General features: G+C 42.1%; 1 protein-coding gene and 1 pseudogene across 1 annotated transcript; both read right to left on the bottom strand.

The window, feature by feature from the left end:
• Nucleotides 1-3,618: 3,618 nt before the first annotated feature.
• LOC149970838 (uncharacterized) lies at nt 3,619-12,783 on the bottom strand (annotated as a pseudogene).
• A 16,691-nt stretch (nt 12,784-29,474) lies between these two features.
• Nucleotides 29,475-51,353, bottom strand: LOC110509024 (BMP/retinoic acid-inducible neural-specific protein 3). The gene is made up of 8 exons (XM_021589965.3): nt 50,782-51,353; nt 50,092-50,383; nt 46,010-46,200; nt 43,606-43,817; nt 38,330-38,435; nt 37,707-37,943; nt 34,117-34,339; nt 29,475-32,684 (listed from the first exon to the last, which is right to left on the bottom strand). Exons 2-8 carry the CDS (start codon nt 50,343-50,345, stop codon nt 31,523-31,525), a joined length of 2,385 nt encoding a protein of 794 aa, XP_021445640.3. The 5' UTR covers nt 50,346-50,383; nt 50,782-51,353; the 3' UTR covers nt 29,475-31,522.
• Nucleotides 51,354-72,089: the final 20,736 nt, after the last annotated feature.

Below are 72,089 nucleotides of genomic sequence, written 5' to 3'. Positions count from 1 at the left end.
TGTCCCTGCTGAAGAAAAGCAGGCCCAAACCATGATGCTGCCACCACCATGTTTGACAGTGGAGATGGTGTGTTCAGCTGTGTTGCTTTTACGCCAAACATAACGTTTTGCATTGTTGCCAAAAAGTTCAATTTTGGTTTCGTCTGACCAGAGCACCTTCTTCCACATGTTTGGTGTGTCTCCCAGGTGGCTTGTGGCAAACTTTAAACGACACTTTTTATAGATATCTTTAAGAAATGGCTTTCTTCTTGCCACTCTTCCATAAAGGCCAGATTTGTGCAATATACGACTGATTGTTGTCCTATGGACAGAGTCTCCCACCTCAGCTGTAGATCTCTGCAGTTCATCCAGAGTGATCATGGGCCTCTTGGCTGCATCTCTGATCAGTCTTCTCCTTGTATGAGCTGAAGGTTTAGAGGGACGGCCAGGTCTTGGTAGATTTGCAGTGGTCTGATACTCCTTCCATTTCAATATTATCGCTTGCACAGTGCTCCTTGGGATGTTTAAAGCTTGGGAAATATTTTTGTATCCAAATCCGGCTTTAAACTTCTTCACAACAGTATCTCGGACCTGCCTGGTGTGTTCCTTGTTCTTCATGATGCTCTCTGCGCTTTTAACGGACCTCTGAGACTATCACAGTGCAGGTGCATTTATACGGAGACTTGATTACACACAGGTGGATTGTATTTATCATCATTAGTCATTTAGGTCAACATTGGATCATTCAGGGATCCTCACTGAACTTCTGGAGAGAGTTTGCTGCACTGAAAGTAAAGGGGCTGAATAATTTTGCACGCCCAATTTTTCAGTTTTTGATTTGTTAAAAAAGTTTGAAATATCCAATAAATGTCGTTCCACTTCATGATTGTGTCCCACTTGTTGTTGATTCTTCACAAAAAAATACAGTTTTATATCTTTATGTTTGAAGCCTGAAATGTGGCAAAAGGTCGCAAAGTTCAAGGGGGCCGAATACTTTCGCAAGGCACTGTATATTTGCCAATAAGTGGATCATCACTGTGGTCACTCCGGAGACTGACAGTGTGACATTACGGACGTACATTTTAAGTTGTCTTTACGACAATTGTGATATTTCAAGCTCCAAGTTATGTTAATTTAAAGGGATACGCTAGCGTACCTATAGACTTCCAGTCATTGCGCTAACACTAGTTAGCATTGGCTCGCGAAACTACCTCTATCTTCATTCATACTGCACGCGGAGACATAAGAAGGGTATCCACGAGTTCATCTGACTCTGGGTAAGTAGAAACATGTCCAGAATCTCACAAATATCCCTTTAGGGCATTATGACGGAACATTAAAAAACTACAGCAGGCTACATGTTCATTATCCAATATTATGCAACTCAAATGTCAAAATGTAAATCTATTACCATTGATCAAAGACTTAGTGAATGCAGGGGATTCTACTTTTTTATTTAACCAGGCAAGTCAGTTGTGAACAAATTCTTATTTACAATGACGGCCTACCCCGGCCAAACCCTTATGACGCTGGGCCAATTGTGCACCGCCCTATGGGGCTCCCAATCACATCCGGTTGTGATACAGCCTGGAATTGAACCAAAACTGTGTTAAACAAATCTAAATATATTTTATATTTTGAGATTCTTCAAATAGCCACCCTTGCCATAATATGGGCATTGTCTTTTACCAAATAGGGCCATCTTCTGTCTCCACGTTCTTAACTGGGCACACAAGGGCCTTTGATTTCTTGTTAGATAAGATATTGATCTGGTTATAAGTTTTGGTTTTTAGCCATATACTGTATCTGTCAACAATTTTTCTTTGTAGCTAAGGGTTAACTTGGGTTTGCTCATTTTGCATTGCATCCTAACTTATTTCTAAATATATGTTGTAGATCAGCTTCATGAATATGGCATCCAAGGGTAGTTATGTGTTTTATCCCAGTTGAAAACCTTTTGAGTTATTCTGTCCTCATGGATATTGATAAGGCTGTTCCATAACCTAATCATGTCCCCCCTCTGTCTTTTTTCACAGAGCTCCCAACCCTCCTTGAATAGCAAGGCTTGGAGCAAACTTTTTCACTCCAAAGAAACATAGCATTTTGAATAGATGTAGCTGTTTTGGATTCTTTAAAACCCCAGATTCCAGCAGTAGAGTTTAGCAGTACAAGCATTACAGAGGTGTAAATATCTACAATAGTCAAGTTCTTCACAGATTTTAATTGTACTTACGACAGACCCCAATGCAATATAATTACGATGATACAGTCTGTTTTCTTGTCATACTTCCCATTTCCAATGAGTACTCTGTGTGTGTTTCACCACTTTAGCAGCAGATAGCAGCAACGTCTCACCTTTTAAGGAATCTAAATTAGTCTACGCAGGTTGTTAAAAGCAGGATTTATCCAACAGAGTTCATATTCAATTGAATTTATTGGGTAACAGACATTTACAACAAAATGTACAACGTGGACCCAGAGGTTAGCACTTAAACGTGTTAATTAAAACAATTGTTTCCAAAGTGTTCCTCGATGGTAAAAACACAGAAAACGATTAAAAGACAAAATTACAAACAACCATAAATACATTAATTTATATTGAAAACCTAGAAAGTGGCACTATTCATTGCACTTTTCCATAACCTTAGAAATCAACCACATTCATTGCACATCATACCTAACATTCCAATAAATACACCCTACCAGCAGTAGAGGGCACAAGGGGGCAGCGGAGTGCTTCTATTTCTGCATTGCTTGCTGTTTGGGGTTTTAGACTGGGCTTTATAAATACGTACATTTCATAGATTGTTTGATTTATGATTTCTCTTAGTTAGACAACCTTGTCCAAACGAAAACCTTCGCCTGCTTTTTAAAGCTATTTTTAAAAAAAAAGGTACACTACTGTTCAATATAAATGAAAGATTAAGATGGGCAAAAGAACACAGACACTGGACAGAGGAACTCTGCGTAGAAGGCCAGCATCACGGAGTCACCTCTTCACTGTTGACGCTGAGACTAGTGTTTTGTGGGTACTGTTAAATGAAGCTGCCAGTGACCCCCAACTTTTGAACGGTAGTATATATAATTTTTTTATTTTTTTTTAATTGATCAGGGGTAGAGCTTTACAGTTTTTTGCGATTTCTTGCACACTTGTTGTCTACACACAAGCCAAATAAGACACAACCCTTGGAGATAAATATCTCACTTCTGTGTCAAAATGGAACTCTGCAATCAAAACCTAACAGTCCTTTTTCAAAATGCAACAAAATGATACACACATGCACCATTTGAATGACTCGTTCAAAGCAGCAACACACTGATGTACTTCATACAAAACACTGTCTTCAGTACTTTGTATACCTTTTTAATGTTCTCATCCAGGCTTCTGTGAAAGACAGTACATCTACTCACATTTCAATGAACACAAAAATAGAAAGGCTTCAGAAAAAAATATATACAGCTCATTTTTTTTGCCATTGCAGGTTTTTACAACAACAAAAAAACACAAAGAAAAGTTGAATTACAGTACAGTAATCAATACAATAAGTTATTGTAAACTCACGGAAACAAAACTAATTACAGTAAAATTACATCGCAATAGTAAACAAAAAGAGTATTGTAACAGATGGAGTGGATGGTTTATGGATCCTGCCTTCTGTTAGGGTCTGGCACATCACCTCATCCACATCACAAGCAATGTCATCCCTGGCTAGGCAACGGGGAAAATATTCACCTTGCCGTATCCAACCCTGGACTGACCAAAACCTCAACGTCTCCGCATGCCTCTTCCATTGCTTGCAAAAGAGGCAGGCGGGCATGTAGTTGACGGTCATACACTTTCCAACGCCAAGCCAAATATAATTCCTCAATCGGACTGAGAAATGGGGAGTAGGGGGCAAGTATACAACTGTGAAGTTATTGTGGTTGGTGAACCAGTCCCTGACCAGAGCAGCCCGGTGGAAACTAACATTATCCCAGATGACAACAAACCTGGGCTGCTCTGGTCCGTCCTGTACAGCTGTATTATGTAGTGCATCCAGAAATATGATTATGTGTTGCAGTATTGTAGGGACCGAGAGTGGCACGGTGATGCATCCAGAAATATGATTATGTGTTGCAGTATTGTAGGGACCGAGAGTGGCACGGTGATGCATCCAGAAATACGATTATGTGTTGCAGTATTGTAGGGACCGAGAGTGGCATGGTGATGCATCCAGAAATATGATTATGTGTTGCAGTATTGTAGGGACCGAGAGTGGCACGGTGATGCATCCAGAAATATGATAATGTGTTGCAGTATTGTAGGGACCGATTGTTGCATGGTGATGCATCCAGAAATATGATTATGTGTTGCAGTATTGTAGGGACCGAGAGTGGCACGGTGATGCATCCAGAAATATGATAATGTGTTGCAGTATTGTAGGGACCGAGGGTGGCATGGTGATGCATCCAGAAATATGATTATGTGTTGCAGTATTGTAGGGACCGAGGGTGGCATGGTGATGCATCCAGAAATATGATTATGTGTTGCAGTATTGTAGGGACCGAGGGTGGCATGGTGATGCATCCAGAAATATGATTATGTGTTGCAGTATTGTAGGGACCGAGGGTGGCATGGTGATGCATCCAGAAATATGATTATGTGTGTAGTGTTGTAGGGACCGAGAGTGGCACGGTGATGCATCCAGAAATATGATAATGTGTTGCAGTATTGTAGGGACCGAGGGTGGCACGGTGATGCATCCAGAAATATGATTATGTGTTGCAGTATTGTAGGGACCGAGGGTGGCATGGTGATGCATCCAGAAATATGATAATGTGTTGCAGTATTGTAGGGACCGATTGTTGCATGGTGATGCATCCAGAAATATGATAATGTGTTGCAGTATTGTAGGGACCGATTGTTGCATGGTGATGCATCCAGAAATATGATTATGTGTTGCAGTATTGTAGGGACCGAGGGTGGCATGGTGATGCATCCAGAAATATGATTATGTGTTGCAGTATTGTAGGGACCGAGAGTGGCACGGTGATGCATCCAGAAATATGATTATGTGTTGCAGTATTGTAGGGACCGAGGGTGGCACGGTGATGCATCCAGAAATATGATTATGTGTTGCAGTATTGTAGGGACCGAGGGTGGCACGGTGATGCATCCAGAAATATGATTATGTGTTGCAGTATTGTAGGGACCGAGGGTGGCACGGTGATGCATCCAGAAATATGATAATGTGTTGCAGTATTGTAGGGACCGAGAGTGGCACGGTGATGCATCCAGAAATATGATTATGTGTGCAGTATTGTAGGGACCGATTGTTGCATGGTGATGCATCCAGAAATATGATAATGTGTGCAGTATTGTAGGGACCGAGGGTGGCATGGTGATGCATCCAGAAATATGATTATGTGTTGCAGTATTGTAGGGACCGAGAGTGGCATGGTGATGCATCCAGAAATATGATTATGTGTTGCAGTATTGTAGGGACCGAGAGTGGCACGGTGATGCATCCAGAAATATGATTATGTGTTGCAGTATTGTAGGGACCGAGGGTGGCACGGTGATGCATCCAGAAATATGATTATGTGTTGCAGTATTGTAGGGACCGAGAGTGGCACGGTGATGCATCCAGAAATATGATTATGTGTTGCAGTATTGTAGGGACCGAGAGTGGCACGGTGATGCATCCAGAAATATGATTATGTGTTGCAGTATTGTAGGGACCGAGAGTGGCACGGTGATGCATCCAGAAATATGATTATGTGTTGCAGTATTGTAGGGACCGATTGTTGCATGGTGATGCATCCAGAAATATGATAATGTGTTGCAGTATTGTAGGGACCGAGGGTGGCATGGTGATGCATCCAGAAATATGATAATGTGTTGCAGTATTGTAGGGACCGATTGTTGCATGGTGATGCATCCAGAAATATGATAATGTGTGCAGTATTGTAGGGAGCGATTGTTGCATGGTGATGGAAAACTCCTTGCAGACGAATGGCGGCACACAAGGTGACATTTCCCTCACGCTGCCCAGGGACGTTCACAACGGCTCTTTGTCCTATAACAATTGCCCCTCGCTGCCCAGGGACATTCATAACGGCTCTTTGTCCTATAACATTTCCCTCACGCTGCCCAGGGACATTCACAACGGCTCTTTGTCCTATAACATTTCCCTCACGCTGTCCAGGGACATTCACAACGGCTCTGTGTCCTATAACATTCCCCCTCGCTGCCCAGGGACATTCACAACAGCTCTTTGTCCTATAACATTTCCCTCACGCTGTCCAGGGACATTCACAACGGCTCTGTGTCCTATAACATTCCCCCTCGCTGCCCAGGGACATTCACAACGGCTTTTTGTCCTATAACATTCCCCCTCACTGCCCAGGGACATTCACAACGGCTCTTTGTCCTATAACATTCCCCCTCGCTGCCCAGGGACATTCACAACGGCTTTTTGTCCTATAACATTCCCCCTCACTGCCCAGGGACATTCACAACGGCTCTTTGTCCTATAACATTCCCCCTCGCTGTCCAGGGACATTCACAACGGCTGTTTGTCCTATAACATTCCCCCTCGCTGCCCAGGGACATTCACAACGGCTCTTTGTCCTATAACATTCCCCCTCGCTGCCCAGGGACATTCACAACAGCTCTTTGTCCTATAACATTCCCCCTCACTGCCCAGGGACATTCACAACAGCTCTTTGTCCTATAACATTCCCCCTCGCTGCCCAGGGACATTCACAACGGCTCTGTGTCCTATAACATTCCCTCACGCTGCCCAGGGACATTCACAACGGCTCTTTGTCCTATAACATTCCCCCTCGCTGCCCAGGGACATTCACAACGGCTCTGTGTCCTTTAACATTCCCCCACCCTGCCCAGGGACATTCACAACGGCTCTTTGTCCTATAACATTTCCCCTCGCTGCCCAGGGACATTCACAACGGATCTTTGTCCTATAACATTCCTCCTCGCTGTCCAGGGACATTCACAACGGCTCTTTGTCCTATAACATTCCCCCTCGCTGCCCAGGGACATTCACAACGGCTCTTTGTCCTATAACATTCCCTCACGCTGCCCAGGGACATTCACAACGGCTCTTTGTCCTATAACATTCCCCCTCGCTGCCCAGGGACATTCACAACGGCTCTTTGTCCTATAACATTCCCTCACGCTGCCCAGGGACATTCACAACGGCTCTTTGTCCTATAACATTCCCCCTTGCTGCCCAGGGACATTCACAACGGCTCTTTGTCCTATAACATTCCCCCTCGCTGCCCACGGACATTCACAACGGCTCTTTGTCCTATAACATTCCCTCACGCTGCCCAGGGACATTCACAACAGCTCTTTGTCCTATAACATTTCCCCACGCTGCCCAGGGACGTTCACAACGGCTCTTTGTCCTATAACATTCCTCCTCGCTGCCCAGGGACATTCACAACGGCTCTTTGTCCTGTAACATTCCCCCTCACTGCCCAGGGACATTCACAACGGCTCTTTGTCCTATAACATTTCCCCTCGCTGCCCAGGGACATTCACAACGGCTCTTTGTCCTATAACATTTCCCCTCGCTGCCCAGGGACGTTCACAACGGCTCTTTGTCCTGTAACATTACCCCTCGCTGCCCAGGGACATTCACAACGGCTCTTTGTCCTATAACATTTCCCCTCGCTGCCCAGGGACATTCACAACGGCTCTTTGTCCTGTAACATTCCCCCTCGCTGCCCAGGGACATTCACAACGGCTCTTTGTCCTATAACATTCCCCCTCGCTGCCCAGGGACATTCACAACGGCTCTTTGTCCTGTAACATTCCCCCTCACTGCCCAGGGACATTCACAACGGCTCTTTGTCCTATAACATTCCTCCTCGCTGCCCAGGGACATTCACAACGGCTCTTTGTCCTATAACATTCCTCCTCGCTGCCCAGGGACGTTCACAATGGCTCTTTGTCCTATAACATTCCCCCACACTGCCCAGGGACATTCACAACGGCTCTTTGTCCTATAACATTCCCCCTCGCTGCCCAGGGACATTCACAACGGCTCTTTGTCCTATAACATTCCCCCTCGCTGCCCAGGGACATTCACAACGGCTCTTTGTCCTATAACATTCCTCCTCGCTGCCCAGGGACATTCACAACGGCTCTTTGTCCTATAACATTCCCCCTCGCTGTCCAGGGACATTCACAACGGCTCTTTGTCCTATAACATTCCTCCTCGCTGTCCAGGGACATTCACAATGGCTCTTTGCCCTATAACATTCCTCCTCGCTGTCCAGGGACATTCACAATGGCTCTTTGTCCTATAACATTCCCCCTCGCTGTCCAGGGACATTCACAATGGCTCTTTGTCCTATAACATTTCCCCTCGCTGCCCAGGGACATTCACAATGGCTCTTTGTCCTATAACATTTCCCTCGCTGCCCAGGGACATTCACAACGGCTCTTTATCCTGTAACATTCCCCCTCGCTGCCCAGGGACATTCACAACGGCTCTTTATCCTGTAACATTCCCCCGCGCTGCCCAGGGACATTCACAACGGCTCTTTGTCCTATAACATTCCCCCACCCTGCCCAGGGACATTCACAACAGCTCTTTATCCTGTAACATTCTCCCTCGCTGCCCAGGGACATTCACAACGGCTCTTTGTCCTATAACATTCCCCCACGCTGTCCAGGGACATTCACAACGGCTCTTTGTCCTATAACATTCCCCCTCACTGTCCAGGGACATTCACAATGGCTCTTTGTCCTATAACATTCCCCCTCGCTGCCCACGGACATTCACAACGGCTCTTTGTCCTATAACATGTCGGCCACGACGCCTGGTTTTAGCTAGATTGAGTCCAGCTTCATCAATGAAAATGAACTCATGAGACTGTGCAGCTGCATCAAAGTCCAGGACTCTCTGTAACAGAACATGCAGACACCGCACCGTGAATATGGTGTAACTCAAAACACAGGACTCTCTGTAACAGAAAATGCAGACACCGCACCGTGAATATGGTGTAACTCAAAACACAGGACTACAATTTCTACATTTTCACACAAGAAAGGGGAGGGGGGGGGGGGGGGGGGTGAGTTGGGTCAGACTCATTCAGTCAAATCTATAAGCTACAACCCCCCCCCTCCCTCCTCACATTACACCTGATTTGTTTGAATGTATCTATGCAGTAACAAAGGGATCTACTGCCATCACTGTATTACAGTATAGTACAGTGACAATTACTTGCACATGGTATTAGTGAATATCTTTGACTCTAACTCTGTTCCTCTCAAATGAAACTCTGTACAGCTGCTTCATCATAAGTTGGTGTTGACTCAAGATGTGGCAGAGTGTCGACATACTGACACGGTTGATATTATGGAATGTTGTGTGATCTGCGATGATTTGCTCTCGTAGTTGATGTAGGCGGATGGTGGTGTTGGCCAACACTAGATTGACAACGGCCAGTTCCTGTTGATGGGTGAACAGACGTTGCCTTCCACCCACAGGAGGTCGCCTGGCAGTTCTCTAGAAAATACAAGAATATGATGTCATTGGTTAGGTTGTTTTTTACATACTGTACTGTCATACTGAGCACAGTAACATCACAACTGTATCACATGTACTTCACAGCACTATACCTATTTGTTTTGTTCACTGAGGAGCGTAGACCTAATATTGTAGGACGACAGTGTATTGTACTGTGATGCAGAATGATGTGCAACAATTACATAGGTACAGTCTAGTGTAGAACGTTGAAGGGACATTCACCTGTTCTCCAGTCTAAATGTCCGTATTATGGATGCTACTGTGTAGCAACTCATGTTGGGCTGGACTCTCTGCCTCCCTCATCGTCAGGCCATGACTTATGACACGGTCCACCAAAGTGGCTCTAAGGTCGTCGGAAATATGTCTCCGTCTATTGCCTGGTCCCCTTATTTGTTCTTGTCGTCCTTGTCCTCGTCCCCCTCCTAGTCCTCTCTCTCTTCCTCTTCCTCTTCTTCTTCCTTTTCCTCTCGCTCTCACTGCATCCATGTTTGTATAGTTCTCACAAAAGAGGTGAGCTAACTTGAGGTCTATTTGTAGTGGTAAGGCTCAGACTAATTGATCTTCAGTTACTGTAGAAGTGTTTTCATGTGTGTGTGTGTGTGTGTGTGTGTGTGTGTGTGTGTGTGTGTGTGTGTGTGTGTGTGTGTGTGTGTGTGTGTGTGTGTGTGTGTGTGTGTGTGTGTGTGTGTGTGGGTGTTGCCAATTTCAGGAATGTTTTGCATTTTGAATAGAAGTGTTTTCCCAATGATTGCAAGAGATTTCATTCTTGAACGAAGTGTCTAATGTAAGAAACAGTGTGTAGTGTTTTGCAAGTGTGTTGCAGAATGGCAAACAAAGTGTAAAGCAGAAAATGTGTTTGTACTTTGGGTGCCTTTGTTTACAAAAGTTAAGGTTTTGATGCTTTTGTCTATGCATTCACTTTCAGTGTGTAAACAATCGGCAAAAACTGTAATATTGCAGAGAGATTATAGCTTCCATCAATGTAATTGTCTGCATCATGTCCAACCCCCCCATATATTTGGGGGAGATATACAGTATCAGTCAAAAGTTTGGTATACTCATTCAAGGGTTTTTCTTTATTTTTACTATTTTCTACATTGTAGAGTAATAGTGAAGACATCAGAACTGTGAAATAACACGTATGGAACCATAAAGTAAGCAAAAAAGTGTTAAACAAATCAAAATATACTGTGTAGTGTGTAGTGTGTAATGTGTAGCGTGTAGAGTGTAGAGTGTAATGTGTAGTGTGTAGAGTGTAGAGTGTAATGTGTAGTGTGTAGAGTGTAGAGTGTAATGTGTAGTGTGTAGAGTGTAGAGTGTAATGTGTAGTGTGTAGAGTGTAGAGTGTAATGTGTAGTGTGTAGAGTGTAGAGTGTAATGTGTAGTGTGTAGTGTGTAATGTGTAGTGTGTAGAGTGTAGAGTGTAATGTGTAGTGTGTAGAGTGTAATGTGTAGTGTGTAGAGTGTAGAGTGTAATGTGTAGTGTGTAGTGTGTAATGTGTAGTGTGTAGAGTGTAGAGTGTAGAGTGTAATGTGTAATGTGTAGTGTGTAATGTGTAGTGTGTAGAATGTAGAGTGTAGAGTGTAGAGTGTAATGTGTAGTGTGTAGTGTGTAGAGTGTAATGTGTAGTGTGTAGAGTGTAGAGTGTAATGTGTAGTGTGTAGAGTGTAGAGTGTAGAGTGTAGAGTGTAATGTGTAGTGTGTAGTGTGTAATGTGTAGTGTGTAGAGTGTAGAGTGTAGAGTGTAATGTGTAATGTGTAGTGTGTAGTGTGTAGAGTGTAGAGTGTATAGTGTAGTGTGTAGAGTGTAGAGTGTAGTGTGTAATGTGTAGTGTGTAGTGTGCTCCTCGCAGTATTGTTTACTCTTAGGATTTCACAAGACATAACACTAGCTCTGGTATTGCAACTCTGCTGGTTATAGACCATAACAATGTGTTTTAACTGTGCTGTTCATAAACCATAACAATGTGATTTAACTGTGCTGTTCATAAACCATAACAATGTGATTTAACTGTGCTGTTCATAAACCATAACAATGTGGTTTAACTGTGCTGGTTATAGACCATATAACCTGGGGCACGATCATTTAAGATGTCAAGCTTATGATTGAGTTTAAGTTGGTCCACTCTGGTCTCCAAAGACAACAAGCCCACCTCCCGGAACTCCTGTACCCCTATGTGGGTCCTAGGGGGGCATTAAGCTTATACCTGATAACATTATTTTGCATGACCTGCATTCTCTTTTTCAGCTTTTTTGATAGCACACTATACCAGGCAGAGCAGACATAATCAAAATGACACTGAATCAAGTTTGAGACAAGACGTTTCTGAACTTTGATGTTAAAAAATCTAGTTTTACAATATAGAAATGTCAGTTTGTTTACCATTTTAAAAAGGATTTAAGCAGCAATCAGGTCTCCAGAAAGAGATTGGTCTAGGGACACACCAAGATAAATTACACTTCTCTTAGATTCACTCCTTACCTGAACAGTTTCACTTTATCTTGTCAGCCTTAAGCAATCTACATTTTCGAAACAAAATCGATTCCGTTTTTCTCAAATGTAGTGACAATTTGTTGTCAGTCAACCAATCTCTAACAGAATGCAATTCTTTACTCAGAGTCTCCTCTATGTAAGCTGTATCCTTCCCCGATACCAGTATGGCTGAATCATCAGCATAAAGCAGGAGTTTGCACTTTACTGTATCTGGCATATCATTAACATATATAAGAAATTAGAGTGGCCCTAAAGTTAATCCCTGTGGTACTCCACGGGATATTTTTTTTGGCCTCTGACAGAATATCACCAACATGACATACTTGTGTTCGGTTAGTCAGGTAAGACCTAAACCAATTCACTGCTATGTCATTTAGACCAATGCATTGCAGTTTCATGAGGAGAATATCATGGTCCACAGTGTCATAAGCTTTCTGCAAGTCTAACATGACCATACCTATATAGTTCCCCTTCTCACTTTCCTGCTTGATGTGGTCAAAAAGGTGCATAAGAACGCTATCGGTGGGAGGAACTGTTCTAAAGCCAGATTGGAGTTCATAAAGAAGTTTGTGGTCGAGAAGGTATCCCTCAAGTTGATTAAAAATGAATCTCTCATCAACTTTGGATAAGGTGCTGAGGATCGACACGGGCCTGTAGATTCCTACATCTGTTTTACTGCTCTTCTTGTGGAGCGGAACCACCTGGGCTGTTTTGAGCTCGTTGGGGAATTGACCACTGCTAATAGAAAGGTTTCCAATGTGCATTATCATAGAGACACAGACCCAATCCTTTATGGTATCTCGCAGGACCGTTGTCCGACCCAGTTGTTTGTGCTCATTAAACATAGCAGATATGTTAACTTTGTCCTCTGTTACCATGCACAGCTCAAACAAGTCATTTGTGATACCTTTGCTATGGGAAAAGTTGTTAATGAAGACAGGCCATAGTGTCCAGAGCAGGTCAGTAACTTCTTAACCAGAGATGAGGCTATAGTTGTGAAAAATGTTTTAAAATGATTTCCAACCTTTGCCTGATCATAACATAAAACATCATCAATATCCAGGTCAATACTACAGGATTTGACCTTATTGGCAGTTTTTGAGCCAATTCCTTTGAAATGTTCCACAGTTTATGAGGCGGATGGATGTAAGTTGTCATTAACAGTGTCTATGTAATGTTCGGATTTGTCCTCATCCATTTTGTATCTTGCTTGTTTCTACAGTTAATATAACAATCATAATCTTGTTGTAGATTTCTCTTTTTGAATTTGGCCAGGTAGCAATCCTTTTTCCTTATTTCCTTAGGTCTAAGATGTCGGAAATGATCCTGAACGTAATTTGATTCGGATTTGCTTCATCGGAGCCAGAGAGTCAAGTCTTTAATAATCCTTTTTGGGATAGGGGGCAGCATTTTCACTTTTTGATGAATAGCGTGCCCAGAGTGAACTGCCTCCTACTCTGTCCCAGATGCTAATATATGCATATTATTATTGATATTGGATCGAAAACACTCTGAAGATTCTGAAACTGTTTGAATGATGTCTGTGAGTATAACAGAACTCATATGGCAGGCGAAAACCTGACAAAAATCCAAAACGGAAGTGGGAAATCTGAGGTTTGTAGTTTTTCAAAGCTTGGCCTACCGAATACACAGTGTCTATGGAGTCAAGTTGCACTTCCTACGGCTTCCACTAGATGTCAACCATCTTTATAAACTTGTTTGAGGATTCTACTATAAAGGAGGGGCTCATGAGACCTGTTTGAGTCAGTGGTCTGGCAGAGTGCCTTGGTCTCATGACGTGCGCTCCCGACAGAGTTCCCTCTATTTCCAGTGCTTTTCTTCAGACATAGGAATTCTCCGGTTGGAACCTTATTGATGATGTATGTTAAAAACATCCTAAAGATTGATTCCATACATCGTTTAACTTGTTTCTACGACCTGTAACGGAACTTCGAGTTTTTGTCTGGACGAAGTGCTCATGCCTCATGAAGTTGGATTACTGGGCTGAACACACTATATAAGTGAGTATTTGGACATAAATTATGGACTTTATGGAACTTTATGGAACAAATCAGTAATTTATTGTCGAACTGGGATTCCTGGGAGTGCCTTCTGATGAAGATCATCAAAGGTAAGTGAATATTTATAGTGTTATTTCTAACTTCTGTTGACTCCAACATGGAGGATATGTTATGTGGATTGGGCTCTGAGCGCCGTTTTCAGATTATGCTTTTTCCTTAAAGTTAAAAAAAAATCTGACACAGCGGTTGCATTAAGGAGAAGTCTATCTTTAATTCTGTGAATAACACTTGTATCTTTTATCAATGTTTATTATGAGTATTTCTGCAAAATCACCGGATGTTTTGGAATCCAAACATTACTGCACGTAATGCGCCAATGTAAACTGAGATTTTTGGATATAAATATGCACATTATCGAACAAAACATACATGTATTGTGTAACATGATGTCCTATGAGTGTCATCTGATGAAGATCATCAAAGGTTAGTGATTAATTGTATCTATATTTCTGCTTTAGCTGGAAAAATGGCTGTGTGTTTTTTGGACTTTGCTATGACCTAACATATGTTGTGCTTTCGCTGTAAAGCATTTTGAAATCGGACACGATGGGTAGATTAACAAGATGTTTATCTTTCATTTGCTGTATTGGACCTGTTAATGTGTGAAAGTTACATATTTAAAAAAATATATTTTAGAATTTCGCGAGCTGCCTTTTCAGCAGAATGTTGTCGAGGGGTTCCGCTAGCGGAACGCCTTTCCTAGAAAGGTTTTAAAAAGATACAAAGCTTGATCAATATTATCATAAGACCAATCCACATTTCCAAGTACTTTCCAAGGACTATTTACTGAATCACCACTGGCATATAAATTCTATTACATGCTGATCTCATTCAATGCTGACCTGCTCCCTGAGAGAGACGCAATCGCTTGGCTCTGTGTTTTTCAACATCCAGCTATGAATGCCAGTGGAATCCTTTGTACATTGGGTAACAGATGCATGAATACATTATGACTGGGGGAAGAAATAATGTAGAGTTCAAAAGGCTATCAGAGGAAAAAATGTTTTGTCATGCGGTCCTAACTGTTTGTATTGAGTAAGAAATCATATACGGTATGCGGACACGTTGGCCCAAGGCTTAAAACAACATACTTTATTTGCACTGTACCGTGCAAGGATAATATAATATTGTGTTCCTATACAGTTCATACAGAGCTACCTTTATCAGCGTTACTGAAAGACTCACACTACACATTACACACTACACACTACACTTTACATTTTACACACTACACACTACACTTTACACACTACACACTACATTTTACATTTTACACACTACACACTACACTTTACATTTTACACACTACACACTACACTTTACACACTACACACTACATTTTACACACTACACACTACACTTTACACACTACACACTCCACTTTACATTTTACACACTACATACTACACTTTACACACTACACATGATACGCAACACTTTACACTTTACAGACTACCGTCTACAGACTACACATTACACACTACACATTACACACTACACACTACACATGACACACTACACACTACACATGACACACTACACACTACACATTACACAATACAAGTACACACTACACACTACACATGACACACTACACACTACACATTACACAATACAAGTACACACTACACACTACACATTACACCTGACACATTACACCCGACACATTACACACTACACACACTACACACTACACATTACACTACACACTACACATTACACTACACACTACACACATTACACACTACACACTACATATTACACTACACACTACACATTACACTACACACTACACATTACACATTACACTACACACATTACACACTGAACACTACACACTACACTTTACACACTACACACTAGACACGACACTCTGCACACTACAGACAGCACACTACACATTACACACTACAGACTACACACTACACATTAAATTCTATCCAGTTCTGTTTCTCATTATCTTATGAAGGCAGTGAGGAAATGTGCAGATGTACTGAAGTAATTCTGGAGTAATGTTGGAGTAACGCTGAAGTTATGTTGGAGGAATGTTGGTGGAATGTTTGAGTAATTCTGGAATAGTTCTAGAGTAATGTTGGAGTTATGTTGGAGTAATGCTGGAGTAATGTTGGAGTAATTCTGGAGTAATTCTGGAATAGTTCTAGAGTAATATTGGCGTTTTGTTGGAGTAATGTTGGAGTGATTCTGGAGTAATATTGGTGTTATGCTGGAGTTGTTTGGAGTGATGTTGGGGTAAAGTTGAAGTATTGTTGGTGTATAGTTGGAGCTATGTTGGAGTAGTGTTGGAGCAATATTGGAGTTATGTTGGATTAATGTTGGAGCTATGTCGGAGTAATGTTGGAGTAATGTTGGTGTTATGTCTGAGTAATGTTGGAGTAGTGTGGGAGTAATATTGGCGTTATGTTGGAGTAATATTTTGGCCATGATTTCCAGCTCTATCAAATCTCCCATAGCAGCAATTAAGCACCTGCATGCTGATAAGCACACGTCTTGCATGAAACACTAATGACAATGAAATGAACTGAAATATTCCCTGTTCACTCTTGTTTTCATTCTCAAAAGGTAACTCAATCACATTGAGGATGGAAATCTCCCGAAACCATAATGTCATTTTGACACTAAATAAATAAAGTGGCCCTCAATCTCCACAGCTATTTTCTCCAATGGGACGATGTGAGGCTGTGGTTGAAGCATAATGGGGATAGATGAGAGCGATGAGTGGACCTGTCTTAACATGATGGCTTAAAAGTATTCTCTTCTGAAATGAGAGGTGGAAATCAGGGCCGCAGTAGAAAGGAGAGTCAATGTCTCTCCCTCCCCAGTCTCTGAATGACTCAATGACTCAATCTCAGCACCGGCCTTTTGTTTGATTGTCATACATCTTCCTCTATAACATTATCTTGGCAGATCCATTATCCATAATTGCGATATTGATGTGCATTGAGAAATGGAAAGCAGAGCACAGCTGGGAAAGTTATCTCAAGTTCACCTGTAATGATCCACAACAGGACCCAGGGTTTTGGTCGTCACTAGTTGGCACAGCCACAAAGTCATAAACCTGCCTATATTTTGTTTTCTCGTAATATATATATATATATATATATATATATATATATATATATATATATATATATTACACACAAAACATACACATACAAATTACAACATATAGACGCAGATAAACCCCGTCTATTGCTATAATTCATCTTCCTAATATCTAACCCTAACCTTAAATGAATTACCAAAAGGCTCCTTTTTTGTTTTTATAACATAGATAATTTTGACTTTGTGGCTGTGCCAGCTAGTATAAACCCAGTGTTTATTTTTAGACAATGGAGATGTAAAGGATTTGTAGTGTAAACAAATACATTACATATTTCATAGTAATGCAGACACATATATGAGACCATAAAGATTTTGAAGGACAGTTTCATTTTCAACAAGGGGTTAATCAGATGACCTCAACAAGTCACCTGACCACCTCCAAACGCAAGTCTATGGTAATAAAGTAGACATTCCACTAGCATGGAAAAAACAGGAATAAAATAACACGTTGGTTGATTTTAAAGGGATATTTCATCCACATTACAAACATATTAATGTTAATGATACTGTTAGCGGTTGGTGGCAACGGCTAGTTGAACAAAACGTTTTACAAGGAAAGAAAACAGGTATATTTGAACTATCCCTTTAAATTACTGCGAAACAACACATTCAAATGATTTAATAACTCAGCGTATGGCCAGCATTTTTCACAGATTGGCATATTTGTGTTAGCTAATTTAAGGAATAGTACTACTAGTCTTGTTATACGCTGGTTGTAAATGCTGAGAGTTGAGTTATTTGCTGAGAGCTGAGTAATTAAAACATTTGAATGTTATAGTCAGAAAATGAAGTTGCTAATTTAGGGATTGGTTGTAATTTGGGGAGATACAGTAATGTGATCTGTAGTTTGGAACAGCTTTAATAAAGACAAGTGACAATACCACTGTAAGGTTCTGCTTTTCTTTTCTTAGTCAACTTTGAGTTATTTTTCTTTGTGTTCTTGAACGTAGTCCTGTTTCTTTTTGTTCTGGAACGTAACCCTGTTTCTTTGTGTTCTGGAACGTAACCCTGTTTCTTTGTGTTCTGGAACGAAGCCCTGTTTCTTTGTGTTCTGGAATATAGCCCTGTTTCTTTGTGTTCTGGAACGTAACCCTGACTTTCATTTTTGTTCATTGATTTCAATCTGTGTTCATTTCTCACCTGGCCTCATCAGCTCCCTATTTAGTTCAGTTCTATTGTTTGTTTTTGACTACCTACCTGTGTTTGACCTTTGCCTGCCTGTGACCACGATTCCTGCCTTCTGAGAAGGATTAAACATCTGCCTTGGTCTGCGCGTGAATCTACACCTTTTTCTCCCTGAGTAGTGAATCTACACCTTTTTCTCCCTGAGTAGTGAATCTACACCTTTTTCTCCCTGAGTAGTGAATCTACACCTTTTTCTCCTTGAGTAGTGAATCTACACCTTTTTCTCCTTGAGTAGTGAATCTACACCTTTTTCTCCCTGAGTAGTGAATCTACACCTTTTTCTCCTTGAGTAGTGAATCTACACCTTTTTCTCCTTGAGTAGTGAATCTACATCTTTTTCTCCTTGAGTAGTGAATCTACACCTTTTTCTCCTTGAGTAGTGAATCTACATCTTTTTCTCCCTGAGTAGTGAATCTACACCTTTTTCTCCTTGAGTAGTGAATCTACATCTTTTTCTCCTTGAGTAGTGAATCTACACCTTTTTCTCCTTGAGTAGTGAATCTACATCTTTTTCTCCCTGAGTAGTGAATCTACACCTTTTTCTCCCTGAGTGATGTAACAAACGCAAAGCCTCTCAAGTGTCTCAACCTACAGTGTACGCCCGTGGTTCTGAGGGGTAAGAGTTGGGACGTTATTAAAATATTTTATCATTGTCTAGGGTCATTACCCATCTGCCTTAGCGCTAATAAAATTACTTTATAGTTAAGCTTGCCTGGTGTATTTAACTTGCTTTTGGTTGCGGAATTAGCATACGGTTACAGACCTCTTGGACGACCGGCCCAAATGGGAGCCAATTAATCGAGGCCCAGCTTAAAATGTCAGTCATGAAATGTGTCTCGAAGGTGATAACGCTTGAGAGGTTTATGACCGTGCTGAAATCATTTATGTAAATTAATGTTCCTGTTAGTGGCTGGGGCATTGCTGTGTGACGAGGACAGGCATGTTCCTGTTAGTGGCTGGGGCATCGCTGTGTGACGAGGGCAGGAATCTTCCTGTTAGTGGCTGGGGCATCGCTGTGTGACGAGGGCAGGAATGTTCCTGTTAGTGGTTGGGGCATCGCTGTGTGACGAGGGCAGGAATGTTCCTGTTAGTGGTTGGGGCATCGCTGTGTGACGAGGACAGGCATGTTCCTGTTAGTGGCTGGGGCATCGCTGTGTGACGAGGGCAGGAATGTTCCTGTTAGTGGCTGGGGCATCGCTGTGTGACGAGGGCAGGAATCTTCCTGTTAGTGGCTGGGGCATCGCTGTGTGACGAGGGCAGGAATGTTCCTGTTAGTGGCTGGGGCATCGCTGTGTGACGAGGGCAGGAATCTTCCTGTTAGTGGCTGGGGCATCGCTGTGTGACGAGGGCAGGAATGTTCCTGTTAGTGGCTGGGGCATCGCTGTGTGACGAGGGCAGGAATGTTCCTGTTAGTGGCTGGGGCATCGCTGTGTGACGAGGGCAGGAATGTTCCTGTTAGTGGCTGGGGCATCGCTGTGTGACGAGGGCAGGAATGTTCCTGTTAGTGGTTGGGGCATCGCTGTGTGACGAGGGCAGGAATCTTCCTGTTAGTGGTTGGGGCATCGCTGTGTGACGAGGGCAGGAATGTTCCTGTTAGTGGCTGGGGCATCGCTGTGTGACGAGGACAGGAATGTTCCTGTTAGTGGCTGGGGCATCGCTGTGTGACGAGGGCAGGAATCTTCCTGTTAGTGGCTGGGGCATCGCTGTGTGACGAGGGCAGGAATCTTCCTGTTAGTGGCTGGGGCATCGCTGTGTGATGAGGACAGGCATGTTCCTGTTAGTGGCTCGGGCACATGGCTGTTTATGACTCTTGAAATAGAGACTGCAGATGTTTTTTTTATGCCTGCACCTTTACCCTACCCACCTCTCCCTTCCCCTACTGTTACACAGGAGGCCATTTTGAGCCAGGAGCTGCCAGATGCAACATGTGACAGGGTTTATGAGGGGGATAGCAGAGAAGATGAGGCGAAGGGAGAGGGTTTTACTCCGCCTAAAATCTGTCCACAAAAATAAGACCAGGAAGTGAAGAATGAGAATGAGAATGTCGAATATGGTCAACAAAAAATGTAATTGCTATTTTGCTACATGAGGCTAATTTGAATCAAATAGCAGTTTCATAACGGTTAGGTTGTCATGAATGCACTGATATAAGTGGACGCACGTGGCATTTCGGCAACTTTGAAAAAATGTTGTACCTGTTATTCACCCTCATATTTTTTTTAATTTTTTTTAATTTCACCTTTATTTAACCAGGTAGGCAAGTTGAGAACAAGTTCTCATTTACAATTGCGACCTGGCCAAGATAAAGCAAAGCAGTTCGACACATACAACGACACAGAGTTACACATGGAGTAAAACAAACATACAGTCAATAATACAGTATAAACTGTATATATCTGCCCTCTCATTAGCTAGAAAGATCCCACCTGATCTCGCCTCCTCCCTCCTGCCTTCCATCTTTGAGGACATGTATTTCCATTGTTAGAGTGGTCACTCAACTATCTTGTCAATATAATATATCATCTTTGGGGACAGCCAGCACTAATAGATGAGAGCTGCGGTTATCAACCATTTTAGATCAACTGGATGCCTATCGATGCAACACAGCTAGATTGATAATTATGCAGCTGAATTTCTCTAATGTCTTATTTTTGTGTTGCCAAATGTCACATAGGGTGTACAGATGTTTTGTTTTCACCCCGTCTTGTCAGAATTATGTTCTCCATCTAAAAACGTCTACAATTTGTGATACAACAAACTATCTTAGCCATTCACATCTGTGAGCAGCTAATCTTGGAAAGATCCATATCTCGCGTGAAAGTGCTGGCCTCCGACCAGCTCCTAGTGAGCAGCTATCCATGCAGACAGCTGGTTCTAACATCTGGGTGAGAAATAGATGAGTAAACATCTAAAACCATGTTTTGGTGAAAGTAAATTACAAACAGTTGTGAGCAGGTGGAGCTCAGTTTCAGGCTAGTGCGTAATTACAGTGAGAATACATTTTGCAGCTTTTAATTCATTCCAGCCTCTCTTGCTGATGAGAATTATTCCAAGGTAATCAAGGAGCCGAGGATAAAACCAACAACCTTCTATGCATTCATAATGTACGTTTTGTTTTCTCCAAAATATATTTCTGTACCTGTTCTCATCCAAGCATTACGTCTGCCATCCCAATAACTTTTTTTTATGCGTGCTTTGTCTGTACATTTGTCTCAATTTGTCTATCAAAGTCATTTGGCCATCACTCTTATCCTATTAGCAGACCCTTCAAGTGGAGACTTCATTCATTCAACCGGAGCGAGGGCTCTGACAGTTAAAAAGGGAGGAAAGAGGGCAGAGAAGAGGCGAACTCTGCGGAAAGACACCTGAATTGAGAATAATGAGCCTGGAGAGAAGCAAATACATCTCTTTAATCTTCAGCTAGATTTGAAACGCTCTTTCATCATCATCTGCAAACTGGGCATGCTCAGAGCACTGCAGACACATCAACCTCAAAGGGATAAAGAGATGTTCCGCTTTCAAAGGATGCGCCTCAATTTCCACCTTTTTGTCAAGTCCTATAGTGCCGCAATTGAGTTAGGGATGCGTTGAGGAAAGGCAGAGCACACCGGCAGGGACGGAATTCAAATGGGATGGGGGGGTCGGGGTGGTGGTGGGGGGGGGGGGGGGGGGGGGGGGGGGGGCTGGTGATTATTTATGGAGAAACTTGGCGTCGTTATCAAGGCCCATGAATTTGTGTACGGATGAAGAGTAAAAGCGTGGTACAGTTGATTCATGATGTCATTAGGCTGGGAAAGGGCATCTGGGTTGTGTTTGGGGGACTAAACTGGCTCACAATCGGAGTCCAAATTGAATGAGAAACCGTTTAAAACGTCTAACGTTTACAGGTATCTGAGGCTTATTGAACAATTTCACCAGAAATCGTCCCAAATGTTGATGTCTATTGTGGCAAGTTTGTGATAATGATAACAATGCAATGAGATTGTTTGGTGAACCACTGTTCTTAGATGACTAACCTTGCCTGAGACCTGAAAACTTGTGTTTGCTTCCCCAGCTAAAGCCTAGGCTTACGCTCAGAGGGATATGGTTTGAAGAAAGGTCGGTCATGATGAAAATCCCTTGTCCCCTCTTGCCATTAATATGAATTGGACTTCAGGTTTGAATGGAATCAGGTCAGGTAACATGTTGGAGTCGGGAGTTGGGCCACAATATGCTAAAAGCATGAGAAGTACAGTTTCCGGGGTTGGCTGCTTTATTCATTAACCCTGGTGATGTCACCTGGTGATGTCACCACACTGTGCTGTGTGTGCTGTGGTAGGCCTCCTTTGCATAGTGGGGGTTGATTTAAAGGTCAGTGGCCTCGTGGTCCAGAAAACACAACATCTATCTAGACACCTGTTTGGATTGAGCCTTCGCCCACTTCTAAAGTAGCTCCACATGGTATTTCTATAGATGACACACTGCTTCAGTGAATTACAGCTTAATGGAAGAGACAGTTTACCGAGGTGGACAGAAAAACACTCACTGAGGGTGGGTTGTTTAGTTCAAACCCAGGTGAAGTTAGTCATCAGTCGTATGACTCCTTCACATCCATGGTACTTCTACAATCTTTACACTAAACACAGCAACTGCAAAAGCAAGTATCACCACTCAAACAGGCTACCAATATAATCAATGTACTTGCAAATTGTATGGTGTAGTAAATAACATTCCCAAATAGATTAATGACCTATGATTTTGAGACATAATTACTATACCCACTCCACTCTGCAGCTCAAGTGCCCTGGGTCGTCCTGGGATGTGCCTGTTTCCACACAATAATTGGCTGCAGTATTTATGGGGCTGTGAGATTACAAGTCCTCCAGCTATGGCACATCCTCTCTCCGAAGACACGATACCGCTGATCCCAACAGCTTTTCACAAGAATTTGTGTGCTCTTAATCGCCGAAAGGTCTCTGGACGTCAGGGGCTGTTTGATTTATGTGGAGGGGAAACGTTGCAAAATGTTGTGAAACGGTTCCCAGAGGCAACTGCCTCCCCTGAAGCATCACTGGACACAGCTGAGTAAATTAGGATAAATAATTGTTTGTTTAGTATGTGAAATATTAATGAAACACAAAAATCTATGACGTTATCGGTTCAACTCACAGAGGGGGGGGGACGGTTACTTACTGTAGATGCTGTACATGACTGTAATAATAACTGTAAACTGATCCCATAGCATCACAGGCCGATGACTTTAAAGGAATGTTGTGTTGCGATGCGCAGTTTTTGTTTTTCAAATACCTTGATCGAGAATGTAACACACTTACTAACGGGTAGTATTTTGAGGTGATGTTTTGGTACATAACGCAATACAGGGATGACATTCTGTTAGCTGGGTGAGAGGTGTAAGGTTAGGGCAACCTAAAAAAAATTGCCTGATCTATACCGCATTGTGTACTTTACTGTAAGACTACTGTAGCCCGTGAACAAAATCCATTATTATAGACATTTCGAACGCCTCTGGCTTTAAATGCCAGTCTACCCCTGATGTGTATTAGTAGCATGGCTCATCATAGAACGAGTACTCTTCAAAGACTCTCAGGTTTCTCTCAAGTCCACACCCTGGTTTGGCTGAATACTCCCGGGCACCTGATTAGCTTAGCATTCTAATACCATATTATGCTAATAATCGGAACTGCTTAGAGGAAGAAGAAGAAGCAGCAGAGGTTCCACAGGCATTGTGAAGGCTCCCTGGTGTCTGTCTATGGGTTTACGCCTCCAACATGCTTTGTACTACACTATGTAGGATGCTAGAGACTCATTATTATTCACACGCTCAGCTGTTTGTTGATACTAGCTGTTTAATGAAGACTAGGCAGAACAACAGAGGAGAAACCCCACCGGAGGGTGTTTTCTGTTTGTGCTGTGCATTATCAGTGATCTGTGGATCTTTAAATCCTCGGCTTCTCTGTCTTTCATCTCAGATGCCATATCTCCATCCGCTGTAAGTCATTAGCTCGGTAGCTAACAGTGAGAGACGGAGATAAATAGCTGAACTGGCCATTGTCAGTGTTCCTGGCGTAGCGTGGGGCATCAAAGCCACCCGCGATAGGAAACCGTTATTACATCCATTGTTAAGCTTTGTGAGAAAGTATAGATGGTGAAAATATCATACTACAGGAAAAATATTTCAAAGCCAATGAGGGTATCCAGTCGATGAGCGCTCCTCTGATCTTATTGATCTAACTATTTCTATCAGCTGCCGAGCTGGTTACTTTGGGAGGAAAGATGAGAGGCTTCATCATGTCAGTACAGAGTAATTCATCAGACGAACACCAGCCATGTTGCTAGTGGTTTGAGCCTGTTTCAAGGCAAGTTTTTAATCTTCTGCAACCAGACCTGGGTTCAAATAGTATAGTTTTTCTTACCAACGCTTTTGTTGTACTTGATTCAGCTTGCATGGTTCTACGGAACCTGGTGCTACAGACCATGGTGATATGGACACTGGTGCTACGGAACCTGGTGCTACGGGCCTGGTGCTACAGAACCTGGTGCTACGGAACCTGGTGCTACGGAGCCTGGTGCTACAGACCATGGTGATATGGACCCTGGTGCTACGGAACCTGGTGCTACGGGCCTGGTGCTACAGAACCTGGTGCTACGGAACCTGGTGCTACGGAACCTGGTGCTACAGAACCTGGTGCTACAGAACCTGGTGCTATGGTATCTGGTGCTACGGAACCAGGTGCTATGGACCAGGTTCTTCTCCCACTTTAGTCTTCCTTTGTTGTAATGATTTGCTAAATTAACATATTTTATGCTTACTGAACAAAATATAAACACAACTTGTAAAGTGTTGATCCCATGTTTCATGAGCTGAAATAAAATATCTCAGAAAGTTTCCATACACACCCCAAAAATATTTTGTCTCAAATTTGTTTGTATCCTTGTTAGTGCGCTTTTCTTGTTCAGCAAGATAATCCATCCATCTGATAAGTGTGACATATCATGAAGCTGATTAAACAGCATGATCATTACACAGGTGCCCCTTCTGCTGGGGACAATACAATTCCAATCTAAAATGTCCAGTTTGTCACACAACACAATACCACAGATGTCTGAAGTTTTGAGGGATTGTGCAATAAGCATGCTGACTGAGCATGCAGGAATGTCCAGCAGCTGTTACCTGATAATGTAATGTTTATTTCTCTTCCATATACCGCCTCTATCATCATTTTAGAACATTTGGCGTCCAATCGCAGACCACGTGTAACCATGCCAGCCCAGGACCTCCACATCCGGCTTCTTCACCTGCGGGATCGTCTGAGACCAGCCACCCAGACAGCTGATGAAACTGAGAAGTATTTATGTCTGTAACACAGCTCTTTTGTGGGGAAAAACGCATTCTGATTGGCTGGGCCTGGCTCCCCAGTGGGTGGGTCTGGCTCCCACTTGTGTGGGCCAGACTGCCAAGTTGGTGGGCCTATGTCCTCCCAGGCCCACCCATGGCTGCACCCCTGCCCAGTCATGTGAAATCCATAGATTAGGGCCTAATGAATTTATTTCCTTATATGAACTGTAACTCAGTAAAATCATTGAAATTGTTGCATGTTGCGTTTGAATTTTTATTGAGTATAATTGTAATAGCTCTCATTAGACTTCACACAGCTTTTAGCCGAGGATGGGGCTACACAGAAAACAGCTTGCTGCTTTTGTAGATCTCAAGAATAGCTTTAGAATTCTGAAAAATAGTTTTAAAGAGTGCTCTAAAATTATTGCGAGAAAGTAGAAGGAATCTATTGACAAACTTAATATAATAGATTATGACTTGTATCATTTCGTATGTGCATGATGAGGGGAAAAATAGTATATTCCCTTAACAAATACAGTTATCAATCTTTCTAGGTTTAGTATTTCATATTTATTAGGATCCCCATTGGCACTGGTGTGTAATCATGGATATTTGACCACTACCATTTTTTTTAATGATAAAATAATGTCTCTCGTCTCTCTGTGTTTTCATAATTTTCTGTCTTTTCGCAAGTGGCTGAATCTCACGGGAGAAATCATCCGAGGGAGGGAAACAGCGCCCCTCTGTCTCTGTATGTGTAGCCAATGTATCTGATGCTGTCTGGACCAAAAGAGTATGACATGTTACCGCCGTAGCATTTGATTGATTGATGCCAGCAAGCATTTACTTCTCTTGATGAAAAAATATAAAATAATTAGCAAATCATCGTGGCACTGAGCTCAACTGTGGGTTGTCCCCCCCCCCCCCATTTTGGATTTCTCTTCACACAAATCAAATCACATCCTGAGAAAAACGTCATAATTGTCAGAAAAATGTGTCAGTTTATGGTCGGTCTGCTTGTGTTGATGTGCTGCAGTAGCTACCTTGCTAAATCGGCCCTTTTCCTAAGCCACGGACGATGATGGGGATTTGGACATGTGGTTTTGACTTAATTCTCGAATCAAATCAAATAATTCTCTGTACAGGCCAATGATTATGACAGAGATTCGGATCTAACCATAAATTAATATGTTGTGCAGCTGGCCTGAGACGATTGAAGTTCCATATGTAGCCTAGATGTAGCCTGGTAGGCTCATGTTAACTAGGTATCTAACTTAGCTGGTTCACTGTTGCCCATGCCACGAAGTCAGGCTAGTAAGCATTTTAGCTAAGTAGCCTATGGCAATAAAAACTAAAAGTGTGTACAGTATGACAGAGCCATGGACCGTTTTGTCAACATGAAAGAGACGAGGATGGCATTGGCCTTCAACTAGTCTACAAGTAGGGTGAGTATATACATATTTTTTTACTTGCACGCACGCATACGCGCACACACACACACACACACACACACACACACACACACAGAGAAATCAGTGCCATGGACAGCCACATTATATTTAGGAACATTGATTGGACTAAATTGTTTTTGGTATCTTTACATTTCTTTTCACTGTTTTAAAATAAGCAAATATAGCCTTGCTGATTTGATGATGTTTAAATGTTTAAGTTGAAATTGTGCTGGAATAGTGGAGGCAGTGCTCCTGTTGTCTTTGTGCTGACTTGCGGTAACTAAGTGGTTCTAAATCAGTAGTTGTGTAGTAAACTGTCGAAAACATTAACTTGCTTGACCGTGCTGCAAGTCGTGTAACTGTTTGTTAATGCAATTTTTGCTTTGTGGACTTCACTGGTACAGATGTTGCTCTCTGGTTTTGTGAGTAAACAAATGTAGTTGAATTTATTCTGCCACTGCGTGACTGTTGTCTTTTTGTTGTCAGGGCGTTATTGTATATCACGGTGGCGTATGAACAAATGGGTTATAGAGCAGACAACGCAATTATTACAACATAGGCTGTAATATGGCTTTTTAACTGGCTTGGCTTGGCTTCCTCAGTGATATTACCCACGCACCGCTACTGCCCATTAGCTGTTGCCAAGGCAGCAGCTACTCTTGCTGGGGGCAAAACAGGTTGTTACTGCTCTATTCCTGTAAGTGGATCCATTTTGCTCACATTTCCTATTTTCACACTATTGTGAAACATATCCTACTGGCTCTGATAATTTATTTTTACTCTGTCACTTCTTTCCAGAAACGTTCCAGTGGTGGATGCCTAACTAGGCCAGCACAGTAGAGCTTGGCTCGGCTTCAACAGCAGTAGAGCTTGGCTCGGCTACAACAGCAGTAGAGCTTGGCTCGGCTACAACAGCAGTAGAGCTTGGCTCGGCTTCAACAGCAGTAGAGCTTGGCTCGGCTTCAACAGCAGTAGAGCTTGGCTCGGCTACAACAGCAGTAGAGCTTGGCTCGGCTACAACAGCAGTAGAACTTGGCTTGGCTTCAACAGCAGTAGAACTTGGCTCAGCTTCAACAGCAGTAGAGCTTGGCTCGGCTACAACAGCAGTAGAACTTGGCTTGGCTTCAACAGCAGTAGAACTTGGCTCAGCTTCAACAGCAGTAGAACTTGGCTCGGCTTCAACAGCAGTAGAGCTTGGCTCGGCTTCAACAGCAGTAGAACTTGGCTCAGCTTCAACAGCAGTAGAGCTTGGCTCGGCTTCAACAGCAGTAGAGCTTGGCTCAGCTTCAACAGCAGTAGAACTTGGCTCAGCTTCAACAGCACAGTAGAGCTTGGCTCGGCTTCAACAGCACAGTAGAGCTTGGCTCGGCTTCAACAGCAGTAGAGCTTGGCTCGGCTTCAACAGCAGTAGAACTTGGCTCGGCTTCAACAGCAGTAGAACTTGGCTCGGCTTCAACAGCAGTAGAACTTGGCTCAGCTTCAACAGCAGTAGAACTTGGCTCGGCTTCAACAGCAGTAGAACTTGGCTCGGCTTCAACAGCAGTAGAGCTTGGCTCGGCTTCAACAGCAGTAGAACTTGGCTCGGCTTCAACAGCAGTAGAACTTGGCTCGGCTTCAACAGCAGTAGAACTTGGCTCAGCTTCAACAGCAGTAGAACTTGGCTCGGCTTCAACAGCAGTAGAACTTGGCTCGGCTTCAACAGCAGTAGAGCTTGGCTCAGCTTCAACAGCAGTAGAACTTGGCTCGGCTTCAACAGCAGGGCTGTTTCATAAAGAGGAACGGCTGCTGTATGATGAATACCAAACACTCACAGATTTCCCTTTAGACTGTCTTGATGGACTGCCAGCTCATTGTGTTCTTCCTGTGGATTGTCAGCCATTATTTTAAATGCCTCTCCTGAGAGACTCGTCTCCATAAACTCTTGTCCTTCACCGCAGCCCGCCCTCCCCTCGCCAGACCACTTGTAAAACAGGCACATTATATTATTAGTCTTACTCATGTTTCCTCCGAGGCCCACTGCCCTGCCCAAAGCCTCAGCTAATCGCTCAGTGTGTGTATGTGTGTGTGTGTGTGTGTTTGATTGTGTGTGTGTGTGTTTAAAACCTATACATTAGCAGATATAGGCCTACATGTTGTGCAATCACACAATAAAGACCACGATTACAAAAAAATCTCAGTGGTCAACAATCCTTGGTAAGTAACGTATTGAAACACAAAACAGTGTAAAGATTAGTAATCAGGGACTTTTGCAACCCCACAATCAAGGACATTTTAAAGGGTTTGTTTGAGCACACTTGGGCCTTGTCACAGAGGAGTTTACTTCAGATGTCGATGTATGCTGCACATGCGTGACATCGCTGTTTGTTTACTCAGCCATGATTTTAATTACTTTACATTCCATTTAGATATGCAAATGCTTCTAGGACCTTTAAAAAAATTAAAATATTTGAAATCTAAACCTTACCTCACTGAAAAGGATTCAGTCTATCGAATTTGGAAATCCAATTTACTTACAAACTAAATGACTGCATTTAATAAATAAATAGGAAAATAATTTAGCCCATAACCGAATTTAAGAACAACGAGTGCGTCATTTGGTAGTGTTTTCAAGTTAATTGCTTATGTTTCTACCCACTTTCTCTTCCCCTTAAAGTTGGCGTTACATTAGAGGGAAGAGACGGGATGGATAACCACCCATCACTCCTTAACCCCAGGGGGGAACGTCTTACGAATCTAGATTAAGCGACGACAAGCCACTTCTGCAAGTGCTATCTAAGATGCAAGTCATACTCAAACAGCTGACACTGTAGTCTAGAGACAACAGTTCTTTTGGGAGTTCGGGTCTAATTTCACCCTTGGTCATTGAGCCTTCAATCAACTCCCTATTTGCTCTGTGAGCTAATTATCTCCGATAAAGGCCATTGATACCTAGCCTGTGTTTGATGCTGTGCATGTCTCTCTACCTCCCTCTCTCATCCATCACAGTGAGTGTGAATGGCAGCCAGAGACAGGGGGCGGAGGCTACTGTCCTCACTATACCCTTGGTAATATGTGCCAAGGCTGTTACAGAACGGAGACATTATGAGACACTGTGTTCTGCAGCTCCAGATGGGCAGTACTAACACAGCACATTTGCAGCACCTCGTTCTCCTTCCATTAGCAAATGACTTACATAGGTTTTTAGAAGGTGTGTGTTAGTATCAATCCAATAATCCACTGCAATAACACAGTGGTCATATACATTTGGAATAGATTCTGAATTGATACCTGTATAAAGCAGATCAAATCCTCTCTATCCAATAATAAATTGCAGCATTTTCTGTAAAAAGGGAAAAAGGGATGCATTTTTCCAGATCTTTCCAATGTACACTACCGGTCAAACATTTTAGAACACCTACTCATTCAAGCTTTTTACTTTATTCTACATTGTAGAAAAAATGCATATGGTATCATGTAGTAACCAAAAAAGTCTTAAACAAATCCAAATAAGTAACAGACACATCTCAACATCAACTGTTCTGAGCAGACTGTGTGAATCAGGCCTTCATGGTCACATTGCTGCAAAGAAACCACTACTAAAGGACACCAATAAGAAGAAGAGACATACTTGGGCCAAGACACAATGGACATTAGACCGGTGGAAATCTGCCCTTTGGTCTGCAGTCCAAATTGGAGATTTTTGGTTCCAACCGCCGTTGGATACGCGGTACGCCATCCCATCTGGTTTGACTTAGTGGGACTATCATTTGTTTTTCAACAGGACAATGACCCAAAACACACCTCCAGGCTGTGTAAGGGATTTTTTTACCAAGAAGGAGAGTGATGGAGTGCTGCATCAGATGACCTGGCCTCCACAATCCCCCAACCTCAACCAAATTGAGATGGTTTGGGATGAGTTGGTCCGCAGAGTGAAGGAAAAGCTGCCAACAAGTGCTCAGCATATGTGGGAACTCCTTCAAGACTGTTGGAAAAGCATTCCAGGTGAAGCTGGTTGAGAGAATGCCAAGAGTGTGCAAAGCTGTCATCAAGGCAAATACTTTTTTGTTTACTACATGAGTCCATATGTGTTATTTCAAAGTTTTGGTGTCTTCACTATTATTCTATAATGTAGAAAATAATAAAAAGTAAAGAAAAACTCTTGAATGAGTAGGTGTGTCCAAACTTTTGACCGGTATTGATAAAAACATCAAATTTAATGACACTTATATACAATTAAAGCCATGAACGGCAAACACCAACACAAACAGATATAGGCTATGGGGCTGACATTGTATCTGATTGGGTTAATACAAAAAACATCACATTGGCCCCGCCCACCTGCCCATTATTAACTACATAGCTTGGTTGCCTCGTACTCCACAAAGTTTGGTTGTCTAGCACTGAAAGCCTGTAGAGAAGCCAGTATTCTGGTCACTTCTGAACTGGACAGTTTCAGTCTTTGACGGAGCAGACACGAGAACAGGTCCATAGGCTGAGCCCCTGGAGGGGAGAGGCGGTTGACCCTATAGCGGACCTCTACCAGCTGCAGCAGGGCTGAGTCCTGGGATCCCTGGGTGTACGGGTAGTCCAACTGCAGGATTAGGTCCTGGATTGCGTCTGGGTCAAAGTGCATGCTGTATCCAAACAGCTGCATGCTGTTGATCTTCATGTAGCCCATGTTCTGGGATGAATACGCCTCCACAGGTTCCACGGCGCCCTCTGGTGGTTCAAAGTACGCTCTACTAGCGTTTCTGTGTCCCCCAACCCACGAGCCTGGCCCGGAATCCCTAATGCGGCTCCTCAGGTAGAAATGGACGGTCTCGAAAAAGCTCTTCCACCGGTTGCCCAGTGTCAAGGTCCAGTTGTAGCAGTCCAGGGGGATATCCAGCTTGGTCCGCTCCCAGTCGGGGTAGCCGTGCTGGCCGATGGGCATGGTCCAGCTCTCCGAGTGGCTGCCCCCGAACGGGTTGACGAACACGGACAGCGCAGGCTCCAACGTGCTGTTCTTGGTCAGGCACACCTGGAGCGACACCCCCAGCAGCATGTGCACGCGGTTGGACTTGTAGCGGTTGCTCTTCAGCGTCAGCAGCATCCTCTTCCGCCACGATGGGTCGAACCAGGCATTGAGGCGCACATCGCTGCTGACGAAGATGGCGTGCAGGGCAATGCGCGAGTCGCGGCGCTGGAGTAGGTAGCGCAGCTCCAAGTCCTGAAGGTCGCGGTCGCTCTCCAAACCCAGGTAAGGATCCGTGGGGTCAGGTACGGCGGGTCGGCAGAGCCCCTGGCCTAGAAAGAAGCCCGGGTTGCAGCTGGAGCAGCGGGTGCGGTTCTCGGGGGAACAAGACGCACAGCGGGGGCCTTCTCCCACAGAGCAGGGGACGGGGCCCTGGCAGGAAGAGTGGTGGTAGGGGCAGGAACAGCTCCTGGTCTGCTCAGAGTACACGCCGATGTGGTCGTTCTCACTGCAGTACAGGAGGGACAGGATGTAGCTCAGCCAGTAGCGGAGGGGTCTGAGGACGGAGGACAGAACATACTGTAGGTGAACGTACCTTTGTTAGTCAATTAACGTTTTCTTTTTGTTTTCTGTCTTTGAAATATGTTAAAAACATCTCATCAGACACAATAGGATTCAATACTGCACATTCACAGCAACAATATCTGTCAATTAAGTAGGATAGGCAGAGCAGAAGCCCCATCTCTGCACTTGTAGGCTCAGCTGCTGGAATGCAAGCTAAATCAGACCAAAATGGAAATCTTCCCCTGGAGTAGGCAGGTGGGTGCTGACAGAGAGCCAACCACACACACACACACACACACACACACACACACACACACACACACACACACACACACACACTTTTTTTGTTCAATGTATGAATATTGAATACTAACCACCCAGTACAATTACAGAGCAAATAAACTATGCATAAAGCATTTCATAGGATCACATGCGGAAAAAATGGACCAGTTAAATAATTGGGAACCTCCATCAAATCCCCCTTTATGACCAGAAGGGTGTGATAAAGCAGTGTAATTGGATTGAGGATTGTGGAAGCAGAGTGTTTGGCAGTAGTACTGAAGGATTTTGTAATGTAGTTAATTTTTTCCAAAGAATGGCCATCAAAACAGAGAGGTCAGGAGAGAGGAGACCAGCACCGGGAAGTTATGCTGAAAGGAAAGCCTCTCTGGAAGACTGGAGTAACTAATAACAGCTAGACCAGGTTGCATTACATAGGGCTGAACCGGGAGCTAGAGGACTACTCGTGTCGGGTTCTGTTGGACCCGTTAAGAACTCCGCCAAGCGCCACAGTAGTCACAGTGCGCTTGGCAGCACTGTATTTGTATAGATACAGATATATAGTATTTGTACAGATACAGTACAAGAGATAGAACAAACATGATCTGGGACCGGGCTATCTTGCCAGCCTTGTAAGACAGCACAAACGGATCTGGGACCAGGCTAACCAACTAATAATTGGAATGTTGTTCAGACTGTAGTTTTAACTGTTAATGAAAACAGAGTGAAAGTGGTAACTTCAGCAGAGGCATAAGATAAAGAGGACCTCACCGTTTGAATGCCAAAATGTTTGTTATTGGTACTCTTTTCTGAGTGTGGATGTGTGACACAATCTGAAGACTTATTGTGGCCTAGTGAGTAGGTACTTCATCTTTTATTGAGCCCAGTGGTCTTAGATACACTTTGGATAACAAAAGTTAAAACAGTACTAATTGCATTGCAATTAGCAACTGCCAGTTGTCCAGCTATCCTCAACTCTGGTTTTCCGAGGTGAGACTCAATTTAGTCTGTCAGCCCTTCTTGTCTCCTAAAACTACTATTTTTTTTGTGTGTTTCTTTCTAGCACAGTGCATAAATAATTTGCATAATTCCAAGACAAAGGAAGTTTGGGGGAAACCTCGGGTTAATGAAACAATAGTCTATACCTCTCCCTGTGCAGCACAATTCTGGGTTGATGGCGGCATCTCTTAATGAGGCTGAAGAGCTTGTTAGCGGTGTGGCGCGCTTTGTCGAGAAGCAGGCCTCTCATGGTCTCCAGCTGCCTGTAGCGCTGGAGAAGACCCCCATCCGTCCTCCAAAAGTGTTCCACGACAGATTTGTTCACCGCGTACTGGGTTGGCAGCCTTCCGACGAAGCTTTGGAACTCCTCTAAAATAGTAAACCAAGAGTAAAAAAAATAAATAAACATGAATAAGTCAAGTTTCGTTCTGGCGGGGAGCCACGTGAGCCATTGGGGAATAATTACAACGTGTGACAGTGTGTCTGTTCTCATTGTTTTTGTCTGTCCCAGAAATGTAAACAAACCCAAATATAAATAAACAACGTGTTCAGAGATACTGGTTCAGATTGTTTCTTCTCAGCTTACTAGAGTGCATAACTGTTATTTCAAGAGGCATCATATTTGATTAACAACCTGTCTGTAGTGTGCACCATTGAATGGTTTAGTCACTAATTGGTCATTTATCAGATGGTACGAGATGGTGGTTGAAGTGGGTGCAAACATACACTTCCAGCTTTCGAAGCAAGGCCATGTATATTGCCATGGTAACCTATTACATCAAGAGTGTTGGGCCAGTAACTGAAAGGTCGCTGGTTTAAATCCCCAAGTGGATAAATCCTGCCCTTGAGCACAGAAGTTAAACCCGGGCGCTGATTAAGGCAGCCCCTTGCATCTCTCTGATTCAGAGTTTATTTTTATTATATTTAACTAGGCAAGTCAGTTAAGAACAAATTCTTACTTACAATGATGGCCTACTCTGGCCAAACCCACCCCTAACCCGGAGGACACTGGGCCAATTGTGCACCGCACTATAGGACTCCTGATCACAGCCAGTTGTGATACAGCCCAGGATCAAACCAGGGTCTGTAGTGACGTCTCTAGAACTGAGATGCAGTGCCCTAGACCCCTGCGCCACTCGGGTTGAATGGGTTCCATTCTGCGACTCACTATGTTTCCCCTATTTCAAAAGTGTTTTCAAGAAGTGAGAAATCCCACAAGACACTTTTATTATGCGACTTCAGTAAGGTTTTTCATCTAGTATACTCCCTTCTGTCATGACGTTGCCCTGGGGGTAGGTTTATGACAGTCATAAATACCTCTCCCCCCCTTTTTCCTCTCTCTACCCTACTGATGTGACATTTGAAAATCCTTTGGTTAACATAGAGATTCTGGGAACATCAGAAGGTGGGGGGAAATGAACTATATTCTGGTAATCCGACCAATTGAACATATGCGGTGGTACTTGATGAATATGATGTCAGTTCGATTGTCATCTGAGACATTCTCATCAATGATAGGATGACATGAAGTACATTGGAAAGTCTACACATCAGAGTTATCGGATTCACATGGAATTGTTGTTCAATTTAAATGTTTGAATATAAAATTATTGGTGAAAAGATTAAACGTAATTTTAGCTTCCAAATGAGATATTTGGGTTTTCTTAAGGTTAGGGCTCTGCTCAATCAGTGGCCCGCCCCTGTGAAGAGACATGGGTTATAAAACTTTTCAAACACACCCTTCTCGCTCCACTATATAAAGCCTTGACGAAAATGTAACCTCCTGTTCCGAGGATGTGAGGACGACGGTCCATATGTTAACAGGACTAACATGTTATCTGTTCTGAGGATGTGAGGACGACGGTCCATATGTTAACAGGACTAACATGTTATCTGTTCTGAGGATGTGAGGACGACGGTCCATATGTTAACAGGACTAACATGTTATCTGTTCTGAGGATGTGAGGACGACGGTCCATACGTTAACAGGACTAACATGTTATCTGTTCTGAGGATGTGAGGACGACGGTCCATATGTTAACAGGACTAACATGTTATCTGTTCTGAGGATGTGAGGACGACGGTCCATATGTTAACAGGACTAACATGTTATCTGTTCTGAGGATGTGAGGACGACGGTCCATATGTTAACAGGACTAACATGTTATCTGTTCTGAGGATGTGAGGACGACGGTCCATATGTTAACAGGACTAACATGTTATCTGTTCTGAGGATGTGAGGACGACGGTCCATATGTTAACAGGACTAACATGTTATCTGTTCTGAGGATGTGAGGACGACGGTCCATATGTTAACAGGACTAACATGTTATCTGTTCTGAGGATGTGAGGACGACGGTCCATATGTTAACAGGACTAACATGTTATCTGTTCTGAGGATGTGAGGACGACGGTCCATATGTTAACAGGACTAACATGTTATCTGTTCTGAGGATGTGAGGACGACGGTCCATATGTTAACAGGACTAACATGTTATCTGTTCTGAGGATGTGAGGACGACGGTCCATACGTTAACAGGACTAACATGTTATCTGTTCTGAGGATGTGAGGACGACGGTCCATATGTTAACAGGACTAACATGTTATCTGTTCCGAGGATGTGAGGACGACGGTCCGATGTCAGAATGGTTCAGATAATAACTACAGAACGAAGCCAACCTCAGCATGAGCTTTGGTTGCGAATTGTATGAACATTGAACTCTTATTCACTACAGAAGTGATACCTCCTAGCCATTGAGTTAGCAACAGCAGCTGCAAACGTGGGCTAGGAAAGAACAGACAGAGTATTCCGTCTACCACACAACGACGTTACTACAACGTGTCCAATTTACCACCAGAGACATTCTTCAAAGGACTCGGTTGGGCAACACGGCCTTCCATCTACCACCAACCTACCGAAGCGCAGCTCAGAGTAAATATTTATTGCATTTTCCTTTTCCAAATGGGCGGTAATTTAGAATGCATAAGATACTGTATTTACGATAGAGACATCGCTTCTCCCTTTGTTCCTCAGTCTTCCCGCTCCTTCACTCAAACCCAGACTCTTTACTTTGTGTAACCAGCTGTCATATCTGTTCCCTCCGCTAGGGACGTTTTCCTTCATGATATAATTTGTAATCAAGGTATGATTTATTCTGTGTATATGTAATTCTGTGTGATTAGTTAGGTGTTTAGTAAATAAATACTTAAACCCAATTTTGTATTGCTGATTCAACTTGTTAGTCATGGTTTGTGAAGATAACCAAGAATTTACAACTTTCAGATGAGACTGAAATAAGGTGACGATTAACATTGACTGCTACTGATGTAAAATATTACTAGGTGTTTAAGAGTTTATTGGGAAGATAACTGCTCTATAAATATAATTTTTTGGTGCCCCGACTTTCTAGTTAATTTCATTTACATGATTAGCTCAATCAGGTAATATTAATTACAGAGAAAGGATTTTATAGAATAGCATGTCATATCACTTAATCCGGCATAGCCAAACACACAACACTTCTCCACCGTATCTCAGAACAATGCTTTTTATCATTCTCACATATGGAAGCTTATTGAATGCCTGAATACCTTACTCTCTAAATTCTACACTAAATTATTGCAAGTTAAAAAACAAGCTGGCTAAAGCAGAAATATCCTGCCACCCAGGCTGCTCAATTGTTGCTCATGACAGGTCATTGAACTGTTGCATGTTCAACTATCTCCAGTAAACACCTGATTCCTCAAACTCCTCGTTGGCCAGTGTCCAGGCCTCTCTGAGGCGGAGCAGGTTGTTCTCCAGGGCCTGGAGGTCCGTCTGTGGACAGTTGCACTGTGGGAAGTCCGGGCTACACTGGCACCAGCAGTCACTGGCCCTGCACACAAACTGGCCCTCCGAGTTGCAGCCGATGTAGCTGAGGGCTGCCTGGACGAAGCGGCTCCGCAGGTACGCTGGCAGAATGACCTGGAGTCCTGGGGAGGCCAGAGAGGCGTGGGTGAGTATTTTGGGGTGTATAAGAAGGCAAAACAAACAGACACTGCTGCTAAATTGCTTTTGAAGATCCTACATCAGAAACCAAATACAACTAAGTCATCCAGGGATTTGATAAAGATCCTCTCAGGTTAGCGTTGAGAACCAATTAGATTCCAGATAGGAACTACTGTGTCTTTGCTGCATTGAACCTCCCGAAGAATGCATTCCATGTTGAGCTGTAGTGAGTTACCGTAAACTATTCCCTCTACACTGCTGGGAATACATATATTAATGTTAATCATGAAAGGCACACCTGGCTCTTTGATGTTCATTCAGAGTGATATACCTGTTGAAGTTTTGTCTTCAGTTCTAGTTTCAGGCATACCTTGTAATTGGATCTTGTTTTCTGGACTGTGGACCAGTACTGAGCTGACAGAGTCAAGGTTATCATAGTTACTGCATCCAAGGGGGCCTGTCCTGGTTTCAGTCACCTGGGGAGGTAAGGAAACTAATTAATGTTGAAAGTTCATTCATTTTCTGATGTTTTGTTTTATGCCTCAAACATCAGAGAATGAACTAGGAAAATATTCAGTGGAAATTAATGAATAGTCTGTGTGTTCTGGTAGGCTATCATAAAGGAAGGACAGAGAGTGAAAAAGATAATCATCTCCAATGTTAAATCATATCGACTCCATTAATCTTATTCGGGGTATTGAATAATTGAAACCACAATGAAAATTGGCCCAGCGTCATCCGTTTTATGCCGGGTTATGCCGTCATTGTAAATAAGAATTTACTCTTAATTGACTTGCCTAGTTAAATAAAATAAAGCATATTTTGAAATAGCATACATTTAGTTGGCGAGTTATTGTACAATGGTGGTGGAGAATTCATAATTAATTAACTTTCATTCCTGCCCAATCACCAATATTGCAGGGTGATCATGCAAATCAGTGTTCCTCAATGCGGGTCACTCACAACTGATTACAGTTTCTTTTTCGTAATTTTATATATATATATATATATATTTTTTTTTTTAGGGAGTAGATCTGCTTAATACTACAGATAGATTGTAGCTTCCCATCAATGTAATTGTCTGCATAATTTCCAATCCCCCATATACTGATTACAGTGTCTTACGTCAACCATTCTGTAGCATGATAAACCATGATGTAGAGCAGGCCTGGACAACTCCAGTCCTCGGGGGCCTGATTGGTGTCACACTTTGGCCCCTAGACCCAACTAACACCTCTGACTCCAATAATCAACTAATCATGATCTTCAGTTTAGAATGTAATTAGTTTAATCAGCCGTGTTTGTCAGGGGGGGGGGGGGGGGGGTGACACCACTCGGGTCCTGCGAGGACTGGTGTTGCCCGTCCCTAATGTAGATGAAGGGAATCACGACACGGCTTGAGATTAATCATAATCAAACCTCTAGATTTATGCCTCAGTAACAGTTCTTATTTCATATTTCCTCCATAATCTCCAGCATATGTGTTTTAATGAAGGCCTATGTGCAGCTGGCAGTGCTGAACACCCCTCAACACCTATTCAAAACCTTTTCTTGACCAATTGACACTCGGCTCACTCCACAAAATGGCTGACAAAGGTGGTTAGCTTGGACGTAAATTAATAGAAAGATATGGGCCGATATATCATCTTGATGAATAATTAACTATACTGTAGGAAGGCACTTTCAGTCAGGTGGCCACTTCTCCTCATCAATATCAGGTATGCCTGTGTAACCGATGTGAAAGAGCTAGCTAGTTAGCGGTAGTGCGCGCTAATAGCGTTCCAATCGGTGACGTCACTCGCTTTGAGACCTTGAAGTAGTGGTTCCCCTTGCTCTGCAAGGGCCGCGGCTTTTGTGGAGCGATGGGTAACGATGCTTCGTGGGTGTCAGTTGTTGATGTGTGCAGAGGGTCCCTGGTTTGAGCCCAGGTTGGGGCGAGGGGAGGGACGGAAGCTATACTGTTACACCTGCCACATTGAGAAATTAACCTATTTTAATATCCATGTCAGAAGATTGAATGGAGTATTGGGGTACTGTAGTATGTGGAGCAACACTACAACACTACTAGCGTCTCTCTTGATTATCACATACTAACACCTGCTATTGGTGAGAGAACACCAATCTACAGCAGTGGTTCCCGAGCTTTTTATAGTCCCGTACCCTTTCCTTTTCAAACATTCAACCTCCAGCTGCACCTCCTCTAGCACCAGGGTCGGCGCACTCTCAAATGTTGTTTTTAGCCATCACACACACACTATACGATACATTTATTAAACATAAGAATGAGTGTGACTTTGTCACAACCCGGCTGACAAAGAGCTCTTATAGGACCAGGGCACAAATAATAATATACTAATAATCAATAATTATTGCTCTTTATCTTTATCTTACATATAAAACCTTATTTGTTCATCAAATAACTCACCACAGTTTAATGAGAAGGCTGTGCTTGAAGGGATGCATATAACTCTGCAATGTTGGGTTGCATTGGAGAGTGTCTCAGTCTTAAATAATTTTCCACACACAGTCTGTACTTAGTTTTCATGCTAGTGAGGGCCGAGAACCCACTCTCACATGGGTACGTACAGTGAGGGAAAAAACGATTTGATCCCCTGCTGATTTTGTACGTTTGCCAACTGACAAAGAAATGATCAGTCTATAAATTAAATGGTAGGTTTATTTGAACAGTGAGAGAGACAGAATAACAACAACAAAAATCCAGAAAAACGCATGTCAAAAATGTTATAAATTGATTTGCATTTTAATGAGGGAAATAAGTATTGACCTCTCTGCAAAACATGACTTAGTACTTGGTGGCAAAACCCTTGTTGGCAATCACAGAGGTCAGACGTTTCTTGTAGTTGGCCACCAGGTTTGCACACATCTCAGGAGGGATTTTGTCCCACTCCTCTTTGCAGATCTTCTCCAAGTCATTAAGGTTTTGAGGCTGACGTTTGGCAACTCGAGCCTTCAGCTCCCTCCACAGATTTTCTATGAGATTATGGTCTGGAGACTGGCTAGGCCACTCCAGGACCTTATTGTGCTTTTTCTTGAGCCACTCCTTTGTTACCTTGGCCATGTGTTTTGGGTCATTGTCATGCTGGAATACCCATCCATGACCCATTTTCAATGCCCTGGCTGAGGGAAGGAGGTTCTCACCCAAGATTTGACGGTACATGACCCCGTCCATCGTCCCTTTAATGCGGTGAAGTTGTCCTGTCCCCTTAGCAGAAAAACACCCCCAAAGCATAATGTTTCCAGCTCCATGTTTGACAGTGGGGATGGTGTTCTTGGGGTCATAGGCAGCATTCCTCCGCCTCCAAACACGGCGAGTTGAGTTGATGCCAAAGAGCGCCATTTTGGTCTCATCTGACCACAGCACTTTCACCCAGTTGTCCTCTGAATCATTCAGATGTTCATTGGCAAACTTCAGACGGGCATGTATATGTGCTTTCTTGAGCAGGGAGACCTTGCGGGCGCTGCAGGATTTCAGTCCTTCACGGCGTAGTGTGTTACCAATTGTTTTCTTGGTGACTATGGTCCCAGCTACCTTGAGATCATTGACAAGATCCTCCCATGTAGTTCTGGGCTGATTCCTCACCGTTCTCATGATCATTGCAACTCCACGAGGTGAGATCTTGCATGGAGCCCCAGGCAGAGGGAGATTGACAGTTCTTTTGTGTTTCTTCCATTTGCGAATAATCGCACCAACTGTTGTCACCTTCTCACCAAGCTGCTTGGCGATGGTCTTGTAGCCCATTCCAGCCTTGTGTAGGTCTAAAATCTTGTCCCTGACATCCTTGGAGAGCTCTTTGGTCTTGGCCATGGTGGAGCATTTGGAATCTGATTGATTGATTGCTTCTGTGGACAGGTGTCTTTTAATCAGGTAACCAGCTGAAATTAGGAGCACTCCCTTTAAGAGTGTCCTCCTAATCTCAGCTCGTTACCTGTATAAAAGACACCTGGGAGCCAGAAATCTTATTGATTGAGAGGGGGTCAAATGCTTATTTCCCTCATTAAAATGAAAATCAATTTATAGCATTTTTGACATGCGTTTTTCTGGATTGTTTAGTTGTTATTCTGTCTCTCACTGTTCAAATAAACCTACCATTAAAATGATAGACTGATCATTTCTTTGTCAGTGGGCAAACGTACAAAATCAGCAGCGGATCAAATACTTTTCCCCCTCACTGTAGCTGCAAAGGGCATCAGTGTCTTAACAGTGCGATTTGCCAAGGCAGGATACTCTGAGCGCAGCCCTATCCAGAAATCTGTCAGTGGCTTCTGAATAAATTACATTTTCACAGAACCGCTTGCTGCAATTTTGATGAGGCACTCTTGTAACTGGAGGCAGGGCATGAAAGGGATAACAAATTCAGTTGTTTGTGTCGTCCGTTTTGGGAAAGTATCTGCGTAATTGCGCATCCAGCTCACTCAGGTGCTTCGCTATATCACATTTGGCATTGTCCGTAAGCTTGAGTTCATTTGCACACAAAAAATTATACAATGATGGAAAGACCTGTGGGTTGTCCTTGTTAATGCAGACAGAGAAGAGCTCCAACTTCTTAATCATAGCCTCAATTTTGTCTCGCACATTGAATATAGTTGCAAAGAGTCCCTGTAATCCTGGATTCAGATAATTCAGGCTAAAAAAAACATCACCCAGATAGGCCAGTCGTGTGAGAAACTCGTCATCATGCAAGTGGTCAGACAAGTGAAAATTATGGTCAGTAAAGAAAATTTTAAGCTCATTTCTCAATTCAGAAAAATGTGTCAATACTTTGCCCCTTGATAACCAGCGCACTTCTGTATGTTGTAAAAGCGTTACATGGTCGCTGCCCATATGATTGCATATTGCAGAAAATACAGGAGAGTTCAGGGGCCTTGCTTTAACTAAGTTTACCATTTTCACTGTAGTGTCCAAAATGTCAGGCATTCCCTTGGCAACAAGAGCCTCTTGGTGGATGCTGCAGTGTACCCAAGTGGCGTCGGGAGCAACTGCTTACACCCGCATTACCAAATGTATAGCCCCGTTGGAAAATCTAAATGTACTGTTTGAAAATGTGAATCACATATTTATTTGGGGTACCTCCGACAGCAATGCATTGCAGTTTTGGAATAGACGGCCTACAGTAAATACTTTTTATGTAGATATTCTATATATATATATATATATATATATATATAACCCTGTTCATCTGTCTACATCGCCCTTGATATATAATTGGAACACATATGGGTACAGTCTGATGTAAGTCACATGTCATTCTTATGACTTGAAACATGTTAATTCTCAGCAGATTTTCATTTTGAGATAAAAAGGACTCATATCTGATACACTATGCAACAACGCTTACTTACTGAATCGGCACAGCGAGAGTCTGACAATAAGGAAAAATCTAAAATCAAAACAACACATCAACATGCTACACTGTGAATATTTGACATAAATAAAATGGCAACATTAAATGCAACAGTAACCTATCCACTTGCCTCCCCACAGAAAAAAAATCTAAAGAAAACATAGCAAAGTCCTTGCAGCAGCTGCATTGGTTTAACACAGTTTGACCTCCTATAGTAACCTATATTGGCATCTAACTTCCCCTCTGTATGCCCAGAGGCAAAGGGCAGTCAGGGGTCTCTTACCCTGATGGCGGTGGAGGCGATCTGGAGGTGGTGGAGACGGCGCAAGGTGTTCTCCCTGTCGGTGAAGTAGGAGGCAGCCAGCTGGTGAAGGGCCTCCAGGGTCACCACCCCAGCCCCCGTATTGTTGTGGCTGCTGCCCTCAGCTCCAGCCCCTGGTTCTGGGCCTCGGCTCAGCTTCCGCTTATCCACAAATATCGTCAAGGACTCCTCCCCTGATTACAGGAAATTAGGAAAGGGGAGACCATTAACTGAGCCAGAGATGCTCAGTGATCTCATGATCAATGGTGATCATCTCCCGTCTCTTCTTTAGAGAGGTTCCAATTATTCATTGACTGTGATGAAGAAAGATAATGAGCAGAACATGTGATGTATGTTTAATCTCACCCCAATACAGCAACCATACTGAACTGAGTTCCCTGTTTTAATACAGTTGAAGTCGGAAGTTTAGATACACTTAAAACTCGTTTTTCAACCACTCCACACATTTCTTGGTAACAAATTATAGTTTGGGCAAGTCGGTTAGGACTGCTTCTTTGTGCATGACACAAGTAATTTTCCCAACAATTCTTTACAGACAGATTATTTCACTTATAATTCACTGTATGACAATTCCCATGGGTCAGAAGTTTACATACACAAAGTTGACTGTGCCTTTAAACAGCTTGGAAAATTCCAGAAAATGATATCATGGCTTTGGAAGCTTCTGATAAGCTAATTGACATAATTTGAGTCAATTGGAGGTGTACCTGCGGATGTATTTCAAGGCATACGTCAAAACTCGGTGCCTCTTTGCTTGACATCATGGGAAAATCAAAAGAAACCAGCCAAGACCTTGTAGACCTCCCCAAGTCTGTTTCATCCTTGGGAGCAATTTCCAAATGCCTGAAGGTACCACATTCATCTGTACAAAGAATTATACACAAGTATAAACACCATGGGACCACGCAGCCGTCGTAACCCTCAGGAAAGAGAAGCGTTCTGTCTCCTAGAGATTAACATACTTTGGTGCGAAAAGTGCAAATCAATCACTGAACAACAGCAAAGGACCTTGTGAAGATGCCGGAGGAAACGGGTACAAAAGTATCTATATCCACAGTAAAACGAGTCCTATATCGACATAACCTGAAAGGCTGCTCAGCAAGGAAGAAGCCACGGCTCCAAAACCGCCATAAAAAAGCCAGACTACAGATTGCAACTGCGTATGGGGACAAAGATCGTAATTTTTGGAGAAATGTCCTCCAGTCTGATGAAACTAAAATAAAACTGTTTGGCCATAATGACCATTGTCATGTTTGGAGGAAAAAGGGGGAGGCTTGCAAGCCAAAGAACACCATCCCAAACGTGAAGCATGGGGGTGGAAGCATCATGTTGTGGGGGTGCTTTGCTGCAGGAGGGACTGGTGCACTTCACAAAATAGATGGCATCATGAGGGAAGAAAATTATGTGGATATACTGAAGCAACATCTCAAGACATCAGCCAGGAAGTTAAAGCTTGGTCACAAATGGATCTTCCAAATGGACAATGACCCCAAGGATACTTCCAAAGTTGTGGCAAAATGGCTTAAGGACAACAAAGTTAAGGTATTGGAGTTGCCATAACAAAGCCCTGACCTCAATCCCATCGAAAATGTGTGGGCAGAACTGAAACTGAAAAAGTGTGTGCAAAGTGTGTGCAAGCAAGGAGGCCTACAAACCTGACTCAGTTACACCAGCTCTGTCAGGAGGAATGGGCCAAAATTCACCCAACTTATTATGGGAAGCTTGTGGAAGGCTACCCAAAACATTTGACCCAAGTTAAGCAATTTAATGGCAATCCTACCAACAAAGTGTATGTAAACTTCTTACCCACTGGGAATGTGATGTAAGAAATAAAAGCTGAAATAAATCATTATCTCTACTATTATTCTGACATTTTACATTCTTAAAATAAAGTGGTGATCCTAACTGACCTAAGATAGGGAATTTTTACTCTGATTATGTCAGGAATTGTGAAAAACTGAGTTGAAATGTATTTGGCTAAGGTGTATGTAAACTTCCGACTTTAACTGTGTGTGTATATATATATATATATATATATATATATACAGTAGCTTTTTAAGCACATAAGATACAGTATAATACATCAATTCCAACCTGTATAATTTCCACATTACTTATGTTACTAAAAATATACCCCTTATGCAGAAGTATCTGCTGTAGCTAAGTTATTGAATGTAAAGCATTATTCAGACACTAGGAATGTTTTCCCATTGTCTGAGTCATACATTACATTCAGTAACAGATTTAACATTTTAAAAGTTATATGAAATTCCCTCTTGAAAAACCCACTTCTAAGGAGTCTAAGGAGTCCTGCTGTGATGCGGGTAAAGTAGGAACCAACGCTCGGAGCCTCTGTTTACTGTACCTCCAAGAGTGGCGGACAGCAGGAGGTGAGTCCCGTACTTCTTGATAATGGTCTCAGTGATCCTGCGGAGGGTGGGCCGCCGCCCCAACTGCCTGACTGTGCGCATGAAGTCAGGGTCAAGGGGCGGAGCCAGGCCGCTGCCGCCCCGCCTCTCCACCGCCAGGCTGTTGACTTTCCACCGGCCGAACTCCCTGAAAACACACTTCATTAATTACTTGATTGAGTTCTTGGTTCGTGGAGAGATTTTTCAGTTTGTGAAATTGTCACAAACTTAACAGGCTGTTGAGAACATTTATTTGAATGTAATTGTAGAATGTGAAAACCTACATTTAACACAAACAAACCCCAATGCAGACAGACACAACATTTACAGACAGACACAGGCAGAAACTCTCACATATAGCTAATACATCCAGACGGTACGGAATTTTCCCTGGAGGAGCTGTGAGCATACTGCAGATATTTTCTCCTAAAGCCTTCTTATGTTGGCACGCAACTTGAGGGAGGGCAAAGGAAAGTGTCGAATGACTTCAGATTGGCTGGAATTTGCTCTGACAGACATTGCCACTGGCTAATAAACCGTGGGTCACTCTGCCAACACATATGTTCACAGGTCTGTGAGACTGTATGACCTTGTCTTACAATTGTCTTTGTTGGTGCTCTTTTGCCTTGTTTCATTGTAGCTTCGATCTTGCTGAAGAAAGGAAACCTCCGTTTCACAATGCCTTTGTTAGGTGACCACAGTACAATAGTGCTACTGTAGCATGATAGTCTTTATGAGAGGGTCCAATGCAGCACTAGGCATAATAAGTATTATAAATTGTCAATGTGACCATGAAACCACTGACCCTCTATGCCAGATCACCCATTAACCAGTGTAATGTCCCTATAAGTAGAAAAAAAAGTGAAATCTAGAACCTAAAATTGTTGTTTTGGTTCCAGGTAGAACCCTTTTGAGTACCATGTAGAACTCTTTACGCAGAGGGTTCTACATAGATCAACCAAACGTTCTACCCTCTAACCAAAAAGGATTCTATTTGGACCCAAAAATGGTTCTGATATGGGGACAGCTGAATAACCCTTCTGGAACCATTTTTTCTAAGAGTGTATGGGTAACCATGAATCACAGCTAATCCTGAACCATATTTGAATGACCATGAATCATTCTATGACTGTGAGCCATTTAGAGCAAAATGAGAACTTCTGCTTTGGAGCCTTTCAGGAAATTAGAACCTCTGCCTTGGAGCCTTTCAGGAAACCATAGAAATGCTTTAACTATAAGCACTTGAGGTGTCCATAGCTAACAAAATATATTCATAATGTGATCTCACAAAGCCCTTGTGATTCACCATTAGCCTACTGTTTGTGGTGACCATTAGCCGCTTCGTACACAGTGTACTGACACGTGTCACATCGAGCTCAAGTGTTGCATACACAGTCACGTCCCATCTGGGGACCTGCAAGCGAAAGCGTTCTAATACACTAGTCTCTCTCCAGTCTCTACAGTCAAGAGTCCTACTGCCCCAATATTTCACACACTGCCTTCTTGTCTCTTCTCGTGGGAGGCAATCAAATCACTGCCACGAGAAACGATCGGCAGAGAAATAATTGAGGAATCAGGCCAGTGTAGAGGGTGTAATTACAGCCAATCATCCTAAAGAGAGACAGACTGCAGTGCCTCTCCGGGTGTCACTTGATGGCCTCTATAGATCACACCCTGGCATTAGCCTGCAGGCTTATTCACCAGTGAACACTTATGGATGGGATGCAGGCATGCTACGCTAACGCTACACTGGTGGATAATAGTCTGACAGCTTCCTGTTCAAGACCCGGGGCTCATGTGCAATCAAATACGGAGAAACGGGAAGGTCCTCCGGGGACCATGGAGAACAGGTCGAGAGGAAAGATGGACACCAGCGGTTTGTCAGTCTAATAATTTGTAACTGTAGGGGATCCGATGTTAATCCACATGGTTACGTTGCTAGGACCCATATTCCAATCCAAACAGAGGACGTTTCAAAGTGGGGGCATCATATCAGTTGAAAAGATTCCCCATGTTGCTTTTGCTCCCTTCTAGAGAGAGAATTCAAATCAGTAGAGGCTGTTCAGAGAGACATATTTTTGTGAAGACTTCTCAAAGCCAGTAGAAATCCTCCTTTATCTGGCTTACCACAAGGGGGAGAACAAGTATTGAGTCATAGCGGAACAGCAGGACCATATTTAGGAATGTCATTATATTGTGGCACAAGGCCAGCATCATCCTATACTTTCAACGGCTCATTGGAAGTTTGAGTAGCACACTTCATTTTCAAAAGAACTCCCACCTTCCATTTATTCTAAACCATTTAGCAATGTTTCAGGCAATACTCTGCCATTTTCTAAAGCAGTCTGTCTATATCCTCTCTGGTACAGGGCATTAACCAGGGTGCGTGTGTTCCACCAATGTCACAAGCAAAGTGTAACACATTCCATTCACACTAGTTCTGAAAACAACATACCCATCAATGTGAATTGTGGTGGACATCCAGTCTATGTTTACTTACAACGTATGTGTTGACGCCACAAGCTTTCATGGATTTGCATGTATGCTATTTAGACACCGTGCCTACATCAGTCAGTGAACGCAATATCAGGACTGAACTGAATTATAACATATATAAGAGTGTCCTTTAAAAAACAGTAACAACGACAGTGTTGTATGTAAAAGCACTGCTACAAAATAATAATATGCCGAGAGTTGATAACGACACGCTGTAGGAGTGAAGTGTTGTTCAGAGAGGGGAATGTGCCACAGAATAGTCTCACTTGCTTGCAAGTAGGGTTGCAAAGGGAGGGTATACTATTGGAATCTTTCGAAGTTTACCAGTAAACTGCCAGACTTTTGTTAGCTTTTAAGGTTTTGGGGAATTTTGTAAGATCTAGTAACCTTTTATGGGAACTTCATATTATCACAGGTGTCTGTAATTATCTCTGGTATAATTATCTCTGGTCCTCTGTGTGGCCTTATCACATCTAAAATATATACAAAAAGTAAAATAAGATTATTTGACAATATAAAATATTCATGACAAAACGGTAAAACATTATGCCAAATATGAACCATCAATTGGTTGTTTTATTATGAGGGTTTCAGCATGAAATATCCTTTATATATTTTGGGGGGAAATGTTTTTTAATATGTCAACATGTCTTTGTTGTAAATGTTTCCAAACTGGTGGCAGTTGCGAAAAAAAAGTCAATTGTTAGAGTCAATTGTTAAGTTGCAGAGTTATTTGAAAATAATGCCTACGTTGATTAGATGCTTTTTACATGAATTAGGCTATTTTCTCTTGAACCATATGGTCTAACCACTAGAAAATAATGGACAATATGTACACCTATATAACAAAGTAATACCATAGGAATAATCTATTTAAAGTTATTCTAGTATAAATTACCATAGATTACCTGTTAATTAAAACATTTACAGAAGATTCTGGTAAATTTTATGAAATTACCGGTAGCTTTGCAACCCTAGTTGTGAGGCTGTCTCTCTATCTCCCTATATGTGTGTGTGTGTGTGTGTGTGTGTGTGTGTGTGTGTGTGTGTGTGTGTGTGTGTGTGTGTGTGTGTGTGTGTGTGTGTGTGTGTGTGTGTGTGAGAGAGAGAGAGAGTGTGTGAGAGTGAGCGAGAGTGAGAGAGAGAGAGAGAGAGAGAGAGAGAGAGAGAGGGAGAGAGAGAGAGAGAGAGAGAGAGATTTGTGACACGTTGCCACAAGAAAAGGGCAACTAGTGAAGAACAAACAACATTGTAAATACAACCTATATTTATGTTTATTTATTTTCCCTTTTGTACTTATCTATTTGCACATCATTACAACACTGTATATAGACATAATTACATTTTAAATGTCTTTATTATTTTGAAACTTTTGTAAGTGTAATGTATACTGTCAATTTTTTATTGATTATTTCATTTTTGTTCATTATCTATTTCACTTGCTTTGGCAATCTTTGGCAGTTTCCCATGCCAATAAAGCCCCTTAAATTGAAATTGTGGTAAAGGTGGTGGGGGGGGGCTACTAAAGAGAGAAAAAGGTCACCTGAACATCTTGTATCTGGTAGTGTAGCCCTGCTGGTGTCTCTCCACCGACTCAGTGAAATCCAAAGAGTGGTGGAAGGGCCCTTTGTCCGACAGCAACCAGCCCATGGGCCCAGCGGTACCACCATCATCACTGGATCCGGCAGCAGCCGCAACAACCCAAGTCCCGGTCCAGCAGCAGCACAGGCTCAGAGCGAGCCCCTCCCATAGGAGCAGCACAGACAGTCGTCTAAGACCGATACCCTGGCAGCTCATGCTTCACCCAACGACTCCTCATCCTCTCCAAACGTTGCCTGTGTCCAGGGGTAACAAACCATATGGGGGAATTTGCGAATCATGGAATGTTGATTTCATTGCAAAATGTGACAAGCTTACCTTACCCATGAGCAAAATACGTTGAAAATACGTATTTCTTTGGTTGAAAAGACGTTAAAAATATGTATTGTTAACCAACTTCGCTCATTGGGTAAGTACTATACTGTATGTAATAATACTACACTGAGACGTTTTAAATATTAAAATACAACATAGAAATGGATAGCTGTTATAAAAGTCAATAACAGATTGTAATAAATAAGTAGGCTACATAAATAAACATTATAATTCCTATGCAATTTGTTGTGCATGTTCACGTCATATTAACTGGCGCATGCAACATTTGAATAGTCAAATATTATGCCTGCATCCTTACCTGATTTTTAAAAATAGTATAAAGACCAATTATGTCTGATGCGTCAGTGAGATCCCGCGGTTGCACGAGCCCTAATAAAAAATATGTATTTTCATGCTCTTTGGTCATAATATGAAATTAATTCATAAAGTGTCCGTGTAAGAAGTGGCGCAAGGCTTAAATATATATTTTTAAAAATGATAACGTTTATTTTCCTCACAAAACTTATTGTTCACAGGAAAGGACACCACTGTACATTCTGGAGCATAGAAATCCAAACATTATTGGGAAAACTCCTCTGTAGATTGCAGGTGGATCTTACATTTACCCCGCGCAACAACTTCAGCTCCAAAACAGACGGAAAGAACTCTGGGCGTAAAAATAACGGTCAATAATTCCCAAGTTGGACACGCGTTTATTCAACTTCCTTATTTTAGTTGAACATTTGCTGACTTAATTTGCAACCCCTTCAATTACTGCATCGGGTGTACAAGTAGCCTAATAGTTCGTTATCGGAGTTCATTTTCCTCTGCTCAGGCAGTTGCAGCCTCCCGGTTCCAGCATTAGTTGTGCGTTTGAATGAGAGAAGGGCTGGCACGGAATGGAGGGGGGAAGCAGATGTTTTTTTATGCACACGTAAAGCTCCGTTTTTTGACAAATGAAACATTGTGTGCACAATGCACGTTGATGTATTTCATTTCGAGTTTGATGATTGTCAGCGCAACTGTTGGGTTGAAAACGGGCAGAAGGTAGCCGAGTTGTTTAGAGCGTTGGGACTCTTACCGAAAGGTCCCTGGTTCAAATCCCCGAGCCGACTAGGTGAGCAATCTGTTGATGTTCCCTTTGAGCATGGTACTTAACCATAATTCCTCCTGTAAATCACTCTGGATAAGAGTGGCTGCTAAAATGATGATGGGTTATAAATGTGTTATAGAATCTTTGGTGAATAGATGGGAAATAGTTTTTATAGATTTTTTATATATATAGATATTAGTGTAATATACTTGCATATAATCAATGAGGGGTGGCAGGTAGCTTAGTGGTTAGAGCGTTGGGCCAGTAACCGAAAGGTTGCTAGATAAAATCCCTGAGCTGACAAGGTAAAAATCTGTTGTTCTGCCCCTGAACAAGGCAGTTAACCCACTGTTCCTAGGTCGTCGCTGTAAATAAGAATTTGTTCTTAACTGACTTACCTAGTTAAATGAGAAATGGCCAGGTAGGATGTCGTCCAACTAGTTAAATGAGAAATGGCCAGGTATTTATGGATGTCGTCCAACTAGTTAAATGAGAAATGGCCAGGTAGAATGTCGTCCAACTAGTTAAATGAGAAATGGCCAGGTATTTATGGATGTCGTCCAACTACTTAAATGAGAAATGGCCAGGTATTTATGGATGTCGTCCAACTAGTTAAATGAGAAATGGCCAGGTATTTATGGATGTCGTCCAACTAGTTAAATGAGAAATGGCCAGGTAGGATGTCGTCCAACTAGTTAAATGAGAAATGGCCAGGTAGAATGTCGTCCAACTAGTTAAATGAGAAATGGCCAGGTAGGATGTCGTCCAACTACTTAAATGAGAAATGGCCAGGTAGAATGTCATCCAACTAGTACGGTAGGCAGCCTACCAAGACAATAACTACTATGACAACAGACTTGGTTGTAGGATCTGATTGGCACCACACTGCATAGTTCAAAGGAGTTTTTGCCCAGAACTCCTTTCATTAATAATGCAATCCGACATGTCATGTCAGTGATTGTGGAGACAGGTGTAGAGCAGATGGATGATTTTGATATTTTCTCATCATGACATCATCACAGCTAGCTGACGCGCCCGGTCTCAGTCGACATCTCTCACAAGATATGACAGCTGGAGTGACAGTAGTTGAAAGTGGATCCTCTGAGACTGAGGATTTAAGGAGAGGTGGGCAAGTGACAGGAGCAGGTGATGGATCACTAATTAGACTGTTTCAACATCGAGGGAGGAAAAGAATGAAAAGCTAAATGCTTGAACGTGAGTAGTTTGACGCAAAGACTGTCTGTCACATTCTTTAAAACTAGGCAAGTCAGTTAAAAACAAATTCTTATTTTCAATAACAGCCTAGGAACAGTGGGTTAACTGCCTTGTTCAGGGTCAGAACGATAGATTTTACCTTGCCAGATCAGGGATTCAATCTCGCAACCTTTCGGTTACTAGTCCAACGCTCTAACCACTATACCTGCCGCCCCACTATACCTGCCGCCCGACGTTGACAAGATATTCGAGTTACCCCTCTAACAATGGAAAAATAGTAGGTGAGATCAGGACTATTCTAGAGAGGACGTGAGATCAGGACTATTCTAGCCAATGAGAAGGCAGATATGCATGTGAACAACAGGCCATAGAGATAGATAGAAGACATGTCTTTATATCTGTCCCAATTGGCTGATTGCTCCCAACTCGTAGGCGTCCCTACGCAATTGACTGCTTTAAAATGGTGGAAGCCCTCAATGGCATTTTCCATGCTAAAACAGGTTATATTCATGATGAGTCCTCTGTCTATCTCTATGACAACAGGCACAACTCTGACATAAAGTCGTTTTTGAGTAAATTGCCGAAATGCCACTTGTGTGTCCACTTATATCAGCGCAATCGTAACAACCTAAAACCATTACAAAACTTCTATTAGAACAAATAAGCCTCACGTAGCAAATTAGCGATGACATGTTTTTGTTGACCAAATTTGACTCTCTCGTTGACCTCCATATAAAAATTCCTAACTTCTTGGGCTTAGTTTCGTGGACAGAGTAAAACCCCTCGCTTGTTTGATGTCCGGTCAGTAATCCCCTTTTATGTTGGTCGCTGTAGGAGCCAGCCCTTTGTTTAGGTGTTTGCAAGTCATCGTTATGTTTGTTATTTAAATTACAACGAATGATTGACGAAGAGTGTGTTAAATGGTTTGTACAGACAAGAGGACATTAGGATAGTCTCTATTTCTTTATGCTACTGAATCGGTAATCTGCAGTCATCGATTTCTCAGTTTTAATGTTCGTTTGGCGAGGGCCACAGAAAGTGTCAAAGGACGTTGTATTCTCGTTCAAACTCAACTTTGGTCAATTCAATAAGGGGTCATATTCATACACACTAAACACTTGAGACACCACCAATTCTAGATGAGAGGATGGTTCTTATCAATGGCTTCTTCTTTTAGCAATAATGTAGTCCACGATACATTATGTTGTTTCTGTGAGGTGAATTTACTCTTCTGGCAACTGATGGTGACTTCTAACAATGTGGAAGTCTGCAATTGCTTGTGCTGCAAAAGGAATGCATTACATATTCTGTCTGTCCCGTAATTTGTGTGAAGAGGAGGAGAGATGAAGAAGGCAAAAATGAGCTTCCCCGAGGCTGAAGACTGTTATAGTCTCCCGAAATCTAGGCCTTTGTTGTCTGTGTACAAGGTAATTGAAAGTTCCTAAACCTCTCTTCCTCTCTCCCCAGTTATCTGTCTCGCTTTCCTTCCCACTCTCTCCCCCTATTTTGGTCTCTCTGTCTATCTCTCGTCTTGCCTATCTGTTTATCCCTTTGTCATTCTCCCTCCCCCTCTCTGTCTCCTTCTCTTTGTCTCTATCTCTAGTCCTCCCGCTCTTCTTTCCTCCCCCCGTTGCCCACTGAGCTCCAGGATGCAGCTAGCTGATGTTGATTATTTGTGCAGTAATCGTCCCCTGGAATTCAGTCTTGGTGGCAGAGTGTGGAGAAACTCAGAATTGCCAAGGCACAACTCGCCATCCTGAAAGGCTGATGTAACACGCCTCGACATGGCAGTGTGATTGCGCCTGGAACCGAATTCCCCGATTTGCCAACGGGGTGCCCGAGCTAATCACCGGAAAAATAAAAACAAATAGATGTTTTCTTTTCCACCTCCAGCCCAAAATAAGACCTGAGGGGTAGCAGTACCTACAGCGTCACGGCAATCTGTTTGGAGTGGGCCGTATTGACAATGATGTGAAGACAGTGACAGTTGAGAATAGGTCATGCAATTGCGTGTTTGTGAAAACACACTGTGCTTGGCATTGTCACCACCAAGATGCTGTGTATAGTTTCTCAGAGTTAGCTCAAGAGTCCAAGGATGCCACCAAAAAGCTCTCCTGGTTTTGAGTGATAACAAAAGCATCTCCCCATCGACTTCAATGCTGATTTCTTCGCAATTACTGTTCAACGTCCTGACTGTCAATGAATTACATGCAGTTGATACACAAACACAGCCAACAGCCAAGCTATGCAGGTTGACTTTGCATTGTTCTGCCACTGAAAGGGTCATGTCAGTTGGCAAGCTATGGCCCTGAAAGTGAGGTTAAAATGGAGTGGATGATCAGGTCTTGACTGTGTGCTAACTCCATTTGGCCCCAATACACACAGACAAAAGCCAGTGCCAAAATCTCTCCAGCGCAAATAATTGGCAAGGCTCTGCGGGTGGATGTTCTCAAATGATGTAGAAAATCCCTCATGTTTTCAATTAGATTTCAATTTGAGGGTTTTTGGCGAATACAACATGTGACATAGTGCATCTTCCCGTCTAAGAAGTTTGAAGCAGATGTTTTTTTTTAATCAGTTTGCTACTGTATGTTACGTACTGTTGTTTATTTGCTGTGTTGTCTTGCAGTATTACTTAACAGCCTTGTTGCAAACAGAGCTGATGGATTTGGAGTGGCTTCTTCCTTTTTGCTTTGTCATAAAGACCAGTAATATGGAGTGAATGCAATGTTGTTGATCTCTTTTTATTTTCAAGTATTGTGGTGACAGAATCACCGGCAGGGACTGGGGAGTTTGTTAGGATCAAAAGAAATATGAAAGGAGAAAAGTCCAGGTGTCACGTATGCTCCCTCTCCGGCCTCTAGGTCACCAGGCTGCTGATTATCCCGCGCCTCATGACACTCACCTGGACTCCATCACCTCCTTGATTACCTTCCCGATATCTGTCACTCCCCTTGGTTCTTTCCTCAGGTGTTATTGACTCAGTTTTCATGTCTGTGCGTTGTTTGTGTGTCGTGTTTATTTATTAAAACACTCACTCCCTGTCACCGGCTAAAAAGTTAAAGAAAAGCCCAGCTCAGTCTTCGGAATGCCTAACCCAGGGATAGGGTTTTATTTTTATGTGGGACAATTACACAAATTGTTATGCAAAAGTCACACCGGAATGGCTTTCCAAGAGGAGTTGAGTGGTCTAGTCTCAGTCTTGACTTAAATCAGCTTTAAAAAACATATGTGAAAAGGTTTAAATATCACTGCCCATCAATGATACCCAACCAAATGTAATGAGTTTTAGCAGTTTTGACAAAAACAATGAATATTTGTTGCCCTAAGAGTTGTGCAAAGTTAGTAGACTCTTAATGAAAATTATTCACAGCTGTAATGGCTGCCAATGGTATTAACCCAGGGGGGTGGAGACTTCCATTTTTTATTTTCACTTTCACTTTGAAAATGGTTTAGGTGATGTAGATCTATAGGAAGAAAATCAAATGTAATCATTTTTTAGATGTAATTTTATGGCAGAAAAATACGAAAAGAGTTCAAGGGAGTGTAGACTTTCTGTTGGCACTGTACGTGACGTAGTATGCAATTTTTGGGGACCACTTTTGGCTCATGAGTACGATATTCAGAACCCCTGGCAAAAAAATATACAAAAGTACCAGAGAATCTCTTTAATTGTCCTATTTGGAAAACCAAATTAGTGGTTGAGGAGATCCATGAATAGATCTTTAATGAATCGCCATTTCATTTGTATTTTTATTTAACCTTTTATTTAACTATGCAAGTCAGTTAAGATTAAGAGCAAATTCTTATTTACAATGGCGACCTACCCCGGCCAAACCCTCCCCTAACCCGGACGACGCTGGGCCAATTGTGCTCCGCCCTATGGGACTCCCGTTCACGGCCGGGTTGTGATACAGCCCGGAATCGAACCCGGGTCTGTAGTGACGCCGCTAGCATTGCAATGCAGTGTCTTAGACCGCTGCGTTACTCTGGATCCATTATATAACACTATGCCACAGTTATTGTCAAAAACAATGTTTCAGTTTAAAATCAAAAACTACATTTTGTATTGCAAAAAGATCAACCTCTCCAACACCATGAAAATAACAATGCTTTTTATATTCAAAATGATTGATTCATTTTACATCGCCCCTTTAGCAGTTCTGCAGAAAGCAACATATAATGTACACTGGCCAGTGCTTGTCCTTGAAGGGTCATTGCTCCAGCTTTGTTAGGATCAAAAAGTGGAGTTTTGTTTATGGGACCCATGACGATACAATGCATCTATAAAAAAATATTTAAAAAATATGTAATTACTAACTTCCCAAAACTTTGTCTACTCTTTTATATTCCTACAAAAGCATGAGAGACACTAATCATTTAAAGACAGAACCACTTGTTTAAACTTGAATTGAACATTAAAGTCTCTTTAAATGGTTCATGCCTCTTGATATTAGCATCCTATTTGACATATTTCTATCAGACATGTCACACACACAGAGGTGGTGATTTGAAATGAATAAACTCGTCAAGTGAGTCTCTTGCAACAGATCCATACATACCTAATCCCAGGTACCAGCGAGTTCCTCACGTTGTTTTTGTTTTTTGCCACCTCATGCCCCTGTGTATCAATAAAAACAGTCAATAGGACTATGTTGTTTAAATCTCTTCCCGCCATTATTTTCTCCTAGCTGCAACTCCAACGTTAATGAACCATCAGCTGCCAATCTGGGCTGGACCATTGATCTGCCTGTTTAGCCTCCATTTTGAGGACGTGAGCACATAGGGTGGTCAGGGCCGTACTGGAGAAAAGGATAATGTATACAGGTCACCTTGAGGAATTACAAAGGAAAAAAAATTATACAGTACATATATTTGACTGAATAGTAGGTATTCATGTCAGGTATGCGGTACTAACAAATGCATACTAATGGCAATGTAAGCCTAGCTGCTCACGGTTTCATAATTGTCAAATTTGACATACTTGTGAGCTTTAACGATTATTCCATTTAATGCAGACGTTGTGAAGCTTAGCACTGGCGCATAATCATCCTGGGGTCAGAGTGCACCAATCCACGGGAAAGCAAAACGTCATGAGATTGGGAACTATGACATTATTAGCTAAGGTATAGTGCTATTATCTGGTTGAGTAAAAAAAAAAAAAAAAAAAAGACTTTTTATTTAGTCTTTAACTTGGCAAGTCAGTTATTTACAATGACCAGGGTACTTGTATAGCCTTCCCCCGGCCAAACATTCCCCTAACCCGCCAATTGTGCGCTGCCCTATGGGACTTTAATGCATTTCAAAATGATTTTATACCTCAAGAACATCCAGTATTTCTGAGAATGGCCCACAATAATTACATCCATGTCACATGTTCTGGAATTAGCTACATTTTTAAACCTTGTGCTGAAGTTAGAAAAACAGCTAACTAACCTCTGTGCTACTGGAGTTAGCTAAATTGCTAACTAATCTCTGTGCTACTGGAGTTAGCTAAATTGCTAACTAACCTCCATTGTTACATATGCTCAGAACTTTATGCCACACGTTCTGGAGCTAACTGGCCTCCATGTTACACATGCTGAAATTAGCTAGACCGCTAACTGGCCTCCATGTTACACATGCTGAAATTAGCTAGACCGCTAACTGGCCTCCATGTTACACATGCTGAAATGAGCTAGACCGCTAACTGGCCTCCATGTTACACATGCTGAAATTAGCTAGACAGCTAACTGACCTTGATTCCCACGGGCCATGCCATATGTACAAAAGTTAACGAAACAGTTAACTCACAAATATGTTCCAGAGGCTGATTAAAAAGTTGCCCTGTAACCCTCGGGTCTCCAGCACTTCTTCAGTAAACACGACAGACTTAGAGAACTCCTGTCTCTGCTCCGAGGGATGTAAACATAGCCACAGGCTCATTACGCTCAAATGAGCCCCAGTGTGAAATGATGCAAACACTGGAGAGCTTATCCAGGCCATTAGAAGGAACTCATATGTACTGTAAGCTCTGGATGCCACTGTATGGGTTGATTTGTCACGAGAAAAGACAACACATCAACGAATCAAAGTGTCCAATTTTTAGTTGCGTGTTATGTGTAGTGGTATGCTGATATCTACATCCTCAATCTATCTATTGATGGAAGGTCAAGTATGTGCTGATAAACATGTTCAGTAATGTCTACAGTATCGATGGAAGGTCAAGTATGTGCTGATAAACATGTTCAGTAATGTCTACAGTATCGATGGAAGGTCAAGTATGTGCTGATAAACATGTTCAGTAATGTCTACAGTATCGATGGAAGGTCAAGTATGTGCTGATAAACATGTTCAGTAATGTCTACAGTATCGATGGAAGGTCAAGCATGTGCTGATAAACATGTTCAGTAATGTCTACAGTATCGATGGAAGGTCAAGCATGTGCTGATAAACATGTTCAGTAATGTCTACAGTATCGATGGAAGGTCAAGCATGCGCTGATAGAGAGGTTCAGTAATGATCCAGGTAATACAGTAGATAGCTCCTGGCATGTAGTTTTATGTATGAGATATAGAGTTAAATAGTAAGACAGCGGAATCCACGTTATGTCTATGAGTAGGCGACATTGATTGCATTGTGTAATGTGGAAAATAATTGAAATTTTAATGACACATTTTTTAAAACATTGTGGTTGGGCATAATATAATGTGACATGAAATGTTCAACAGTGAATAGTGTCACCGTCTTTTGTGGGTGTGGTGTGTGGGATTATTACGTTTGGCGTTCCCAGAGTTGCCATTCTGTCTGACCTGCTGGCTGTCACGATCATCATTCTCTCCTGTCAGTTTCCATAAAAAGCAGATACTTTCTAATGTATTCAAAACCACGCTCTTACAGTTTTTAATTGAATATTGAGCAAAGTCATTAGCCTTTTTTGTTTTGTTTGCTTTCCTACAAAGAAAAAAATACTTTCTCTCAGGCTGAAATGGGTGAAAATTGCTCAACCAATTTTTATTTTTGGGAAGCAAAAACCCACTGAGCGATTGTAAACATTGTCATTTCAATTTGGCCTTGAGGGGCTTGTTAAATTTATTTAAGCATCTGTGCGCTTTGTGAATCAGAATCCGACTGAGAGCATGATGTTTTTCCACCTACGGTCATTGGGCTCTGCACTGCTCACTAGATAGACAGACCTCCTTGGCTGACACTGGGACCTGTGTCGGGGCCTGTGGTCCTCGTTAGCCTCTGCACTGGTATGGTGTTTAATGTCAACATCCAGCATCGGCGCCCATTTTAAATAGACCTTTGTCTCGGTAGGAGACGTGTTTGTGATTGTGCTGTGTAGCAGATGCACTGCTGCATCGATTCATTCTTCAGACACTTGAATGTTGTTGGTTTGACATCTACTGGCCCCTGAGCAGTTCCTCGGCTCTCACTCGGCTCAAGATAATGAGTCATGAGGAGGCAAAAGGAGGCTGGAACGTTACAACATTACAACCCCAGCCATCTGTAACACTGTATGTATGTTTTCTGTTGTTGGTGGTATATTGACGTTTTACTGACAGATATAGATTAGAATGTGAGATGGAATGGATTAGTGCAGAAAGTATGTGGCAGAAGTTGGGATTGAACCGCTACCTACAGGGTCAAATGTGGTCTGAGGGCAGCAGCTAGCTGCTAGCACTAGACCAGAACCCTGCATCCATGTTTTAACACATGTCAAGCATCTCTGTCAAATGTAGTTGTTAAAATCCTGCATGTACTCTACCGTTCAAAAGTTTGGGGTCACTTAGGGGTCCTTGTTTTTGAAAGAAAAGCAAATTTTTTTGCTCATTAAAATAATATAAAATTGGTCAGAAATACAGTGTAGACATTGTTAATGTCGTACAGAGGCCCATTATCAGCAACCATCACTCCACGTTGTGTTAGCTAATCCAAGTTTATCATTTTAAAAGGCTAATTGATCATTAGAAAACCATTTTGCAATGATGTTAGCACAGCTGAAAACGGTTGTGCTGATTAAAGAAGCAATAAAACTGGCCTTTAGACTAGTTGAGCATCTGGAGCATCAGCATTTGTGGGTTTGATTACAGGCTCAAAATGGACAGAAATAAAGAACTTTCTTCCGAAACTTGTCAGTCTGTTCTTATTCTGAGAAATCAAGGCTATTCCACGCGAGAAATTGCCAAGAAACTGAAGATCTCATACAACGCTGTGTACTACTCCCTTCACAGAACAGCGCAAACTGGCTCTAAACAGAGTAGAAAGAGGAATGGGAGGCCCCAGTGCACAACTGAGCAAGAGGACAAGTACATTAGAGTGTCTAGTTTGAGAAACAGACGCCTCACAAGTCCAGGCCAGCATCCCAGAGTCGCCTCTTCACTGTTGACGTTGAGACTGGTGTTTTGCGGGTACTTTTTAATGAAGCTGCTAGTTGAGATCTTGTGAGACGTCTGTTTCTTAAACTAGACACTCTAATGTACTTGTCCTCTTGCTCAGTTGTGCACCGGGGCCTCCCACCCCTCTACACTGTATTTCTGATTAATTTGGTCTTATTTGAATGGACAAAAAAATAGCTTTTCTTTCAAAAACAAGGATTTCTAAGTGACCCCAAACTTTTGAACGGTAGTGTATGTTTTAATGCACGTCAAGCAACTCAAATTGTCAAGCAGCTCAAATTTAGTTGTTAAAATCCTTTGTGTATGTTTTAATAACGTTGTTAATTATTACAACATAATTATACTTTAGGATTACATCAGCACCAGTGGAGGCTGGTGGGAGGAGTTATAGGAGGACAGGCACATTGTAATGGTTTGAATGGAACAGAGTCAAACATGTGGCTTCCATATGTTTAATGTGTTTGATACCGTTCCATTTATGCCATTCCAGCCATTACAATGAGGCCCGTCCTCCTATAGCTCTTCCCATCAGCCTCCACTGATCAGAACCTTTGACAAGTACTATATTTCAGCTCAGAAATGACATATTAGGAAGTTCCTTTGGTTGCTGTGGGACATTAATTGGGGCTGGCTCAATTCCATAGATTTAAATAGAATGGCTTTATCATGCGAGGTTCATACACTCTGTTACAGGTACCACCGCTAGTCCATGCTGCTCTTTCAACCCATCCTCTGCAAAAAGCTGTGATCTTATAGTACATGATAGATGTCAGGCATCCACCCACTCATGGCACAGAGACAGTAAGCATTTAATTTATATTTTGAAAATTACAGTTTCCAGGCTTAATCTCAGCCCCCCGCTGGGCTCATTGGGCATTGGCTGGTCATGTGAATTATCATAACTAATGTATTTTTAATACTGAACAGCTTTTGAGTCCCACTGAGAGGGCTGTCTACATCGGACGCAGGTCTGGGAATGCCAACGCTGTGTCTATGGAAATGTAACAGGGATTTATCATCCTCTGCTGACAGGGGTAAGGACACTCATTTAAAAACCCTGTCTGAAATTTTAAAGAGTGATATTTCTTCTCTTTAGCCTCCTGAAGATTCAATTGGGTTGTCAGTGAGTAAAAATGGGTTTGGAAGTGGCTCTAATCTTTTCTTAGAACTAGATGTATTTAAGGGATCTACTCAGGGACTGATTGATTACAAAGAAACTGTTAAAGGGTGTTATTTCTTTCATAATCAATAACTTGTTGTTGCCAAGTTGACTACGGATTAATTAAGATATGCAAGAGGAAGAACCGATAGGGTGAACTTGAAGGTACACCTACAGATTTTTTGGAATCAACTTCTTTCCAGTTCAAGTCATACAGACTTGGAGGTCAAACTCACACAAGTCAGACAGTGTAAGTCAAATAGCTTTGCAGCAACACTGTCCTTGCATTTTATTTCTTCCCCATAATGGTCTGTAAAGGGTGTCAAGACCCAAAAATGTCTGAAATATCTTGAATCCACTTTCGCAGTTACTGCAGACAGACATTCTCGGTGAGAGCATCCCGTCTCATAGTCAGTTTGTGGTTTAAATTCTACTCTGAGGAGGGCCTGAGGGAAGAACAGTGAGAAGCTCTGACAGGTCAGACAGTGTTTTGGGAGGATCATTGATCCCCCTCCCAGGATGTAGAATCTGGAAAGGGGGACATGTGAGAGGTGAACAGGTCCAAGAACCCTCACAGGGTACACATGCTCTGGAGTGTTTGGAATTGATATATTATTTGTTATTACTATTACCAATAGAACCAGGTAGAATAATGGGGGCTTGGGGCATTGCTTATCCCAAAGGGGAGGTATTTGGTCAGTTGTATTCATGTACTTAGTATTATTACTAATATGCATCTACAGCAGCCAGGCTTATTTTGTTGTTTGCTTATTAAATCAAGGGATACAAACAAACATTCACTCATGGGGCAATATTACTTTAGTGCCTTGTTGCAAACAGGATGTATGGTTTGGAATATTTTTATTCTGGAAAGGCTTCCTTCTTTTCACTCTGTCATTTAGGTTAGTATGGTGGAGTAACTACAATGTTGTTGATCCATCCTCAGTTTTCTCCCATCACAGTGTCATGACGTTGGCATGTGGGTAAGGTTTATGACCCCCCCCATAAATACCTTTCTCCCTTCCCTCTCTCTTGACTCTACATAGGGACTCTTGAATAGCTTTTGTTAAACAGAGATTCTGGGAAATCAGAAGGTGGGGGGAAATGAACCATCTTTTGGTAATCCAACCAGTTGAACATATGCGTTGGTACATAATGAATATGATGTCAGTTCGGTTGTCATGTGAGACATTCTCAGGATGACATAAAAGGTACAGTGGAAAGTCTACACATTATAGTTATCAGATTCACATGGAATTGTTATGCAATTCAAATGTTTGAATATGAAATTATTTGGGAGGGGATGAAATGTGATTTTAACTTCTAAAATGTGAGAATTGGGTTTTCATGAGTGAATTAGGCCCGACTCAATGGCCCGCCCACGTGAAGAGACATTGGTTATAAACTATGAAACACGCCCTCCTCTCCCTTCCTATATAAAGCCTTGATGACAATATAACTTTCTGTTCCCAGGTACATTAGGATGACGATCCGATGTCAGAAGGGTTCAGATAATAACTACAGAACGAAGCCAACCTCAGCATTAGCTTTGGTTGCGAATGGAATGAACTTTGAACTCTTATTCACTACAGAAGTGATACCTCCTAGCCGTTGAGTTAGCAACAGCAGCTGCAAACGTGGGCTAGGAAAGAACAGACAGAGTATTCCATCTACCACACAACGACATTACTACAACGTATCCAATTTACCTCCAGAGACATTCTTCCGAGGACAGGAAGATCTCTGTTGGCCAACACGACCAGCATCTACAACCAACCTGCCGAAGCGCAGCTCAAAGCAAATATTTATTGCATTTTCCTTTTCCAAATGGGCGGTAATTTAGAATGCATTAGATTCTGTATTTACAATAGAGTAGCTGCCTACGGCCCGATAGAGACATCGCTTCTCCCTTTGTTCTTCAGTCTTCCCGCTCTTTCACTCAAACCCAGCCCCCTTTTCTTTGGGTTACCAGCTGTCATATCTGTTCCGTCCGCTAGGGACGTTTTCCTTTATGACGTCATTTGTAATCAATGTATGGTTCATTCTGTGTATATGTAATTCTGTGTGATTAGTTAGGTATTTATTAAATAAATAATTGAACCGAATTTTGTATTGCTGATTCAACTTGTTAGCCAGGGTTCGTGAAGATAACCAATAATTTACAACTTTCAGATAAGACTGAAATAAGGTGACAATTAATATACAAATATATATAAAATATTACTAGGTCTTTTAGAGTTTATTCGGAAGATAACAGCTCTATAAATATTATTTTGTGGTGCCCCGACTTTCTAGTTAATTACATTTACCTGATTAGCTCAATCAGGTAATATTAATTACAGAGAAAGGATTTTATAGAATAGAATGTCATATCACTTAATCCGGCATAGCCAAAGACACGACAACAGCCATTAAACTCTGCGACTGTTATAAAGTCACTATTGCTCCAGCAGCTGAGTTAGGAAGCTTTGTAATGACTGGGTGTAGTGAAACACCATCCAAAGTGTAATTAATAACTTCGCCATGCTCAAAGGGATATTCAATGTCTGCTTTTTTTGTACCCATCTACCAATTGGTGCCTTTCTTTGCAAGGCATTGGAAAACGTCTCTGATCTTTGTGGTTGAATCTGTGTTTGAAATTACAGATAATTGTATGTATGGAGTACAGACACGAGGTAGTCATTCAAACATGTTAAACACTATTATTGCACACAGTGTGAGTCCATGCAACTTGTTATGTGACTTGTTAAGCGCATGTTTACTCCTGAATGTATTGTAACGAGACTGGGTTTATAAGCGTGGATATCAACTCTGCCGTTTGAGCAGGCTTTTGCGGCACAGTCGACAGCGCGCTTGACTTCGGGCTAGAAGGTCGAGGGTTCGAGACCTTCTCCCTGCAGTTTCATTACAGTATTTAGGCTTACCATAACAAAAGGGGGTTGAATACTTATTGACTGAAGACATTTGAGCTTTTCCATTTAATTATATATATATATTTTTACCATTTTTAAAAACATAATTCCACTTTGACATTATGTGGTATTGTGACAGAATAACAAAAATAAATCGAAATTGTGGAAAAAGTAAGGGTATAGGTGTTTAAGGGTATAGGTGTTTAAGGGTATAGGTGTTTAAGGGTATAGGTGTAGCTTCATCAGGAAATCCCAATTCAAATCAAATGCATGTTTTATTCATCACGTGTCAAATACAACTGGTGTCGACTTTACAGTGAAATGCTCACTTACAAACCTTTCCCAACAATGCAGAGTTTAAAAATAAATATATATCATTTAAACAGTAACTAATACAAGCATGTGGCTATATACAGGGAGTACCAGTACCAGATCAATGTGCAGAGGTACGAGGTACTTGAGGAAGATATGTACATGAGGGCAGGGTAAAATCACCAAATAAGAATAGATAATAATAAAAGTAAAATAAAGAACAGAGTAGCAACAGCAAATGATGAGTGTAAGAGTGTGTGTATGTGTGTTTGTTTGAGATGTGTCGGTGTGTGTGTTTGTGTGCGTATGTAGTGTTTGAATGTGTGAAGGTTTTGTATGGGAGTGACAGTGTGTGTGAGTGAGTGTGTGTATATGGTGTGTATATATAGTCTAGTGAGTGTGTGTATATGGTGTGTATATATAGACTAGTGAGTGTGTGTATATGGTGTGTATATAGTCTAGTGAGTGTGTGTATATGGTGTTTATATAGACTAGTGAGTGTGTGTATATGGTGTGTATATAGTCTAGTGAGTGTGTGTATATGGTGTGTATATAGTCTAGTGAGTGTGTGTATATGGTGTGTATATAGTCTAGTGAGTGTGTGTATATAGTCTAGTGAGTGTGTGTATATAGTCTAGTGAGTGTGTGTATATGGTGTGTATATAGTCTAGTGAGTGTGTGTACATGGTGTGTATATATAGTCTAGTGAGTGTGTGTATATGGTGTGTATATATAGTCTAGTGAGTGTGTGTATATGGTGTGTATATAGTCTAGTGAGTGTGTGTATATAGTCTAGTGAGTGTGTGTATATGGTGTGTATATAGTCTAGTGAGTGTGTGTGTATATAGTCTAGTGAGTGTGTGTATATAGTCTAGTGAGTGTGTGTATATGGTGTGTATATATAGTCTAGTGAGTGTGTGTATATAGTCTAGTGAGTGTGTGTATATGGTGTGTATATAGTCTAGTGAGTGTGTGTACATGGTGTGTATATATAGTCTAGTGAGTGTGTGTATATGGTGTGTATATATAGTCTAGTGAGTGTGTGTATATGGTGTGTATATAGTCTAGTGAGTGTGTGTATATAGTCTAGTGAGTGTGTGTATATGGTGTGTATATATAGTCTAGTGAGTGTGTGTATATGGTGTGTATATAGTCTAGTTAGTGTGTATATAGTGTGTATATAGTCTAGTGAGTGTGTATATAGTGTGTATATAGTCTAGTGAGTGTGTATATATAGTCTAGTGAGTGTGTGTATATGGTGTGTATATAGTCTAGTGAGTGTGTGTATATGGTGTGTATATAGTCTCGTGAGTGTGTGTATATGGTGTGTATATATAGACTAGTGAGTGTGTGTATATGGTGTGTATATAGTCTAGTGAGTGTGTGTATATGGTGTGTATATAGTCTAGTTAGTGTGTATATAGTGTGTATATAGTCTAGTGAGTGTGTATATAGTGTGTATATAGTCTAGTGAGTGTGTATATAGTGTGTATATAGTCTAGTGAGTGTGTATATATAGTCTAGTGAGTGTGTGTATATGGTGTGTATATAGTCTAGTGAGTGTGTGTATATGGTGTATATATAGTCTAGTGAGTGTGTGTATATGGTGTGCGTAGGGTCAGTGCAGATAGTTTGAGGCCCATTATTGACTTTTTAACTGTCTGGCTATTTAGCAGTCTTATGGCTAGACACTGTCTCGGAGCCTGTTGGTCTGAGAGCCGGTGCTCCGGTACCGTTTGCCGGACGGTGTCAGAGTGAACAGTCTATTGCTTGGGTGGCCGGAGTCTTTGGCAATTTTCTGGGCCTTTCTCTGGCACTACCTGGTATAGAGGTCCTGGGTGGCAGGGAGCTTGGACCCAGTGATGTACTGAGCTGTCCTTGCCACACTTTGTAGCGCTTTGCGGTCAAGGACGGTGCAATTGCCTTACCAAGCAGTGACGCAGCCTGTACAGATGCTCTCGATGGGGCAGCTGTAGAACTTTTTTGAGGATCTGATCTGGCCCATGCCAAATCTTTTCAGCCTCCCATAGGTTCCTAGTTATGTATGTTCCTCTCCAGTCGGCGTGTCATCCTAAAACAATAGAAAACCATTCACCCATTCTCATTACCACAAAGCCTAACAGTCAGCACTAGAATATCAGTCCTGCAACCTCGTCTGCATTCTAAATGTGCTGCACAAATGAGATCATGAAAGGGACACTAGGACGTGAGCCTCCATGGTTTTGTACACACTCTGCGCCGTACGTGGATAAAAATGGGGGGGGCCATTATAGAAGTTCTTAATAGCCACTCTGTGCTTCAACAGCAGCCAGAATCACAATCAATAAAAAGCCCGACGAGCCATTTAAAACGCCAGCAAATAATAAGAGCCCGAAGGAGGTGACAGCTGAATTTCTGCTGCGACTTAGTCTGATCTGAAGATTGATCGAGCCCGAGCTGTGCTCATTAGGCTTTCGGAGCATTTTAGAGCTCCTTCACTAAATCAATTATTCAGGAAATTGGGCAAAACTTGTCGGGGAGCGCTATATTTATTTCCATCAATTGGGCTTATTTTCTTCTCGTCCGCCATTGAAAATATCCTTGCCTGATCAAGAGTTGTGCCTTGATCTTGTGACTTATTTTCAATAAAACCAGAAGGTTCTGGTATTGGAAGCCTTCCACATTTGCCTTTTTTTAAAACCTTGTACTCCTTCTGAGTTTAACATGGTGGATAACCTTGGGCTGCGTGTAAACACAGCTCTCCATCATTTCACTGACTGTCCTTTCTTTGTCATTCCCTCTGCACAACTAAGGTCTATCATTCAGATAAATGGTCAAAGACTAAATAAAAGTCCCAAGATCAAAGTGCTGAACGAGCTACGATATCAAGGTATGCAGAAGAATTCTAATAGTCTCAATGACATCAGCAATATAGGCCTTCTTCGCTTCATCGATGCGAGACTAGCAATTGTGTTGGTAGACAAAGAGACTATTCAGTGACTGGAGATGTATGCAGCAATCTGAACAGCCTCTGCTAATTAAAGAAGCACAAACAGATGCTCCTGTGAGAGATAATTCAATGCAATGTATTTTCCCTGCCAATACAACTCCATTAAAATTCCTCTGATTCCTTTCACACATTCTGTTGTCTATTATATACACAAGGCACTTACATAATTGAAACTGCGATTTAATACAAGGGACTTTAATAATTGGAACTACAATTTAATACAAGGGACTTTAATAATTGGAACTACAATTTAATACAAGGGACTTTAATAATTGGAAGTGCAATTTAATACAAGGGACTTGATTAAGTGCTGCGCTATCATATGGGCTGGTTAATTAGCCATATACAGTGCATTTGGAAAATATTCAGACCCCTTGACTTTTTCCACATTTTGTTGCATTACAGCCTTCTTCTAAAATGCAAAAAAAAAAAATCTCATCCACCTACACACAATACCCCATATTGACAAAGCGAAAACAGGTATTTAGATTTATTTTCCCAAAGTATTAAAAATAAAAAACATATGTATTCAGACCCTTTGTTATGAGACTCGAAATTGAGCTCAGGTGCATCCTGTGTCCATTGATCATCCTTGATTGGAGTCCACCTGTGGTAAATTCAATTGATTGGACATGATTTGGAAATATAAGGTCCCACAGTTGACAGTGCACATCAGAGCAAAAACAAAGCCATGAGGTCGAAGGAATTGTCCGTAGAACATCTGGAGGAACCCTGGCACCAGCCCTACAGTGAAGCATGGTGGTGGCAGCATCATGCTGTGGGGATGTTTTTCAGCGGCAAGGACTGGCGAAGGGTCACCTTCCAACAAGACAACTACCCTAAGCACACAGCTAAGACAACACAGAAGTGGCTTCAGTCTCTGAATGTCCTTGAGTTTCCCAGCCAGAGCCTGGACTTGAACCAGATCTAACATCTCTGGAGAGACCTGAGAATAGCTGTGCAGCGATGCTCCCCATCCAACCTGACAGAGCTTGAGATGATATGCAGAGAAGAATGGGAGAAACTCCCCAAATACAGTTGCACCAATCTTATACCCAAGAAGACTCAAGGCTGTAATCGCTGCCAAAGGCCTACTGAGTAAAGGGTCTGAATACTTATGTAAATGTAATATTTCAGTTTTTTATTTTTAATACACTTGTCTAAATGTCTAATAACCATTTTTTTTTTTGCCATTATGTGGTATGGTGTCTAGCCTGACGAGGAAAACATTTAATTTAATCAATTTTAAAATAAGGCTGTAACTTAACAAAATGTGTGAAAAGTCAAGGGGTCTGAATTCTTTCCGAATGCACTGTATACTGATAGGAAATATTTACAGATGTTTGGCTATCTTTTCATTCAAATCTTTTTCTCGAGTCGCCAGTTCTGGTTATAGACCGCAGGTATTGGACAAATAGAGACGTGTAGAGAGGGCACACTTGCCACTGGATGGGAAATCTCTTTTCTATCACAGAAGCAATCAATGACAAAAATCTGAGGTGCGCCCTCTATACATTTCCATGGACTGCAGCTGTCATGACATTTTTCCAAACAGCCTTTGTCTGCTCGCTCGAGAACTAAATAAGGAGTCGAGATCGGATCATGGAAACTCGATCCCGGTAAAGATTTGATACTAAAAGTAACGCACACGTTGTTTGACAATATTAAACCATTTTTAGAAGTAAGGCATTACTCATAAATGTTCAACCCAAAAATAAATATCTTTTTGGTATTCATTCATTGAAAAGTAGGACCCATATTCCAATACACAAAACCAAATTCATGTTATTAGGTATAACTGGTATTCTTCCTGTATTACAGCCTAACATCAAGACAGTCGTGGTCTTGTTGGTTGTTCCATCATGGTGGGCCCCTCCTTTATTTGAGGTAAAGACCTGGTCAAACAGGTGTCTCAGACTCGAACATAAACAATAAACCGTTTTCAAAGACGTTCAACAATGTTGACAGATGATAACCTTGGGAAAGTTCAGTTGGTTGTTGCCATCCACAGAGGTTTAGACGTGAAGAAAGAGGTTCAAAGATGTTGACACAGGTGACAACTGTACTGTGGGAAAATTGACCTTCTGCAGAGGTCATCTAAAAGGTCATAAGTGTCACACACTGATCTGTTTCACCTGTCTTTGTGCTTGTCTCCATCCCACTCCAGGTGTTACCCATCTTCCTCATTATCCCCAGTGTATTTAGCCTAGTGTAGCCTAGTGGATAGAGCGTTGGACTAGTAACCTGAAAGGTTGCAAGATCAAATCCCTGAGCTGACAAGTTAAAAATCTGTTGTTCTTCCCCTGAACAAGGCAGTTACCCCACTGTTCCTAGGCCGTTATTGAAAATAAGAATTTGTTCTTAGCTGACTTGCCTAGTTAAATAAAGCTAAAATTAAAAAATGTGTACCTGTGTTCTCTGTCTGTTGCCAGTTCATCTTGTCTTGTCAGGCCTTACCAGCGTGTTTTCCCGTCTCCCTGTTTTCTCAAGTTCTGTTCCCTAGTTTCCCCGCTTCTGAACATTCTGCATGCCCTGACCCAAAGCCTGCCTGTCGTTCTCTACCTGCCTGACTCTGACCCATTTTACGAACTTCTGCCTGTCCTGACCCCGAGCCTGCCTGCTGTTCTGTACCTTATTGAGTCTGCCCTAGATGACGGACCTCTGCCTGTCCTTACCCCGAGCCTGCCTGCTGTTCTGTACCTTATTGAGTCTGTCCTGGATGACGGACCTGTGCCTGTCCTGACCCCGAGCCTGCCTGCTGTTCTGTACCTTATTGAGTCTGTCCTGGATGACGGACCTCTGCCTGTCCTTGACCTGTCTTTTGCCTGCCCCCCTTGTTTGTGTCAATAAACATCTGTGACTCTAGCTGTCTGCATCTGGGTCTTATCCTGAGTTCTCATAATAAGAACATTTGAAATTATTATTTAATTTAATTTACATAGCTAGGGCTGGCAGTAGCTTTTGGTCTTTCTTTGTCTTTGGAGATGTGATTAAACTTGATTTGCCAAGCAACTAGATTTGTATAGTATCTGTTGCAGCTTTATTGTGCAGCTGGTTAAAGCCTGTGGAGATTAGACATTAAAAACCTGCACTGCATTCATTGATAGTGAAATCCCATCTGTTTGATGGCCAACTATAAACATGGCAGATATAACACAGTAGAAATAGCGGCTGTGTGACAGCCAGTGAAAAGACAATTGTGTTATGATTGCAATAATTCTGAACGTCACCATCCATGTGACTGTAATTATATGGGTTGGGAAAATTGCACAGTTAAGGTGATTGGTGTCAAAGTTTCCATCATTAACGTGCGTTTGGCTTTTACGGATGTAACAGTGTGCTTACCAACACTGGTTGCTCAGTTGTGAGAGCTCATGATTGCTTCATATTTTTTGAGTGTGCAATAACTCATAATGACGAATCATCGTGCAGTTTTTGGTAACCATGCCTGTAAGCTAACGTAGCAGCTGTAAAATAAACTCCTGAAAATAGATCCTCTACATACTGGTCTTGAAAAGAAGAAGAAAACACTGTCAGGGGAGGTTCTCTTCTGCACTGTTCAACCA

Source organism: Oncorhynchus mykiss, chromosome 28 (assembly GCF_057628025.1).
Source record: "Oncorhynchus mykiss isolate SJ-2025 chromosome 28, ASM5762802v1, whole genome shotgun sequence".
NCBI classification, from domain to species: Eukaryota; Metazoa; Chordata; class Actinopteri; order Salmoniformes; family Salmonidae; genus Oncorhynchus; species Oncorhynchus mykiss.
Note: the sequence above shows the minus strand (reverse complement) of the source record. Positions and strands in the feature narration are given on the sequence as shown.

Excerpts from the sequence above, each read along its gene's own strand:
- LOC110509024 (XM_021589965.3), bottom strand. The coding sequence starts at position 50,345 with ATGAGCTGCCAGGGTATCGGTCTTAGACGACTGTCTGTGCTGCTCCTA. Across the intron at positions 38,436-43,605 it reads TCGCCTCCACCGCCATCAGG|GTGACTGAAACCAGGACAGG; the intron begins GTAAGAGACCCC and ends TTACCTCCCCAG. Across the intron at positions 32,685-34,116 it reads ATTGTGCTGCACAGGGAGAG|ACCCCTCCGCTACTGGCTGA; the intron begins GTATAGACTATT and ends CTCCGTCCTCAG.